Source organism: Chrysochloris asiatica, unplaced genomic scaffold (assembly GCF_000296735.1).
Source record: "Chrysochloris asiatica unplaced genomic scaffold, ChrAsi1.0 scaffold00061, whole genome shotgun sequence".
NCBI lineage: Eukaryota > Metazoa > Chordata > Mammalia > Afrosoricida > Chrysochloridae > Chrysochloris > Chrysochloris asiatica.
This window is the reverse complement of record NW_006408579.1, coordinates 1,775,115-1,836,076: the sequence shown is the minus strand read 5'-3', so window position 1 is coordinate 1,836,076 and position 60,962 is coordinate 1,775,115. Positions and strand designations below refer to the sequence as shown.

General features: G+C 41.9%; 1 protein-coding gene across 1 annotated transcript; it reads right to left on the bottom strand.

The window, feature by feature from the left end:
* Positions 1-20,541: 20,541 nt before the first annotated feature.
* Positions 20,542-38,321, bottom strand: FSTL1 (follistatin-like 1). Its single transcript, XM_006864143.1, has 10 exons — positions 38,251-38,321; positions 38,169-38,170; positions 35,963-36,016; positions 35,058-35,090; positions 33,358-33,488; positions 28,498-28,616; positions 26,780-26,892; positions 26,336-26,446; positions 23,378-23,454; positions 20,542-20,586 (listed from the first exon to the last, which is right to left on the bottom strand). Exons 1-10 carry the CDS (start codon positions 38,319-38,321, stop codon positions 20,542-20,544), a joined length of 756 nt encoding a protein of 251 aa, XP_006864205.1.
* Positions 38,322-60,962: the final 22,641 nt, after the last annotated feature.

The following is a 60,962-nucleotide window of genomic DNA, read 5'->3' as shown; positions in this document are numbered from 1 at the left end:
ATCCTCACCACTGGACCAATAAATAACATCAAACTACATGAAGAAAAGATTGAAGTTGTCCAAGACTTCATTTTGCTTTGATTTACTATCAACACTCATGGAAGTGGCAATCAAGAAATCAAACCCAAGGTCAGCCATTCGAATATACCAGGAGCTCCATGGAAGAAAGATCAGGCTTCCTGCTACTGTAAAGATTTGCAGCCTCAGAAACACTATAAGGGTCACTATGATGAGTCAGAACTTACTTGAGTCATAGAAGTCTGGTGGAAGAAGAGTTTTGGAACAAACAGATTTTGATTCAGTTTGTCTCAGTTTCCTGGAAAATGGCAAATTCTGTTACTTGTATAATTTAAAATGAATACAGGAATTAGAAGGATAAGGTCCCTTTGCTTTTGTCAACTTTCATTAACAAAAATTTCCTTTTAAGCCTGCTTCAATTTCTTGACAGTTTTATGCAAGTTTCCTGGTTAAGTATTTGATTCTTATTTCATTAACAATCCATCTTTCTCATTTTTCCTTGCAAAAAGGTTGGTGGTTCAAATTCTCCAGCTGTTCTGTTGGAGAAAGATGTGACAGTCTGTATCAAGAAAGATTTACAACCTTGGAAACCCTATGGGGTAGTTCTACTCTGTCCTAGGAGTCAGAATTGCTTAATAGCAAGGGGTTTACTTTTTTGGTTTTAACTTTGTCAAGCTTCCGTAAGCTTGTCGTCTGACCACACATCATGTCAGATAAGAACTTTGTATTCCAGTGATAATCATCATGGCACATTTCTTCTTCCTTTCTCCTAAATTCATTTAACCTGTTTCCCAACAAGTTGTTCCTTCATTCAAGAGGTGAACAATGTACTATTTCTCACTTGTGATCGCTCAATAGAAACCACAGTATCATTTCCTGTCTGGATTCCCTGCACTGTATGCTCTTATATATGAATCCAACTCATTCTATCTGTATACAATTTTTGTTAATGATGCCATGGAAAACTCACGAGAAACACCCAGAATTTTATGATGTATGTCTGTTATGATGGATCCTATAGTTCACCAACATGTTTCTTTTTTTTTTTTTTTTCTCACTGGATACATTCTGTATGGGCCATGTTTTCCCTACACAGAAATACCATCTCAACATTGTTTATTCATACATTTATATCTCCAGGTCAGATTTCTTCCAGAACCTTTCTATCTGCTCACAAGACATACCTATTTGGATATCTCATAGCAACTCAGATCCACCGGTGCAAACTTGCATTCAATGCCTTTCATTCTTTCCTCATTTCTCTAGCCAAGTGTTTTCTCCTGCTCTCTTCCCAATCTCAGCAAATAGCACCACCATCTATCAAGTTAAGGAGCTCTGGTAGCATAGTGGTTATGAGTCAGGCTGCTAACTTCAAGGTCAGCTGTTTGAAACTGCCAGCTGTTCCGCGGGAGAAAGATGAGACTTTCTGCTCCCATAAAGATTTACAGCCTCATCCTGTGAACCTGGGTGGAGACCTGGTTGGCCAGAAGTGTGGCAAGACCTGGAGACTCTTGGGCCCAGAGTCAGTGACATATCCCCAGAGGACTAGAGTGGAGAGTGAAGCATCCAGCTGATGCATAAGAACACCCACAGTTGCAGATAATACCCACTTGACCTGGTTTCAATGACTGGATGACCAGAGCTCAACTAGAAGAGGAAAAAAAGAGTAATCTGATACAATTTGATGAACTTGTCCTACACCTATGGATGCAGTAGCTCAAAAGAGGGAACAAATGAATCTCTACAACGAGGATCATTCCCACCCCCTCCATACACAGACTAGACAGGGATGGGCAACTTGGACATTGGCTACTCAAAATGGGGGTGCTACAAAGTCAAGAAATGAATGACTGTCTTCAAGCTTTCAAGAGGGAGCCTAGATCCAGAGGGCTTGGGGGAAGGTAGAATCTCTACTGAGTAGTATCCAATCTGTCTGAGTGGGGCTGATGAAAGGAGATGCAGATAGGTCTCTTTTGATACAATAGTGACTAATTGTTATCAGGAGTGATCTTGAGGGCTGGAAATGTAAAGGTAGATGTTTTGTAGCAAAAGGAGGGGAGTGATTGACTTTGCAGTCTAGGAGCAGAGGTCCCTGGGGCCATCAAGGGAGAAGAATGGAGAGCGGGACCCCTACCCAGAGAAGCAGTGATGCCAGAGATGGAGGCAGAGATGATGACATGGAGAGATGGAGCAGTTGGGGACTTTATATCCAGAGAGGAAGAGGGGCTGTGTGCTGACAATCAGGGAGGAGGCTTGCACAGTATACTCTTTGGTTGGTTGATGATGCATGGAGTGGATTATAACCATGGCAATGAAACAATATACGATAGGATGAATGTAAAGCTAATGTTCTCCCATGTCAAGTAACACATAATTCACAATAAAACATTAAAAAAAAAAAAAAAAGATATACAGCCTCGGAAACCCTATACAGAGTCACTATGAGTTGGAACTGACACCACGGCACTGCTATCAATCAAACTGTCCATACCCAAAATCTGAGTCATTCTTGATGACTACCTAACACCAATAGCTAGTCAGTTGTCAACTCCTGTCCCTGCTACTTCTTTAACTTTCTGTAAATTCTCGCTGTCATTATCTTAATTTAAATAATCATTATCTCTTTCTTGATTCCTATATAGCCTCTAAGGAGCTCTGGTAGCGTAGTGGTTATGAATCGGTCTGTGAACCGCAAGGTCAGCAATTCGGAACTACCAGCTGTTCTGCGGGAGAAATATGAGGCTTTCTGCTCCCGTAAAGATTTACAGCCTCGGAAACCCTGTACAGGGTCACTATGAGTCGGAACCGACTCCACAGCACACAACAACAACAACAATATAGCCTCTAAATGGTCTACTTCTGCTAAAGTTTGCCCTTTCTATCTATGCTGCCCTTCAAGTAAAGAATTCTTTATTAAGCTAAATCTGGTCATGCTTCTCTCCTGACTTTGAACTTCCATTGTCCTCATGTGTAAATACCATCAATATATGTGGAAATGCTAATAACAAATACTTTTTACTCAACAGTTACAATATGGAAGGGCCTTTACATGTTTATTCCATTCAATCTCAGGCTGCTATCCACAAGGTCAGCAGTTCAAAACTACGAGCTGTTCAGCAGGAGAAATATAAGGCTTTCTGCTCCCATAAAGACTTACAGCCTCAGAAACACTATATAAGGTTACTATGAGTTGAAATTGACTCCACGGGACACCACCACTATCACCACCAGCACTCAGTAATGTTAGGAACTATGATTGCCGTCATCTATGCTAATGGTGGCTAACACAAGGGCACTTTCTATTTTATTTCATTTAATCCTCGTAACAACACTGTGAAACACAAATTATTATCTCCGTTGTATGAAGAAATTTAAGTGCTTAAGTAATTTGCCCTAGGTTTCATTACAGCAAGTGGCAGCGGGATTAAGACCCAATATCTGGATAGAGTCTCTCACATCTCTGCATCTTTGCGTGTTCTAGTTCTTCTGTATGGACTTTGACAAAGCTAATTCTTGTTGTTGTTAGTTGCCGGGCAGTTGATTCTGACTCATGGTGACCCCATAAATGATGCAAAGAGTTAAGTGTTCAACTATTAACTAGAAGGTTAATAGTTCAAACCCACCCCCAAGTGCCTCGGAAGACAGGTCTGGTGATTTGCTTCTGAAAGGTCACCTTGCTGACCATATGGAGCAGTTCTTCTCTGCACACATGAAGTTACTATGAGGCTAAGTCTATATATTCAGATTTCAGTTTAGAAAATCCTTCCATGATCCCCATCCCCATAGTCCATAACAATGTGTGCGCCTCTCTCATCTTTGATCACAAGATCTCACACAGACTGCTGACCTGCCTATCTCCCTTAGAGAAGAAACTAAATTTTCTTCTAGTTGTAATCCTAGTCCCCTTCCCAGTGCCTCACATGTAAACGGTCTTCAATAAGTCTGTTCAATTCTAGATATTCACTTCATCCATTTAGACTTCCCAGGAATCATTTGTCAATAGAACGTGTATCCATATTTCTCTGTCACAGATTCAAATAACACTAATGTGCCTGACGTTCTTCCATAAAATACATTTTAGTAAAATAGGCAGGCAAACAAAAATGCTCAGCTTTTCTCACTGTGTATAAGAACATTATGGAACCTACCTGATGGGTAGATAAATATACAAACATAAAGGATGCAATGTTAGCTGGCTATAAAGGTATCAAAGGAGTTTTTAAGAATAATTGAGCACACATGCAGAAATGAGAATCACTAGTTATTCCTAGGAAATCCTATCCAGGATCGCTATGAGTCGGAACCAACTGTATACAGCACTTAACAGCAACATGGTTTACTCTGGAGTCCTGGCGTGGATAAGCACTGGACCTCAAAGTCAGTTTGAAATGAAAGGCCAACAGTTCAAACCCACCAGCCGCTCAGCATTTCACAACAACAATGGAGTCCTGATGTGGTGCTGTAGGATAAGCACTCAGTCAAAAGATCAGTTTGAACTGCAAGGTTGGTGGTTCAAACTCACCAACTGTTCTTCAGAAACCCTATACAGGGTTGCTATGAGTCGTAACCGACTTGACAGCACTTAACAACAACAACAACAACATATTTTCATACAACAACCGCATTGCAATCAGAGTAAAAGGCAAAGTCCTCACATGGCTTATTAGAACCTCAAGATATACCTACCTCACCCATCAACTCCAGGCCCTGCCCAATAGCTCCTTTGTACTCATATGTCACTAATATTTTCCCTTTTCACTTCAGTCCAGCCAAACTGGCTTTCTCTTCTTTGGAATGCTTTTCTTCAGACATCACATGTCTAATCTCCTCACTTCCTTCAAGTCTTTGTTCAAATGTCTCTTTCTTAATTAGGTCTATTTGACCATTCTGTGTGGGACTGTGCATTAATGCGCTGTACTGCAAAGTCACTTTGAACCGTAAAGTTGGCGATTCAAGCTCACAAGCTGCTCCTCAGAAATCCTATACAGGGTCACTATGGGTTGGAACTAACTTGAGGGCACTTAACAGCAATAACAAATCAAAAACTGTAAACCAATTATACCACAGACCCCCCTTTGTCCCATACTCTCTCAACTCCCATTATCTTGCTAAAAAACAAATAGTGCTTAACACCTTCTAACATAAGAAAAAACTTATACTTATCACGTCTAAGGCAGAGATAATTATCTCCCTAGTTCATTGTCCCAGACCTAGAACAATGCCTTGAATATAGTAGGAACACAAAACTTATTAGCTGAATTAACATAAATGGTTTCAGTTTCCAGTTTTCCCCTGACTTTACAACTGGATGTAACCAGTCATAGAATGGAATGGATCATAGAAGAATTGTAGTTCAGTTTGGATCCCTTTCCACACTGTTCTAATCTCAATTGAAATATTCTGTATGGAAGAGTCTTTTTGCAACAATCTTAAATTTAGTTTTGGGGAACACGATGGTTCTGTACGATAAGCACCGACTGGACTGTGAACCACAAGGTCTGTGATTCAAGCCCACCACCTGCTCCTCAGGAGAAAGGTGAGGCTTTCTGCTGGCACCAAGGTTTTACAGCCTTGGAAACCCTGAGTTAGAACAAACTAGACGGCCTTTAACAACAAGAAACTATTTTGCTTACACATTCAATAACTGCCAATGACTGTATATGCCACTCTCTGTCCTCACCTTACATGAACATTTTCTGAATTATTTTTGAGGACCTCAAGAATTCTGCTCTGTTTTCTGTCTTTATGTTTTGACAGTGGCATAGATTTAAATGTTATTTCATCCAGAAATCAAAAGCAAAACATGGCTAAAGAATACCATTAAAAAAAAAACAAAAACAAACAATTAGAAGATATTTGCTACACTCGTGACAAAGGACTTATCAATGGCTTATACTCGTATATAATGAACTGTTACAAGACAACTGCTATAAACCACAGAAAAAGAGAAAAGGAAATGAAAGAAAAGGATAAAAACAAATCATTCACAGAAAGAGGGTCAGTCTCACAAAAGGAATAATAAATTAATTGAAAACAAAGCAATGATGAGCTTTTAGTTGTTGTTAAGTGCTGTTGACTCATAACAACCTCCTGTACAACAGAGCAACAATTGTTAAGTTTGAGCCTGTGGATGCTGCCACTGTGTCAATCTGTCTCCTTGGGGGTCTTCTAGGGACTGGTGCTTTTTTCTTCAAGGAACCGGTCCTTCAGGTAACTGAAAAAAAGGTTCCTAATCACCTGCCTCTGACAAAAGAGCTCAAGAGCAAAGAGCAAAGAGCAAAGAAAGTGTTTATTGTGTATTAATACACAGGACAGAGGATCTGGAATCTCCTAGATCTGTCTACCCTAGAAAAAGGGAAAGGAGGATTTACATGGGGTAGGAGTTCTGGTACAGAACTTTGCGCTGGACTGCAAAGTCGGTCTGAACCGCAGGGTCGTTGGTTGAAGCTAACCAGCTGCTCCTTGAAAATCCTATACAGGGTCGCCATAGGTCGGAACTAACTCTATGGCACTTAACAACTTTGGAGTCCTGGTGTGGCGCAGCATATTAATGTGCTGAACTGCAAAGTTGGTTTGAATCACAAGGTCGGCAGTTCAAGTTCACCATCTGTTCCTAGGAAACTCTATATGGGTTGCTATGGGTTGCAACCAACTCAAAGGCACATAACAATAACAACAAGGGAGTCCTGGTGTGGCACTCTGATTTAATGCACTGGGTTGCAGTTCAAACTCTCCGGCCACTCCTAGAAAACCCTATCCATGGTTGCTATGGGTTGGAACCAGCTCAACGGCACTTATAAACCACAACAATTGGTGTGACACTGTAGGATAAGCATTAGACTGCTAACTGAAAGGTCAGTGGTTCAAACCCACCAGCTACTCCTTGGAAAACCCACACAGGGTCTCTGAGTCAGAACCAACTTGATGATGCTTAACAACAGTTTTCACAGTGGTGGTTATCAGTGTTTTTCACAAGAGATGTATAGCTGTTTTTCTTCATTCTGGTAGTCCTTGGATGGGAATCAGTTTAGAAAGCTCTTCAGGGGCATTCTGATCTGGTCTTTGGTTGTTGTGTCAACTATCCCTGTTTGTTGATTTTGCCTTTGTTCCTGGGAGAACTGTTGCCCCTTTGTTTTGGCACAAGTTCTGCTTTGAAGATTGAAAAGATGTGATTAATTATGGGATATAGTCAGCAGTTCAAAACTACCAGCTGTTCCGCCGGAGAAAGATGAGGCTTTCTACTCCCATAAAGATTTACAGCCTCAGAAACCCTATACAGGGTCGCAATGAGTCAGAACTGACTCCACGGCACATAACAACAACAACAATAGTTAGGGAGAGAGTTAAACTGTTCAAAGATAAGTTGTTATGAGTCGGAACTGACTTGACAGCACTTAACAACAACAAATGATAACAACAAACTAGTTCTTTTTTACTTTGTTGTTAGGTGCCATCAATACAGTTTCAAATCATAGCGATCCTGTATAGGGTTTCCAACAGAGTCTGGTGTATTTGAACCACAGACCTTGCGGTTCAAATCGACCTTGTGTTCCATTGTTTATCCTGTAGTGCCACACTAGGAATCTTCTCAGTGCCTCAATCTTTCAACACCCCCATTTCACGCCTGATAGCATGTACTTCTTGCAACACAGAATTGTTGGTTCTTCTGGCATTCCTTGGTACTTTCAATATTTTTACCACCATAACTCAAATGCATCAATTCTTTCCCAGTCTTCCTTACTCATTGTCCAGCTTTCACATGCATATGAGACAATTGAAAATGACTAAGGAACACCTTAGTCATCAAACTCTTTGACACTTTAAAGACCTCTTTTGCAGCATATTTGCCCAGTGTATCATTTGATTTCTAGATTGCTGCTTCCATGAGCATTAATGTATGGATCCAAGTAAAAGGAGATCTTAAGACAACTTCAATCTTTTATCCATTTATCAGGATGTTGTTTACAGGTTCAGTTATGAGAATTTTTTTACTTTATACTGAATTATAATCCATCCTGAAGGCTGTATGTATTTTTTGGTCTTCATCAGCAAGTACTTCAAGTCCTCGTCTGGCTCAACAACCAAGGTTGTGTCATCTGCACTTTACAGGTTGTTAATGGACTTTCCTCCAAACCTGATGCCACACTCTTCTTCATATCATGGAGCTTCTTGACTTTATCTGCTCAGCATATAGGCTGAATAAGTATGGTGAGAGGATGCAACCCTGATGCACATCTTTTCTGATTTTAAATCCTTTAGTATATCCCTTTGTGGTATTTGAAACTGCCTCTTGGTCTATGTATGGATTCCTCATAAGCACAATTAAGTGTTCTGGAATTCTCATTCTTTACAATATTATTCCTAGTTTGTTATGATCCCAACAGTTAAAGAAATATTTTTACATAGTCAGTAAAGCACAAGTAAACATCTTTCTGGTATTTTTTGCTTTCAGCCACGATCTTTCTGATGTCAGCAATCACATTCTTAGTTCCATGTCCTCTACTGAATCAGCTTGAATTTTGGCAACTCCCTGTTGATATATTGCGGAAACTATTTTTTTATTATTTTCAGCATAATTTTATTTCCATTTAGTATTGATGATATTGTTTGATAAATTCCTTATTCTGTTGTTCTGTTGGGTAGCTTTGCTTTGGATTCTGAAATTCTTTTGGTACAGTGGCTCTGTGTATTCCTTCCATCATCATTTTTTTTTTTTGGCATACACTGTTTTTTTTTTTAAGTTTTTATTGTGAATTATGTGATAGTTTACATGGGAGAACATTAGCTTGACATTCTTCTTACTGTATTTCATTTTATTGCATGATCCATGCATCATCAACTAAAGGCTAAACCCCACAAGCCTGTCCCCTGGGGTGTCAGCTCACAGTCTCTCTCCCTCCCTGTGTTCAGAGTCCCCAGCCATTCCATCTCTCCACATCATCGTCTTTGCCTCCATCTCTGGTGTCTTTGCTTCTCTGGGTAGGATCCCGCACTCTGCTCTTCTCCCTTGATGGTCCCAGGGACCTCTGCTCCTGGACTGCAAAATCAACCACTCCCCTCCTTTTGTTACAAAACGTCTACCTTTACATTTTCAACCTTCACAGTCAGTCCTGATAGCAATTATTCACTATTGTACCACAAGAGTCCTATCCCCATCTCCTTTCACCAGCCCCGCCCAGGCCTTCCATCTTCTTTTGATGCTTCCTGCATCATTTGATATTTTGCCCATAGAACCCTTCAATATTTCAATTTGAGGTATGATTTTTTTCTTCTGTTCTTTCAGCTTGAGAAATGCTGTGTGTGTTCTTCCCTTGTGGTTTTCTAAATATTTGCACATTTCATTATAATATCTTACATTGTCTTCTCAATCTATCCTTTGAAATTTTCTGTTTTGCTTTTTTACTTCATCATTTCTTCCATTCACTTTTGCTACTTCATATTCAAGAGCAAGTTTCAGAGTGCCTTCTGACATCTACTTTGGCCTTTTCTTTGTTTCCTGAATGAGTTTTTGCTTTCTTCATGCTTGATGTTCTTGATGTCATCCCACAACTCCTCTGGTCTTTAGTTATTAGTGTTTAATGCGTCAATTCTGTTTTTGAAATGGTCTCTAAATTCAGATGGAATATACTCAAGATCATATTTTAATTGGTCTTCCTTGTTGTGGTTAAGAGTCATTGAATCAGTTCTGACTCATAGCAATGCTATATAGGGTTTCCAAGGAGCAGCTGGTGAGTTTGAACTGTCAACCTTGCACTTCAAATGGCCTTGTGGTCAAGTGCTTATCCTACAGCTCCACAGCAGGACTCTGGTCTTCCTTGTAGGCATATGGATATCATCCTGTCACAGATAGCATTGCGCTTCAAGATAGATCTTGATATGCTCTTTCTGTTGATGAATGCACTGCCATTTATCTTCAATTTGTCGTTCCTAGCATAGTAAATCATATGATTGTCAGATTAAAAATGGCTAATACCTGTCCTTTTCAGCTCACTAATGTCTAATCTACTGACCTTTATGTGTTCCATTTCATATTGGACAACTTTCAATTTTCCTAGATTCATACTTTGTATGTTCCACTTCCTGGTTTTTAATAGATCTTTGCAGCTGTTTCTTCTCATTTTGAATCATGCCCCATCAGAAAATGAAGTTTCAGAAAGCTTCACTCCATCTACGTCATTAAGGTCAACTCTATTTTGAGGCAGCTCTTAATTGTATTCTGAGTTCCTTCCAACCTGAGGGGCTCAACTTTTGGCACTCTCTTAGGCAACGTTCTGCAGCTATTCATAAGGTTGGCAGGGGATAATTCGTGAGAAGCAACCACCTATTCTTTCTTCCTAATGTGTTCTTAGTCTGTGCATCATGAGTATTTAAAGTCTGTTTTTAGTTTGTGCACCATGAGTATTTATGCTGGTAATTAAAGCACCAATGGCAAAAGTTCCAGCATCACAGCAACATGCTAGCCTAGCCACCACAGTACAACAAACGTGAGCTACCTAACACTTTCCGTCTGTCTATTGGAGGCCAAGCAGTTTGAGAGTGCATGTTTATAAGAATGTTGGGAAATATGTATGCTCAGTGTATGTACTTTTGGTGGGAATGTAATTCATTAAATGCCTTTTAAGGACAATTGGCAATACCAAGCTTAAAAAGTAGAACTGCTCTGTATGGTTTCTGAGGTTATAAATCTTTACAGAAGTGGACTGACTGTCTTACCTTTCTCCCACAGAGCAGCTGGTGGGCTTAAACCACAGACCTTTTGAGTAGCAGCCAGTGCTTAACTCTCAGCTTTTTATATCACTGGGGCTTTTTATAAATCTATAATCCTATGATAAAATAGGTGATATTTTACTTAGTGTGAATTTTATAGTACAGTTTTGATTATTATTATTTTTACAATAGGTATACATTACTTTCTCAATAAAAAAGTAAATTTTATATAATTAGAAAACTTTCCTCTGTCTGGTGTGGTGCTATATGGTATAAACAGCCTAACACTGAAGAGCGTCTTCTTTCACACAGATGGCTGAAATTAAGAGAGCTTAAACTTGATCACCACACTCCTCTATCAGTTTGTCATACTGTGGTGGTTTGTAAGTTGATGAGATGCTGGAAGCGATGCCACTGGTATTTTCAAATATCAGCAGGATCACCCATGGTGGATAGATGTCAGCATAGATTCCAGACTAAAACAGATTAGGAAAAAGGAATAGGCAGTCCACTTCTGAGGGCTAGCTACTAAACCCTTATGAATAGCAATGGAATATTGCTTGATATAGTGCTGGAAGATGATTTCCTCAGGTTGGAAGGCACTCAAAATATAACTGGGGAAAAACTATCACCTTATGGTTAGAGCAAACCTTTTAGGACTTTCAATTGCTGATGGGCACAATTCAAAATGAGCTCAAACAGCTGCAAACACCCATTAATAATAAAAATGTGGAATGTACCATATTTAGGAAACTTGGAAGTTATCAAAAAGGAAAAGGAACATATAAAGATCAATATCCTAGTCATTAATGTGCTGAATGGTATTAGTTGTTTTGAATCTGAAAATTACACGATTTACTATGCCAGGAATAACAAATTGAAGAGGAATGGCATTGCATTAATTGTTAAAAAGAACATTTCAAGATCTATCTTAACTACAATGCTTCTGTGATAGGATAATATCTAAACACCTATGAGGAGGACCAGTTAATACAACTAGTATTGAAATTTACACATCAACCACTAAAGTCATTGATGAAGAAAACTGGGAGTTCAATCAACTTCTTGATTCTGAAATTGATTTTAAAAAAATGTAATCAGTATGGATTAGTAATTACTGGTGATTGAAATGTGCAAGTTAGAAACAAAAAGGATCAGCAGTTGAAAAATACTGCCTTGGAGATAGAAATGACACTGGTGACTCCATAATTTTGCAAGATCAAAGACTTATTCATATGAGTACATTTTTTCAACTACATAAATGGTGACTATGTGTGTGGATCTCACAGATGGTAAACACGAGAATCAAACTGATTACACCTGTGTGATGAGACAATGGAGAAACTTTTTGAGTGTCACCAACCAAATCAAGGCCAGGGCTGAATGTGGGACAGATCAATCGCTTATATGCACTATTCACCATAGCAAAAAGATGGGGACAGCCTAAGTGCCCATAATGTAAGAATGGAGAAACACATACACACAATGGAATACTATGCTACCTTGAAAAATAATGATGAAGCTGCAAAACACCACATAATATAGATCAACCTTGAGGACATAATGCTGAGTGAAATTTGTCAGGCACAAAAGGACACATATTGCATAAATCCATTATTGTAAAAGTGTAAGAAAAGCTTTTCATACTAAAAGAATAAGTCTTTGATGGTTACCAGGGGTTGGAGAGAGGGGACAGTAACTCACAGGTTAGGGGATAGTTAGTTGTACGATAGTTTGGGTGACAGGGAGGGCAATATGCAAGGAGGGGAAGGGCAATACACAAGAATCAGGAGAGAGGCAGAGGAACAAGGATGATAGGGGAAGACTTAGGGAGGTATGTATGGGCTAACTGGGATAGAGGTAAATAGTGATGTGTACACAACCTTGGAACAAGAGGATTCTGCGATATAGGGATGGAGACCTAGTCTGAATGGGTAAAGTGGGGGAAATAATGTTAAGGTGCTTGACTGTGTTGTGGTTATTGGTTTCCCTTACCTTGTTGTTGTTGTCAGGTGCCATCGAGTCAGAACCGACTCATAGCGATCCCATGCACAGCAGAACGAAACAATGTCCGATCCTGGGCTAACCTCACTACCGCTGCCACACTTGAGTCCATCAATGATGCCACCTGGCCGATCCATCTCGTTGGAGGTCTTCCTCTTTTTCTCTGACCCTCCACCCTTCCCAGCATGACATCCTTCTCCAATGATTGTTTCCTCCGGACTACATGTCCAAAGTAGGAGAGACGAAGCTTAGCCATCCTGGCCTCCAAGGAGCACTCTGGCTGCACTTCTTCCAAAACAGATCTATTGGTTCTTTTGGCAGTCCATGGCACCCTCAGTATTCTCCTCCAACACCACAACTCAAAGGCATCAATTCTTCTACGATCCTCCTTATTCACTGTCCAGCTTTCGCATCCATATGAGGCTATTGAAAACACAATGGCCTGGGTCAGGCGCACCCTAGTCCTCAAGCTGACATCTCTGCTCTTCAATACTTTAAAAAGTTCCTGTGCAGCAGATTTGCCCAGTGCAATACGTCGTCTGATCTCTTGACTGCTGCTTCCGCGAGTGTTGATAGTTGATCCAAGAAGAATGAAGTCCTTGACAACCTCAATCCTCTCTCCATTGATAAGAATGTTGTTTATTGGTCCAGTGGTGAGGATTTTTACCTACTACTGTAAAATAGACAGTTAAGTGGGATAGAAAGGAATATTGGGAAATATGATTACAGAAAGCTTGTAAGCCCATCTTTAGCCTATAACTAATGCAATTAACTAAAAGGGGTAGAATTTGACCAGGAAAATAAGGTTCTTGTTAAGCCTTTCTGGAGCATGGGGCCTTAGATGGAATCCTGAGCCCCACCCAGAACCTTCTGAGGTGGGACATTCCCTCTTGAAAAGGCATGCAGACCAACCCGGAATGACCAGAGGAACAGAAGATACTTCTGGAAAGAAAGAGCAGTAGAGAAAAAAAAGAAAAAAGCACACTGTTTGGTTGTGACAATATTCAAGTAAGCTGTTTTTCTTGCAGCCACCGAGACAAGAAAAGGCAGCCCGCAGGGTAAACCCTTCTAAGACTGAAACTCAAAGAGAACACACAAGCAATCCTGTATGCTCGTTGGCTACTGCACTGGTCTACTTGTAAGTGGAAGTGGAGAAACGCAGCAATGAAGACATGGTCTGAGTTTGCTCATGTTCCAGAGATACCTGTTGACCTTGAGATGAGAGAGAGAAGAGGAAGCTTTGAAGCTTAGGGGGACATGTGAACCCCAGAGCCCATGGACTCTAGCCACCGGGGACTAGAGTTGAGGGTGAAGTGACCAGCTTGTTTGAAGTGGAGGGAGGCATGTGAGAACTCCCAAACTTGCAGATAGTACCTATTTGACCTAGCTTGGATGGCTTACTGACCACAACTCATTCGGATGAAGATAAGGAAATTTGATAGAGGGAGCAAGCGTAAATTGCTATGATTTGAACTGGACCTTTGCTTATGGATGCAGTTGTTCAAAATTCCAACTGAAATGGAAGGATTCTTCAGATCAAGGATCAAGCTTGCCTCCTCAATACAATGGGTTGATAGGGACAGGCAACTTAGACACTGGCTATCAAAAATGGGGGGCTATAAAAGCACGGTGTGTCTGGCTTACAAACTTTCATTAAGTGTGCTTAGTTTCATAACCAGGCAGGTAAGTTAGAATTCACACTGAATAGTTTTTCTCTTGTCCAGATGGGTCTGGTGAAAGGAAACAGGGGAGAATGAGGATAGGAATTTATGATTCAATTGTAATTGTTATCAGGACAAATGGAGATTGTCACAAGTTTAAACATAGAAGAGTTGTAACTAAAAGGCAGGGGTGGGGTGTTAATCTGTCATTTCAGGAACAGAGGACCCTAGGACCATCAAGCGGGAAGAGCATGAGTGGAACATGAGATCCTAACCAGAAAAGCAGGTAACAGAGATAGAGCCACTAAGCCCATGGACTGAGAAAGGCAGTGTGTCTGTGGGCAGGACGCTGGCTTGTAAAATGTGCCCTTTGGACTTTTAAAGAAATATATATTTTCTGTGTGGCATATGTACATCCCCCCAACAACAACAACAAAAAAAAGGGAATAGAGGTAAGTAAAGTTAACTGATGGTACATGGAAGGGATTATAATCATTTCAATGAAACAAAATAAAGCATGTTGAATGCAAAACTGATGATCTGCCCTGTAAACTTTCACGCAATTCACAATAAAAGCTTAAAAAATAAAAAGAACACTACACATGAAGGAAACAAAACGTCATTAAAAAGAAAGAAATGACCAAAGTGGATGACAGAAGTGATTCTGAAACCTGCTCTTGAATGTAGAATAGTTAAAACGACTGGGAGAAATGACACAGCAGAAGAGCTGAACAGAAAATTTCAAAGGACAGCTCAACAAAACAAAGTAAAGTATTATAATGAAAAGTGCAAAAACCGGGAGTTAGATATCCAAAAGGAGAAATAAGCTCAGCATTTCTCAAGCTGAAAGGACTGAAGAAAAGTTCAAACCTTACGATGCAATGCTGAAAGATTCTATGGGCTCAAATATGACAATTGTGAGGCTGGTGTAGGACTGGGCAGTGTTTTGTTGTGCTCTACACAGGGTTGCTATGAGTTGGAACCAACTTGACCGCGATTAACAACATGGGAAAATTATTAAATGATTCAGGATGCATCAAATGATGGAATACATAAGCAGTGAATACCAGAAAGATGTTTGTTTTTGTTAAGTGCTGTAGAGTAGGTTCTGACTCAGAGCGACCCTGTATAGAGTTTCTGAGGAGCCACTGGTGAGTTTAAACCTCCAACCTTATGGATCAAATGACCAGTGCTTATCCTTCATTGGTATACCATGACTCCGGAAAGATGTTTACCTGTGTTTTACTGACTATGCAAAAGCAGTCAACTTTTTGGACCATTACAAACTATGGATAACATTGCGAAGAAAGGAAATCTGAGAACACTTAACTGTGCTCGGGTAGAATCTGTACATATATCAAGAGACAGTCATTCAAACCCAACAAGGGGATACTGAGAGGTTTAAAATCAGAAAAGGTATGTCAGGGTGGTATCCTTTCCCCACATTTATTTAATTTGTATGCTGAGCAAATTATCCAAGAAGCTGATTCTCAAGTTGGATTCAGAAGAGGACATGAACAATGGATATCATTGCTGATGTCAGATGGATCTTGTCTGAAAGCATGAGATACCAGAAGGATGTTTACCTGTGTTTTACTGACTATGCAAAAGCAGTCAACTTTTTGGATCATTACTTACGGATATCATTGTGAAGAAAAGGAATTACAAAACACTTACCACCTGTGTTCAGGTGGAACCTGTACATATATAAAGAGACAGTCGTTCAAACCCAACAAGGGAATACTGAGGAGTTTAAAATCAGGAAAGGTGTGTATCAGGGTGGTATCCTTTCACCATATTTATTTAACCTGTATGTTGAGTAAATAATCCAAGAAGCTGAACTATATGAAGAATGTGGCAACAAGTTTGTGTGAAGGCTCATTAACAACCAGCAGTATGCAAATGATACAACCTTACTTGCTGAGAGGGAAGATGACTGGAAGCACTTACTGAGGAAGATCAAAGACTACATCCTTCAGTATGCATTACAATTCAAAGTAAAGAAAACAAAAATCCTCACAAATAGACCATATTAAGTGGAGAAAAGATTGAAGTTGTCAAGATTATATTTTACTTAGATCCACAATCAACACTTGTGGAAGCAGCAAGTTAAGAAATCAAATGGCATAATATACTGGACAAGTCTGCTACAAAGGACCTCTTTTAAGTGTTAAAACACAAAGATGTAGATTTGGACGAAAGTGCACCCGACTCAAGCTGTGGTATTTTCAATTGCTTCATATCCATGTGAAAGCTGGACAATGAACAAGGAAGACCAGAGAATTGACACATTTGAGTTATGGTGTTGGAAAGGACTTCCAGAAAGACAAACAAATCGGTTGGAAGAAGTACAGCTAAAATGCTCATTAGAAGCAAGGATGGTAAGGCTTTGCCTTATACAATTTGTACATGTTATTAGTAGGGACCAGTCCAAAAATCAGAAGGGCGGCAAAAGAGAGGAAGACTGCCAATGACTTTCATAATTGGTTCAAACATAGTAATTTTGAGGAGGGTACAGAAAAAGCAGTGTTTTTCTGTTGTAATAGAATCGCTGTGAGTTGGAACAGACTCAAAGGCACCTAACAACAACAAGTGTAAAGTGTTTTTTAGAAGCAAGGTTAGGGGCAGAGACTACCTGATACCTTTGAAAACGGAAAATTGGAAAAGCAGCCTTGATCATATCTCCAAGATGAAGTAGAATTAAATTTCGACCAATCAACATTGATCCCATCTGGAAATGTTTATCCCAATGGTATATGTATGTATTCAGTAAGAGCCATTAAGATTACCCAATCTGTGTCTGAGAATGATCCACGTTTCCTGGGCCACCATCTCAGGTCTGCCAGCAGCTAACAACACTGGGTTTCATTCCAGTCCCATAAAACCCATGGGGTGTCATTTGGTTATTTAATCTTGTCCCAGAATAGGAAGACTCCATTGCTTTTCATCACCTCCTACCTCAAACCCACCATCTGTGACCATTTGTTTTCTTTTTAAAATTGCTTTATCAGCTCCTAAGTAAACTTTCCCTCACAACTACAATCCCAAGCTTTTAGGAAACACTTCAGGAACCTAAAAAGCAAAAACAACAAACCAAACTAGTTGCTGTCTAGTTAATTCCAACTCATGACAACGCCTGTGTTTCAGAGAACTGTGCTTTGAAGGGTATTTAATGGTTGTCACTTTTTGGATGTAGATGAGCAGCAGGCCTTTATGCTGAGGTGCTTCTGGTGGACTTTGCCATACAAACCTTTCAGTTATTAGTTGAGTGCTTAAACATTTGTGCTCCTCAGGCTGTCTCTCAATCCTCCTTCAAGGCTCCTGAAACCCAAAGGGTAAAGGGTCTCACACACAACCTTGTTTTTGGCTGATTGTTCTTGTTAAAACAAGGTTTCACTTATCCCAAGAAGGAGGAAATCACAGGAATGTCTCCCTCTGGACCAATAACCAGAACTAGAAAATTTATTTATCATATCTAAAGGTTAATCCACTGCTACCTGTCCTTACATACTACTCTATTCAGCTTTAATTAGGGAAAGGAAAACAATAAAGCTATTACTTTCATTTCTTTATTTACCAATAGTATCCAAAAAAACCAGGAATTATAAAAACAAGTTAAATGCAATATGGAAGCCTACTAAATACAAATACATTTCACAAACACAGAGGCAACAGTAACCTTTTCAAATTATTTCTTGAAATTTTGACTATTTAAAAAAAAAGGAAAGATGTTCAGAGCTTGGTCCACATGGATGTATTAGCAGGTGGAGGAGTCCTGCTTTCTCAAAACAGTAATGGTATCCAGAGTCATGACCTGTGGGACGGTTTCCATGGACACTGGGTTTTAACAGATGCTGTTACGTTTATCAAACCACATGCATACACAGAGAAAGCCCCAGGAAGCTTGCAGTCTAAGCCCTGTGCTTTTAGAGGGCAGAAGGAACTAAGCCTAATTTAATCCTGTTTGTTTGCTCCATGCAAAGCTCAAATGCAAGACTCCCCAAACCAGGCTATTCGGCAGCTTTCCATGAATAGCCCTCTGATTATGTGATTCTCCAGTGCAGACACCAGCTGCCCTATTTACATAGAAACAGCAGAGCTCCGGAGGAATGTAGATTTGCTTTTGAGAATTCAGTGTTGCTGAGTGGGATAGTCTTGGATGGCAACTACAGTCCTAAATGGGATTGGTGAAGAGGCAGTCTGGCTCCTGCTTTATACAAATTGGTATTCCTGACCTTCTCTCCCATAGTCTAAAGACTTTTTTATTATTAAGGTGTACGCCACTGTGAGCTCTCTGAGGCCCTTGGACAGGGAAGCACATTTTGGATTGCACAAGTGGGGTTGGAAGAGACCTTTTAAATGGGATGATACATAAAAGCTCAGGATTCTAAAGAGTGGGATGTCCTTTCAAAGGAGAACAAGAAGGAATTCCAGTTTAGGCAGAACAGTGTCTCACTGTTGTCTGTGCATTACAACTGAAATACTTTCCCTCTGGAATCTGCTGTAACAAATTTTCAATTCTTGTTATTTCAAATGCATCTTAATAGCAGCCAGAAGATGTAGGGTTGACATCTTGCCTTATCAGTTTGAAGATTTAATTTCCTTTTTTCCCCTCTTGAAGAAACCCGAAGCCATTACTGGTCCTCATCTCTAAAGGGAAAGCTACTGCTGTTTCCACAATGAGGTTCAACATGAAATGCAGAAGAGAAGACTCAAGGGGGGGTGGTTCTCTTTCCCATTCACTTCCTGTCCAGGCATTATCCATGAGGTTTCTACATCACGGCACAACCTATGGTTCTAATGGACCCAGATCAAATTTGGTCACCTTGTTTTGGACTGACTGTTCTTGTTAGAACAGGTTTCGTTTATCCCAAGGAGAAGTGGGGAATCATAGGAATCTGGTTCCCTCTGGACCAATGACCAGACCAGGGAATTTATTCATTTATCAAATCTAAAGGTTAATCTACTTCTGCTTACTCACTGAGGAAAATGAGGCTCAGAAATGGGAAAAGTTGGGGCCAAAGGTCACTCTCCTACTTAATTGGTGGACCAGTTAGCATATTGGTAGGCTGGAATACCCTATGGCCTACATAGCTGCACATATTTCTCATTTCCAGCCTTAGGAATTGAATTGCACTGAAATTCTCAGAATAAATGAAAACCCTTAATAAGCCTTTTGGACCTTGAAAGCTTTGTATGAAGATGTGTCTTCTTCACCTGGCTTCTGACTAGGCATTTCTCGGACAGACTGCTGAACCACTAGAAGCCAGAGAAGCAAGCCCTGGGCTGTTGCTAGTCTGTGACAAGATGGGAGGAGTTTGGGTGATGGGGAACTCTGCCCAAGGAGCACAAAACACGGAAGAACCCCCAAAGTCTCCCACCTCTGACAAGGTAGGACTATCGACAGAAAAAAAAAAAAGTTTCATTTCTATTCAAGAAAACATGAAAATAATAATAATATAATGATAATAACTGAAAAATGAAGTCAAGTGCCCCCAAAAAAAGTGTTTTACAGAAAAAAATAGCACCTTTGGTAAAAAGTACTTTTAGAAATTTGGTTAGGTCTCTAAAGAGACTGAAGTAGGTAAGTATCTGCAACGTTCAGGTGCACCCTCTCAGAAGTTCTAAATCTGAGACACAGCTGGATGGATATGGAGTTAGAGGAAGTAGCTGGGATTGTGAGGAGAAGCAGGTGCAGGCATTCTGTCATGCTGAGGACAATGGGAAATGGCCAGAAACAGAATGCGTTCTTCTCCATTGACCTTCCCAAACCCCTCTTCCAGGGACAGCCTGATAAGGTCTCTTTGGTATTGCCTGTCCTCCTGTGGTGGACTCAGAAGGGCTTCTGATCTGGGTCTGCTCCTTTCCTAATCCTGATGCAGTCTCCTTACTTGCCTCCAGCCCCCGAGCACCATTTACAGAGTTTCTTTCAAAGCACTGTGAGAGATGAAGGTTATATGGCTCTTTCCCTCTCTGTCAGCCACCCCCATTTCCTTTATTGCAAAACAAAATAAACAAAATAAAACTCATTGCTATACAAGCAAATACTGGTGATTTGGCAATCGTAGCAGACACTTGCGTATATTGGACTCAGCGCTGAAGTAGAAGGGAAGGTGGCTTGCTCCAGACACCGTTCCCAGATTCCTCCTCATTAGATCTCTTTGGTGCTCATTTTCTTGGTCTTTTCAGCTGTTTCCTTTAAGAAATAGAAGAAAATAATTATAAAAAATGGAAAACCTCTTTTGCCTGTATCTAACATTCAAGACTATCTATAGTATTGACAGATATCTGCTTATCATGCTGAATTTTAATTGCTTTCTTATCGTCTTTCCATGGAGAATGAACGACTTGAGGGCAAAGACTATGACTCCCCCATATTCAGCACAGTTCTTGGAATATAAGAAGGGCTTTCTGAATTAAGACATGGCTCCATTTGAATACCTATAAAATATGTAAATCAGACATTACATCCCTATTTTAAGGATAAAGAAAAAGATAGTCACTGGAAGTTGTTGAAAGATGTTTTGAACCCAACTTTTCTAGGTGACCTTGGACATATCTATACCTCAATGTTGTCAGCTATAAAATGAGGATAACAGCACCAACTATGTCTATCAAGTATATTTCTCCAAAGAAGATACATATAAATGTCCAATAAACACACAAAAGGCTGGTCAACATCATAAATCACTTGTTGTTAAGTGCTACTGAGTTGGTTCTGACTCATAGTGAGCCTGTATACGTTTTCTAAGGAGCAGTTGGTGGGTTGGAACCACCGACCTTGCGGTTAGCTTTCCACTGCTTGCCCTACTATGCCACACCCACGAGGATGGCTAAACTAGAAAATACGGAAAAAAACAAATGGTGGCAAAGATGTGGAGGAGTTGTAACCCTAATACATTGCTGGTGGGGATGTACAATAGTGTAACCCCTTTGGAAAATAATCTGGCAGCTCCTCAAGAAGCAAAATACAGTTACCACGACTCAGAAATTCCATTCTAGGTAAATGCCCAAGAGAACTGAAAATATATGTCCACAGAAAAACTTGAACAGGAATATTCATAGCAGCATTATTCATAACAGTCAAAAGGTAGGAACAACATAAATATCTATCAAATGGTGAATGCATAAGTAAGATATGGTATATAATAGTAATACAATGGATTGTTCAGTCATGAATAAATTCATGTTACTGATTCATGCTACACAATGAACTCTGAAAACATTGGTAAGTGGAAGGAGCCCGACAAGAGGCCACATTTTTTCCATTTATTTAACATGCCAAGAACAGGCAAATCTGTAGAGTCAGAAAGTAGATTAGTGGTTGCAAGAGGCTTGGGGAAAGGGAATGGAATTGCTAATGGACCTGGGGTTTCCTTCGGTGAAAATATTTTGGAATTAGATTGTGTATACAAATAGATGAATATTATGTGAATTACATACTAATAAAAGAAACTACATAGGGAAAAAAACAAACTCCATCAGTGCCTGGCAAGTAGCAGTTATTGCTGCTGCACTACCCAGAATCCCCTTGCCCTGGCATGGCTTCTTCCTGTCAGCACCTGCACCTCTTTGCCTGAGCGCTTTGTTTGGCTGCCAGCGAATGGCTCATGCTGGCAGGTCAGAAATGCCAGGGAATTAAGGCTTTCTGGTTGCAGCCCTCCTGGCTGATGCAAGTTCTTGTATATATTCTCTGGCTTCTTTCCCTGAGGCACAATAACCCTTTCCCCAGAGTTCCCCAAGAGGATCAGGTTCCACTTGTCCACAGAGTTCATATTCTTCATTGCATTTTTCCCTTGCTGGGTTCATTTCTCAGCTCCCCTTCTGGTGTTTCTTGGGATTGCCTCCCAAATAAATGATCTGTGCATGAGACCTCAGCTCAGGCATTCTTCTGAGGGAACTCACATACAAGAGAGACACTTTAAAATGTTAGCTATTAAAATCTACTCTCTGCTGTCTACGTTTATACTTTCTCTACCCTAACTGAAAGAGATTCCAACTAAGTGTTTTTTTCTTTTAGGGGGCTATACTTACTCATCAAGAGACTCAAGACTGTTGAAATATGAGAAGAAAAAAAAAAGATTAGCAGCTTCCTCTTCTGTTTACAAAACAGATATGAAGTCTCCACATTTTCAGTGACAAAATGTATATGAGCAATTGTTATTACTAGTTCTTTATACTCATTATCAGATTTCATTTCTAATAGTTTAGCAGTTCTTGTGACCACTATATTCCTGATAAATTTATATATGTCAGAGGGAATGCTTGTATTACTATCCGGTCTATATATAAGAGGTCAACAGACAGTATCTATTTTTAAAACTACAAGGTAAGTCTAGAACAATGGATGCAGGAGCCAAACATTTCCATATTCTTTCTAGGTGCTTAGCAAAATACCTCAGTGGATCACTAAGGACTTTATCACCTCTCAAAATGAATGATATAGAACTGAACAGAATTCTAATTTATTATTATCTTACAAACATCTCTAGGAAGGAACTTCTTAGCTCCCAGTGTTTGTCAATCCCTGGTTGTGTTTTGAAGTCAGTGTGGCATGAAACTTCAATCCTTTTTGCTGCAGTCTAAGCTCAATGAGTGCAGACTATGTCCCAGGCCCTGTAATAGATACAGGAATGAGCTAGTCACAGGACCTGCCCTCAAGGAGCTGCCAGTCTTTGTGCCTGGGCACTTGTCAAGACAAGAAACAGTAGCACTTCTTTAGATATTCTCATCTGCAAACCACCTTCTAGCTGATTTTTACTAAAGCAGGAACTCACCAAGTTGTAACCTACATTTGCTGGAACATAGGCCCTTTAAGAATTTCATCAGTGAATTACCATGTGCCATGGTTTAACACAGATGATGTGATAGTATTATGCATGCCCTAAGTGTGTCTCCTTGGTTTCCTGGGCACCAGGAGGTTCTTGAGTGGTAGAGAGCCTGGTAGCAGCAGGGACTTCCAAACCAGCATGAAGACTGCCCCTCACCTGGTGCTTTTGGAGCTCCTGGGCGTATTTGGTCATTCCCTCCTCTGTGTGGGTCTGGGATCCTTTCTGATTCTTTCCTGCAAAAGAAGCAAGGCTCAAAACAATGCTAGCTCGGGGAATCCAGTTATAGATTCCCACCAACATTTATCTTTTAAGTTCTCAGTGTGATCTCTCATTTAAGTTATAAGAGAGTCGAAGTAACCTCATTTCTCAGAATATGTAAGCATGAAGTACCCAGTGCTGCCGACACTTCCAAGGTAACACACAGTAGACAAAACTATCTCCTTCCACTCCCCACCCCACACCCACTCTTCTCTGGCCTCCATCCGGAGCAACTCCATGAAGTGTTCCCAGTACATCCATGCCAGAGGCTACAGCTAGCCAAGCAGAAAAAGCTACAGTGTAAACCTGGATCCTGACTCAGGAAATTCCTCTGGGGTAGTGATTCTCAAAAATGTACAGGGTCTCACAATTTCCTGTAGCATGTTTTAAAAACACAATTGCCTAGATTCTGAGTTAACTGATGTGAGGTGGTGTCTGGGCACCAGGGCTTTTAAAAGGCTTTCTAGGTGATTCTAAGGGAGTATGGTGATACTGTAGGATAAGTACTGGACTGCTATCCATAAAGTTGGCTGTTTGAGCCCACCAGCCACTCCATGGGAGAAAGATGAGGCTTTCTGCTCTAGTAAAGATTTACACCTTAGAAACCTGATACAGGGTTGCTTTGCTATGAGTCAGAATGGATTAGATGGCACAACAGGTGACTCTGAGTAGGGTTATTGACCACTGCATTTCCCTAACTTGTACAGTGATTAAAAACAACAACAACAACAAACCCACATAGTGGTGTTGTTTTGTTAAGTGCCTTCAACTAGGTTCCAACTCATAGTGACACTGTTTAGGGTTCCTAGGAGTGGGTGGTGAGTCTGAACTACCAACCTTGTGGTTCAAGCTGACCTTATGGTTGAACGCTTATCCTTCAGCGCCACACTATAGACATCTTAAAAATACAGGCCCCCAAGCTAATTTTTTGCAGCTTGTAATTCAGTTTACAGGTTTGGGATGGAGCCCAGAAACTTGTATGTTGATCAAGGATAATGTCTATTGTTAAGAGAGGACATGCCTTCCTGAAATGGGCATCAATCTGCCCCTCACAAGCACCTTCCAGTGGCTCTGGCACCATCTGGCTTCACATCTTGATTCCCTTCTATTTGCCTCATTTGGATTTGTGATCTAAGATCACACTACTAATTTTTCAGCACTGACCTGAATATCCCTTGGAGTCATACCTCTCAACTTCCTTTCTGATCCATGGCTTGTACATCAAGACCTGTCAGGTCCCTGAGGCAGGGGCCACCATCTGGATTCTTCTTTATACCCATTTAGTGCTCTGAACCTGGGCCACCTAAAGCAGTCTAGGCCCGTGTGACTGTGGAGAAGGTCATTGCCCCATGGAAGTGATTATTTGGCTTTGTCTGAAGCATGTGAAGGGGTTTATTATCCATGTGATCATGATTAAAGCTCTAAACCAGCAGCATGCTAACTACCTTTGTCTTGGAAATGGAAGGGAGCTTTACATAGTCAGAACAGGAGAAATTAGGTGTGGAGAGATACTGGAGGGTGTTTTGGGGAGGCACCAAGGACTCTGACAGCAAAGGGTATAGGAAGCTTCCAGGTTGAGGCAGGCTGGGCCAGTGTTTTGAGATGCTCTGTGATGGCTTCAGTAGCTGATGTGTGCTTGGTCTGGGTTTTCTGGAGTGGTTTTGACTTCTGACAGTTTCTAGTGTCTAAATGACCTCTTTCTGTTCCTTCACTTGTTTCTGGAGTTAGGTTGGCCTCCTTCCCCCCATGTTAACAACAGTCATGGTCCTGGGCTAGGATCAGGTTCCACTTATACGGCGGGTGTTTCCAGGGCTCTCTGCCTAGAAGACCCTCTTCCTGGGTTCCAGACTTCTGTCTCAACTTATCATCTTACCCAACCTTCTTGAACATGATCCTTCTCTTTCTTGCCTCAAATTAACTCTTTAAATATAATCTTAAGTTTACTCCATTGGTGTAAATTTTGGGCCTGGTTCCTTTCAACTGACATCTTCAATGTGACCCTCTATTTTGGACCTGACTTTAACACCTTTCTCTTTCTTGCTTCCAATCAGAATGGTTCCTGACTCTTTGATGGAGACTGCTTTGATTCAAGAGTTCCTCAACCTCTTTGGAATCATTATAGTCCTAAGAGCCTGCTGGAACACCAAAGGCTTCAATCTACCCTTCAGCCTCTGTATGGGATTCCCTCTGACATTTCTATCTCTCCAATCACCTCTACCCATGTCTTGACTTTCTCTAATTTTATTGTTATTGTTAAGTGCCATCGAGTCAGTTCCAACTCATAGTGACCCTGTATAAGGTTTCTGAGGAGCATCTGGTGGGTTTGAACCATGGACCTTGACATTAGCATTTCAGTGCCTAACCTACACTATGCCACACCAGGACTCTATTTTTAGGATTATCCAATTCTGTTAGTTGAAAGAGAATTTAAGAACATTTTCCCTTTCTCTGCTGGGTATGGCCAAGAGTTGTCATTTTGTCTGCCAACTACCCGAGTCTTCTTAAGTTGTCACAATAATTATGTGAGGTAACATGAAAAATGCTTAGAAGAGTGCCTGGCAGAGTTAACACTAAATAACGATTTAAGTCTCTAATCAAGCTTTACTCTTACCCTGAGTCTAGGTCTTCTTTCACGCCAAGCCTCTGGAGTTTTTAAACTTAAAGAAGCTTCTAGGTTAAGTGCTTTGCCCCTAGGGCTGCCTATTGGGAGTGTCATCATTACAAGTCTGTGCTGTCTCCCAGCCACTGCAGATTCTGCATTATCCCCACCCTGGCTTCCCTCATGGTGATTTCATGGAGGAAGCTCTCTCTCCCTGCTATTCTTTCCCTCTGTCCAAGGCCTAGGGCATAGCTCACCATCACAGGTCATGGCCGTGCACACCCAGTTCCCACAGGCACAAACACAGCGGTTACAGTCCACCTCAGTCTCAGCTCCATCTGCGTATGTCTCATCCTCCAGGGCACACTCTGTTGGAATAAGAAAGAAAGGAGAAATAGTTTTAGTTGTGAAAGTAAGACAAGGCAACTGGGTTGCAATCTGAGTACCTTATCCTATTCTCAGACAAGACCTGCCTATCCCTCAGAGATGCTGTATCTGAGCAAACATCACCATCAACACAAAGATTTATGGACTCTAGGATCACTGTGGAAACAAGGGGCTGGGGTCCAGTTTAGAATCTTAGAAGGGGATTTACCCAGTAAATTCTGAAAAACTCTACCAATCCTCTCTATTATGACTCTCAAATGTCCCCATCCCTTATAATTCCCTGTATTTCTTAGGTTAAGGTGAGGGAAACATACTCTTCTCTGGAGGGTTGAAAGATGGGTTGAGGCACTTAAGGAACTCTTGGAAGCTGAGTTTCCAGTCAGCATTTTCATCAGATAGTTCAATGAGAGCATCAACACAAAGTCCTCTGAAATGAAATAGAAATGTGTCAGTAAGATCTCAGCTTCATTCATGAGCCAAAGGAATTCAACATCAGGAAGTACTTGCTGTACACCTGGGACCTCTGCAGGAAGTCAAATCAAAAAGCTTCCTTCTACACGGACCTCCCACCACCATTATCATCTTGACAGCCAACCTTCAGCTCATTATACTATATGTTGGATCGATCACTCAAAACTGTTCAAACGTTCCTCCCAGGTCAACTACTGCTTCCTGGATGAATTTTGACACCTTGATTGACAAATATTTTCACTACCTGCAAACCTTTCGCAGATAATTGCCTTTCTTCATGGCAAAAGTGTCAAGTAGTAAAATCAAAACAGGAGATATATGAAAGGTTTGCAAGAAAAAGTACAGGATTTGAAGGAATAGTTCAAACAAGAGTCAACATTACTGCTCCAAAAGGCGGATGAAGAAATCTCGCAGAAAAGTTTTATAGAACACCAGCTACATCACTTTCTACTCAGCCTGGGTTTGAGCCCTGGGTCCATTACTTACTACCCATATGGCCTTGAGCTGGTTTTTCATCTTTCTGAACCTGTTTCCTCACCTCTTAAATGAGGACAAGGAGCCCTCCTTCACTGGGTTATATTGTGATTCAAACATAGCAATTGTAAAAAAAAAAAAAAAAAATCCTCACATTTCAGTTATTTTAAGCTCTAAATAAGGATTTGCAGATCTGAAACTTTATGATCATGGGCTTTATTAAGAGAGAATCCTTTGGTTGGATGATTTGAAATAAAAACGAAAATGCTTGTATGACTTGAAAAATGTAACCAATGTTACTGACGTGTACAAGTAGAAATTGACTAAATGTTTTGTATCTTCAGGTCTCCAATTTGCTATAATTAAAAAAAAGAAAAGAATCTTTGTAGAAGGTGGCCTTTGTGCTTTGTGTTACTTTTGAACAAAAGTGGTGCTTTTCCTATTATTCTTACTCATGTGCTTGAACCACACCACTTGGAATAACACCAGGAAAAGCGAGAGACATACTCATATTCATAACAATTAGGGATCTCTTTCTGAAATAGCATTGATTACCTTAAAATCAGAACTAAAGCTAAATTAGACCTATAGTTAAATAGCATATTAATATAATTTCTTCAGAAAAAAAAATTCTAAAAGTTTACCCATAATACTCAGGAACTTATTTACCTTTACTCTATTGTGACGTGGAATCCTGGTGTGACGTTGTAGGATAAGCACTCGATGCAAGTTTGGTTTGAACTGCAAGGTTGGTGGTTCAAACACAACAGCTGCTTCCTGGAAATCCTATACAGGACTGCTATGAGTTGGAACCCACTCAACGGCACTTAACAACAACTGTGACCTTGTTCATTTGTTTTAAAATTACATTATTTCTATTCCTGGCAAGACTTGGGCAAAACCAATCACTATTTCATTATATATTAATATTGAATATATTAGTCTAAATGAGAAAAAAAAGAATCAGACAGAATTCTTATTTTGTTTTTCACTTCACATTGGCACTGATGGCTTTTCCATGGATTTACCGGGTTCAGATCTGGCCTTCTCCTTGTTGGTCACTCCCTAACTCTCTGGCTCCACTCACCTAAGCAGTTTGTTGTTCTCCTGGTCTGCATACGTGGTAATGTTGATGGCGGTTTCATTCTGCTCCACAAATTTCAGGAATTCGTTGGAATCCAAGCGAGAATCACCATTATCAAAGTTCTGGAAAGGGAGTGAAGAGAGGTTTCTGGTTCAGAGTTTTATAGGACCCCAGCTCCACCACTCCCACCTCAGCCATTTCTAGTTCACCACGTTCTTGTCAGATTCCAATCTTGCCCTGTTCTGCCCTGACCTGAGAGAACTATAGCAACACAGGCTCGATTCTCTGAGGCATCGGACAAAGTGTTTGTGCCCAAGGTGGGAACAAAAGTGCTTTGTAAGGACCACTGAGGTCCTTTCAAATCCCGACCCTGTCTAGGAGGACAGTCTTCAAAGGAGTGTGAGCTGTCCACATAGCCTAAGGTACCCAATACAATCCTACTGACATTTTCTACTTTACCTCTGGAATCTGACCAGCCATCACACCATGTTTGCAAACTCTGATGCTGAAATAATGGTTATGGGGGTGGTGGTGTGCTGAAGAGTCAATTCTGATTCAGCAACCTTGTGTAGGGTTTTCAAGGCTGTAAATCTTTACAGGAGCAGAAAGCCTCATCTTTCTCTCTTGAACTCGAGCTGCTGACTTTGTGGTTTGTAGCCTAATGCATAACTCACTATAGTACGAGGGCTCCAAGGAGCTCTGGTAGCGTAGTGGTTATGAATTGGGCTGCGAACCGCAAGGTCAGCAGTTCAAAACTACCAGCTGCTCCGCGGGAGAAAGATGAGGGTTTTTGCTCCCATAAAGATTTACAGCCTCGGAAACCCTCTACAGAGTCACTATGAATCAGAACCAACTCCATGGCACATAACAACAACCAGGGCTCCTCCATAGCAGAGTCTAAAGCTGTGAACCAGAATCTCTATGTTGCAGCCCAAGGTGTACATTCCTAATAAGCTCTTCGGGAAAAGGATGCAGGTGATCTTCAGAGCTCACTTTGTGAATCCTGGCATCATTTCTTGCTGCTTGGCTTCTAACCTCTGTTTTGCTCTCAGTGCTTCAGTTTCACACTGTTACCCTAACTGACCACATCACTGAGATGTCATAAGCAAATCCATAACTAGCAGGCGGAGGTTGCAGAGCTCCCACACTATTTTGTTTTGTGCAGATGTGTACACAGGTCCCTGACGACCAGTGCAGGGTGTCCTCGATGCCAAGATGACATCCCATGAATATGAGACGAGGGTATAGCGAGCGCAGGTGTTGATCTCTTTTTGGCAAGATACAAAACTGATACTTTAGCTATGTGGGATGATTCTAGATGTCCATGCCCTATCTGCAGGATGGTGGTATTCATTTCAAGGCTCTGATCAAATTCCAAGTTGGGATACTGCTTGCTACTCTCCTAAACAGACCCAATGGCAGTTCCTTTCCCCTTAAATTCTTTTCCTATACGCTGTCTCATACTGCTGGCCTTGCTGGGAGGGGATCAGCATCCCCATGTCACTTTCACAGTGGCTTCCCAGACAATGCAGGGGCTTCTGGAAACTCAGTTGTCCAGATTTCTAAGTAGCAGCCAAAGATCTACCTATGGATTCTCCCTTTGTGACTATCATGCCTCACTTGTATTCCACTCCCAGGTGGTAAATCTTGCCCTGGCATGTATAATGATGTTGTTGTTAAGTGTTGAGTCGGTTCCGACTCACAGCAATCCTGTACAGGGTTTCCAAGGTTGTAAATCTTTCCCCACGGAGTGGCTGAAACTGCTGATCTTGTGGTTCACAGTCCAGTGATTATCCTACAGAGCCACTGTGCTCCCATATAATGTGAGTATTTATAAAGTACCCCTGTTGGCCTTTGCTTAGTACTGATTTATCATTCTTGTCTGAATTCCTAAGAACAAGTCTCAGATAGTCTTTAACCATCATACACCCACTACAGAAACTTCCCTAAGTGGTCACCTTGTGAGGTTTTGATTTCTTGATTAAATAATGGAGAGTAAATAAATAAATTTGGTCAGGTGCCATTCCTGGGCGCACAAAACTTTCTTAAGTCCAAATATTGCACATGCTGGACAGACCAGAGTGGCCCTTACAGACCCTGACACCAACAGAGCTTGAGGACAGAGTGAATGCAGGGCATGGACAGCCCAGCAATGGCTGGAGGCCCAGTGTCAGAGAGCATCATGGGCAACCTGCCCCTGACATCTATGGTTCAGACAGCTCTCAAAAGGCAATGCTGAGTGAGGCACATGCTGTATACTCAATGCAGCCTCAGGATCTAGGAAAGGCATGGGTTATGGGGAGGTCTCAGCTGCCTGCTTTCTCTTCTCATCAGGGCCCCAAGTCAGATCTACATGTGGGCACACAGGTCTGGTGTTGGCCTCAGACACAGCCTGAAAAACCCAGATGACCTAGCTGCCTATGAGCTCAAGATCTTGGACTATACACCAACCTTATTCATTTGGCCTCTGAACAGCCCACCAGTGACAAAGGCATAGTATATGCCTGTATCTCCCAGTTTTGTATTTGAATTAACACTTGTCATCTATATTATTATCAGGTTGTGGCAAGGTAGAAAGATTCATTTACAGAAATGTTACAAGATTCATTATCATTCTGTCGTTAAAGACTGTTCAGAGGGCATAGGCTGAGCCAGGCTAGGCTCCACTCACATACAACAGCTGGGGCAACAGGGGATGTGATACCAGGTAAAGGGGAAAAGACTGGCTCCAGTTTCAGCTCTGGACACCAGGACTCTGTCACCAGGGGTCACAGTGTGTGTGTGTGATCGACCTGAAAGGCTAGCGTCTTCTCTTACTCATCTTATCATCTGTTCATCTTAGAAACAGTGCCTGAACCACCAGTTGAGGTGAAAGTCAGATTGGCTGTCTCCAGATTCTGATTAGGTTTGTGTTTCAAGTAATTCTGGTATTAAAAACTGACAGCTGGGCCAGACAGTAATTTTCTGGTTTCGAAGCCGTGTTTGTTATTTATCAGCACCAGTAGGCAGCTGTAGTACATGGTGAGAGGGAGTCTTCCTTTGAAGACAGCATCACACAGGGCTCTGATAATCATCAGAGTAGAAAGTTAAACTCCTATTTTTGTCCTGGAAGACACTGCCAGAGTCTGAAGAGCAAGAGAACTGTTTGTCAGTCATGAACAAGCTTTCTTAGTTGGGAGTGAAATGCCCTAGAGAAAAGCTATTTTCTCATGGGGACTTGCAGTTTTCAGATGGGAGCCTATTTAGAGCAAGTTACTGCAGGAGGAGGTGGGGATGTGGGAAAAAGGGAGTGTGGGGAATCCAATCTAATGACACCTGTCAATTATAAAGCCAACAAAGGGCTGTTGCAAACAGTTGCAAGGTCCCCAGTACCCCTAGGAAAGAGTGGCCTGGGTCTCAGGTACACCTGTGCTGTAATCACCGGGGCAAAGTCACTGCTCACCATGGGTAAGGTGTAGGGGCTGCTCACTCAGCTTCTGAAAATCATTTTAAGTTATTTTTTGCTCCTGACTCTCCTGGCTCAGCAATATGGTGCATTTCCTTTGTGTAAGGGGAACTGCCCCCGCCCCTGTTCCCACCAAGGGCTCCGTGGTGTGGCAGCGGTGGAGACAGAAGACACAGCGAATGATTGAGCTCTTCCCTCCACCTAGGTGCATCCAAAACCTTGGATTCCTGAGATGCAATTTCTGCTACAAGGAGGGAAATCTCCATGTAAAAACAGCATAAGCGAAGTCTGAATGGACCCAATATCCTTTTCAGTTCAACCCAGTATTTCTCAGTTTGTGGGGGCCGAACCAGCGTCAGTTAGAAAGAAGAATCCATTAACGAGAGTGGTGCTGGCCATATATGGTGGCCTCAGAGTGACCCTGCCCTGTATCTTCATGTGTTGGGAGTTGCTTTGAGTCCTGGCTGGCTAGGATCAAGGACATCAGGCACTAGAAGACTGTGAGGGAGTATATGTCTACGGATAAGTATCAGAGGGCATCTACCTAGAGATGTGTGCCTTAAGTGAAGGGAGTTTTGAGTTTATGTGGGAATGTAGGTATCTGGGTGTAGCTGTATGTATCTCTGAGGGTGTGGTATGTGTATCTCTGTGTGGGTGGGTGTGTTTCTGTGTGTTCTAAGTATCTCTATGTGGGGGTGCATATCTTGTGTGAAGTATGTGTAACTGTGGAAGTGTGTGTGTGTCTCTGCTTGGCAAGTGAATAAAAGTGTGTAGTGTCTGGTGTTACTTATGCAGTATGTTTGTGTGTGATTTTTTATTTCTGTATATGATGTATATAAATGTGTGTGTGTTCTTATTAATAGGTTGGAGGAGCACCTTTAACTGCTTCTTCCACACAACTATCTTAAACACTGACAGATGTCCACACCATGATGGCTCTACCCACTGCTAAATACTATTTGCTCCTTCATTTTCTTTTTTGAAAGTAGCATATTTTCTACCCTCGATTGGATTAATCTGTCTCTTCAACAAAATATGATGGGGAGCAACAATAACAACGTTCAGGAAGAATCACTGAGTCAGTGAAATGCCAGTCCAATGTCTCTTCTCAGATCGTCATACAGAGAGCTTCCCACTGATTAGCTCTCCAAGCCCACTGTGGGGTTAACTGCCCAGATGGAGCAGTGCATGTGGCTTACAGATCAGAAAGGTCTGTCTCTCTATGATTGCCCTTGGTCAATCTGCTCAGAAGACAACTTTCACAGCTCCGTGAAATGATCTATGATAAGGAAACATTCAGGGACCTCTATGCACATTTGCTATTTCCTCCTGGTCTGGGAAGAGGTGATTAGGCAATGGGAGGAGGAGACCTCCCTTTCTCTACAGCTGCACAGTCTTGAAAACCAACTCAGGTTTACCTTAAAGTACTTGTCTAGGATTTCACTGTAGTTGTTGCCTTTCGAGAACCAGCCATCTGGAATGATCTCGGCTTCCAGCCACTGGATGATGCGACGCCGGAGCTCATCGCGGTTAGACTGGTAGCAAACAACTGCAGGAAAGAGAGGCAGGAGAGCTAAGTGGTGAGGGAAGGACCATGACGTCGTGGAGTAACTGCTACATGGGAAGTCCTGTGCCGGGTGGTAGTTCGGCACTGATCACCATATTCCAGAGAGACAGGATTATCACTCTCATCTGACAGGGGAGTAAACCCAGGGAACAGAATTGGAAGGTATCTACCCCAGGGTTCAAGCCCATGGGTCTATAAAATAACTGATAAAGCTCGAAAAGACTGTTTAACACGGAGAGTACGTAGCTTAGGTGAGGCAAGACTAGATCAGAAACACAAAGGTCATTTTCATGAACTTTAGGAAGCTGGGGTGGAGGGAATCAATAAACAAAGCAGCTGTTTTGGCTTAAACATGAGCTGATATAATACCTGGATAAATGAGATCTTTATAATTCTTTATGTCACTGGATTGATGATTCTCCAGTTATAACTTTTTCCTCTCACCAGTGGGATCTATGAAAAGTTTCTCCCACTTAAAATTTTACATCACCTACAACCAACTTTTATTATCAACAGAAAACAAGGCCAGTAAAGGACCATGTTCAAACCCTGCTCTGGACAGGTTGTAAACTATACTGTAAACAACAGGCTGTGCTGAGAGCTGGAGGCACAGAAAGCAAGGAAAGGAGAGACCTAAGCAGAAAAGAAGTCCTAAAAGACAGCAAAAGCTGGAGTGGGAAAAGGGAAAAGGGCCAGGAGAGTGAAAAGCTGGAGACTCTTCCCTACTCTGCTACTGCCTAGCTGTGTGATTTGGAGAAACTTACTTAACCACTCTGAGCCTCAATTTCTTCATCTCTAAGGTTAATTGTAATAAGATATACACATCATAAGGTTGTGGTGAAGACCTAGAAAAAAAGTATGATGCTAAAGGGGTAACTATAAACCATGAGGAAATGTCAACTTGTACTACGGGGCTTCACCAAATTCATCGAAAAATGGAATGAAATGATAATGAAAGTTTTTCATGAACTTTTTGAAGCCCTTTCATATTAATGGTTGTGGAAGCTGTCTTCCTGATATTTCCAAGAACGCCCTTTCAAGAAGACTTGGGTCCATGTCATCAGCATGTCTCAATGACTTTCCTGTCCTCACAGCACAAGTACCACTCAGCAAAAATGGAAACCACACCCAACATTCTGACTCAATCTGGTGCTTCAGCTGAAAGCACAAGAAAATGCTGGCTTGCAGCTTTTCTGAGCAGTAGGGAAGGAGTGTTCAGTTCAGGGTCACAGGTTCTGACCCACAGAAGATTTTGTAATCACTGGCTGGGATTGTGGAACACAACATTTCCACCATGAAAAGAATCTCCTCTCTATGATTGTTGTTGTTGTTGTTGTTAAGTGCCTTCGAGTCGATTCCGACCCATAGTGACCCTGTACAGGGTTTCCAAGGCTGTAAATCTTTACGGGAGCAGAATGCCTCATCTTTTTCCTGCGGAGTGGCTGGTAGTTTCGAACTGCTGGCCTTAAGGTTCACAGCCCGATTCGTAACCACTACGCTACCAGAGCTCCTTATGATACACATTATTAAAGAAAAAAAAAGGGTACTCACTTGGGCTGGCAGATGGACTTACATGCTTCTTCTCTGTAAGACAAAAGCAGAAGGTTTGTAATGTGAAATGAAGAAAAAGAACTTTTCTGCACATTACTAACATTAAAACTGTCTCTCGTTAAGTGGAGAGGTTGGTAACTTTTTCAGCATTTTATCTTTAGGTGGTCTTCTCTCCTTCTTTAAAAGCATAAGTATGGGGATCTTTTATTTTCTGCTTTGCTTGGCATTCTAAGGGCACCAGGTTTCTCTCCTGGCCCCATACCTCTTCCTGCTATGTTGTGGGGTGGCCAATGGGAGTTAATGAATTCATATGTAGAATCATTATGGACAAGGGAATGGAGGGAGTTCAACAATTGACAAAACCTGTTTCTCCAAGAAAATACAAGTCTGAGAAGGGCTGGGCAAGATGGGTCTTGGTAAGGGGTTGGAGCTAATTAGAAACATTAACATTGTCTGAGTAGGGCAGAGGCCAGAGAGAGACCTGCCTGTGGGCACAGCTGAGTAAAGATTGTCTTAACTAGAAGAACTGTGCCCTAAACATCTCTGACCCTGAACTGCAATCGTTAATATCTCTAATAAACCCCAAGACTGTGAGTATGGTGCCTGAGGTCTGTGTGGCCAGTGGAATGAATTCTTGAAACCAGTTGAGACATAGCAACCAACCCTGTGGGAGGGATGGTTGGGGGTCACTGTTTGCGGAATCTGACTGCTAGAAACCCTGAGCAGACAGCCAAATCATCCAGGACTAATGGAGCAGGTTCAAGAGCATCTCCAAGCAACTGGGTTGTCACCAAGACTCTGGGCCACTGTGGTCCAGAAAGAAAGGCCTCCGGAAAGCCAGGCCACACCCTTCTGCTCCCTGGCTACCCAAGGGTAGGTTGTTGATATGGTGGTGGAAGCCTTACCTTTGCAGGGTCCGTCGTAATCAACCTGGATTTTGGACCCAGTGAGGCAGGCGTCTCGATGCAGCTCACAGTGGTTGAGGTAGGTCTTGCCATTACTACCACACACAGGCCTCTTGTGTGGTTTGCATTGCTGAAATAGACCCACCAGAGGGTGGTCATGCCATGCAGCCATGGATGCCAACACACATGGACATGCACAGAGCCACTTGTGAGGGAACTTCCCCCCAACATAGATGGAGCCTATGTTCCCAGCAGGTCACAGGAAGTCTCATCTCTAGCCATGGGTGACCATACCTCTTTGTTGCTGGAGGCATCCCATAACCTCACATTCCACTACAATCCTCTGTACTGATACAATGCAAGGTCATTTCTTTTACTCTGTGAAGAAATATACCTATCTTACCCTATCACATTTGTAGAGTGGGTATCTAATTTGGAGTCGGGAATCTGAATTCTCTGACACTTTGTAACTTTGGATGTCTTTGGATGATCTAAGATCTCTTAGCATTTTACTGTGGCATAAAACAGCCAGAGCCAAGAGCTGGGAGTGACGAGAGCCTAAAAGACCAAGGAGAGTCTGAAAGGCTGGCCAACACATACATACAGCCCAATTTTTCTGGGGTCTGAGTACAAGGATCTTTGTTTCTCCTGTTCTGTTTAGCATTTGGGGGCCATTCTGCTTTCCTCTTCACCTCACACCTCCTGTTGTGAGGCTAGGGGTAGAGGTGAGGGCATACATGAATCTTTGTGAAACAGTACAAAGAATCACTATGATAAGGGAAATGGAATAAAGTTCATCTGGCATCTGGGTTCTGTCTTGGCAATGTAAAGTGCCAAGGTCCCAGGCAAACCCAGTTTGTTTGGACTTGCTGTTTTTCAAGGGGAGAAGGGATGGTAAACAGTTCAGACCTAACAATAAAGACACTAAAGCAAAGCTGCGCAGATGTAGTAGGGAGTGAAAAGAAATACAGAGCATTGAACTAAAAGGGTTTCCTAGCCCAGTCTCTCCAATTTACAGATAAGAATACCAAAGCCCAGAAAACAGGAAAATAAGGTATTTCCCACAAAGATTTACAGCCTCAAAAAAACCTTATATAGGATCACTATGAGTTGGCATCCATATGACAGTACTTAACAACAATGCAAATGTGTTTACCCAAGATCATTATTGTTTACGGTTTTTAAAAAACAAAGCATGAAACAACCTAAGTGTTCAGCTACAGTTCATTCATATTTCTAAATATGCTGTTGTTGTTAAGGTTGTTGTCGTTAAGTGCCGTCAAGTCGGTTCTGACCCATAGCGACCCTGTACAGGGTTTCCGAGGGTGTAAATCTTTACGGGAGTAGACAGTCTCACAAGGGTGTAAATCTTTACGGGAGTAGAAAGCTCTTCCGCAGAGCAGCTGGTAGTTTCGAACCACTGACCTTAAGGTTTGCAGCCCGATTCGTAACCACTACGCTACCACTAAGGTTAAGTGCCATCAAATTGGTTCTGACTCATAGCAACCCTGTATAGGGTTTCCAAGGTGGGTTTCTGGCGGGTTTGAACTGTCAACCTTGCAGTTAGCAGTCCAGTGCTAATTCTATAGCACAACACCAACACTCCTAAATAGAAGTCAAAGTACTGATCTGGATGCTTGACCATAATATATTGTTGTTGTTGTTAAATGCCATTGAGTCGGTTCCAACCCATAGCGACCCTGTATAGGGTTTCCGAGGAGAAGCTGGTGAGCTTGAACTGCTGACCTTGAAGTTCAAACGGCTTTGCAGTCTGCCGCATTAGCCCACAGTGCCACATGAGGACATTAATGAGTGAAAAATTCAAGTTGTCTGACCTATTGTGACTCCACTTTTATATACAATAGGAGGAACTCCTATATCTGCAGAACAAACAAACAAGTATATAGAGCAATATATATCAAACTTTTCATACTGGTTACCTCACATTACTGAGATTGGAGAATTATTGGGGAAGATCATTAACTTCACCCTTACAAATGGCTATAAACTATTTGACTTACTGAAAGCATGTGCTAATTTTATAATTTAAAAAATCTAAAAAGTTAAACATGTTTTTTAAATAGGAAAAAATAAAATCCAAAACATTTTTGCATTCACATCTGATTTTTGAACCCCCAGAGTAAAATTCGCCATCTTTCAGACAGACTAAGGTGTGTGTTTATAGAGCTGATGAGGTAGTTGGCACTGCTCTGCTGACGGCTGGCTCCAGTCAGGTAGCTACATGTGGTGTCTGCCCTTGCCTTCTCCCTCTGCACTTCAGGGCTCACCTCAATGCAGAGGCAGGTGGGTTCCCCCTTCTCAGTGACAGCACATTCCCGTCCAGCTCCACAAAACACATTGGCACAGATCTTGGATTTGCTCCTTTGTTCTTCCTGAAACATAAAATCATAAAGGAAACTATGTTACTGAGATGAACCCATCACAGGATGAGTCAATGGCGTCAACCATCTTTCAGGCTTGGGCTCTGAGTGTCAGAGCTCATGGTGTTGAAGCGTTTGAAATAGTCAATATCACACTTCCCAGTACTGCTCCAGCCCAAATCCACCTCATTCTGTATCACTAAAATGGTTTCCTGTAGCTTAGGACTTCCTTTCTTGCTCCCTTTCTTCTTAAAATGTTTATTGAGTAGTGCCAACACTACACAAAGGGCAGGGGACATAAAGGCATACATAGTTCCTGTCCTCAAGAAACAACATGACTCTCTAGAGGAACTGGGAGATTAAAGAGATATTTAGAAAGCAAAATGGAAGTGCAATAACAGAAGTAACAGGAGCAGGAGGAGAGGAGGAGGGTGAGAACTAAATGAGACTTTCTGAAAATATGACTTTTAATGGTTGAGCAAGAGTAAGCCAGGCAGACATTTAAACATTTGATAGAAATATGGCAATCTGAAGGACCAAAACCTGAGTGGGGTTCAAGGTTGTATCATCTAAATTGGCAACGAGAGGACAGCTAAAACACTGGAAACATAGACCTGCTATTTTTCATGATGGTCCTATTAAGCCACCTGTCCACATTTGCCTTGTGCTTCAAGACTACAAGCAAACCACGTGACAAAGAAAGACTAAACTATCTTCAAACCGCTCACTGGACAGGCATCCCGTTCAGATGTATGAAGCAGAACCGATAAGGCAGGAAAGCGCTTCAGTCTACACCACCTGAAAACAGGGTCAGTAGGAGACACATTCCTTCTCTTACATTAATTGGTAGCAGAAAGGCAGCCCACCTCATTTACCCATCAGCCTAGTAATCGTGGGGGTTAAGCAAAGGAGAATCTGTTTTCTCCAACCCTGCTGGTGTGGTGCTGGACAAGCACTGGACCGCAAGGTCATTTAGAACTGCAAGGTGGGTGGTTCAAACCCTCCAACCACTCCTCAGAAACCCTATACAAGGTCGATATGAGTCGGAACAGACTTGAAGGCACTTAACAACAATAACCATAGTTACTGGGCGGGCACTGGCTGTGACAAAAAACAAAAATAGCAGGAGCCAAAATGATGTAATGGAACTGGCTGTGATAAAGGCAGAGATAGAACTGAAGATTCTACTTCCAGGCCATGTCTACCATATCCTACAGAAAGCTTACCCTACAAAGTTTGTAACCGTAAGCTTCTTATAATTAGTAAATACTTTATATCCAGGAAGGACTCAAGAAAGTAAAAACAAAGCATATGCTTGAGCACAGACACGGTGTCCAATACAGCTGCTGCCATCTGGAGGTGGCTCAGTCATTATTATTTTCTCTAATAAGCAAGCCAGCTTGCCTTGCCTGTCGTGCAGCGCTCCTATTGGCCTGGAAACCTTTCCGAGGCTCACATTCCATTGGTTCACATGCTGTTGCTAAACCAATTCTTTTTGGGATGTTGCTAAGGGGAATTCAATAAAGCTGGTCAACAGGGAAGAAAAGAGGAAATCATTCCCAGAAGGCTGGGCAACTGGGGAAATGTTGTTTCCTAAACAGGGATTGGAGATAAAATCAGTAAGCATATTCACTAGGCTCCGTAGAAGCTGTGCCTGAGAATGCAAAGCAACACTAAAAAGATAAAAGGCAATGGCCAACCAGTTAAAACAGTACTGTGGAGTTGGTTCCAATTCATAGTGACCCTGCACAGGGTTTCTGAGGTTGTAAATCTTTACGGGAGCAGAAAGCCTCAGCTTTCTCCCACGGAACAGCTGGTAGCTTCGAACTGCTGAACCTGAGATTAGCAGCCCAATTCGTAACCACTACGCTACCAGAGCTCCTTTAAAACCGTATTTCTGATAAATAAGGAGTATCGGGCTGAAAAAATGTATTTGGGAGTGCATCATAAACAGTAAAGCAAGCTGTCAGTGAGAAATGGTCTTAGTGTCACTGCCTTTTACAGAATAGCTGGTAGCAATCAAGTCTCCTTATTTTCCTTATGCTGTTGTTTTTAGTCAGAAATAAAAATAAAACCTCCTTATTTACATGGTGAATACAGCCCAAGTTCTTTTTCAGAAAGGATTCTCAAAAATCCATTTGAGCCAACAGACTTTATAATAAAAGACAGCAACTAATATTTGGGTTAAGTGCCGTTGAGTCGGTTCCAACTCATAGCACCTCTATATAGGGTTTTTGTTTGTTTGTTTTTGTATAGGGTTTTCGAGGAACGGCTAGCGGGTTTGAACCAATGATACTGTAGTTAGTAGTCCAGTGTTTATCCTATAGCGCCATAATAGGATTTCAATGTTTGAGAAGTACAATTAAAATGTGCAAAAGTATTTTCACACACTGCATATGATTTCATCTTACTGTGTGGACAACCAGGCAAAACCATGTACATTGTTATTATTATTAGATGAAGAAATTGACAATCATAAGGGTTAAGTGATTTGCCCAAGGTCCCAAAACTAAAAATGAACAGACTGAGGATTCTAATCCAGATTTTCAGAAAACAGACAACTGAGATTCCATTAAAAAATGCTAAGTGACTTTTATTATACATGATCCCATTTAAACTCTACAACAACGTCATACATCAGCTTTTACTGCCTTCATTTTAAGGAGTGCTGGTGGAACAGTGGTTAAGAACTTGGCTGCTAATTCAAAGGTTAGAGGTTCGAACCCACCAGTCTTTCTGCAGGAGAAAAGACCTGGTGATCTGCCTCTCTAAAGATTACAGCTTTGGAAACACTATGGGGCAATTTTACTGTATCTTATAGGGTTACAGTAAATCAGAATTGATGGTGCACACAACAAGCCTCATTTTATAAATGAGGGAACTGAGCCTTAGAGGTTAAATCATTTATAACGTGGCAGCTATGATTCTACCCATTGTGAGAGAAACAGTTTTTAAGGGAAAACAGTTATCCGTATTTTATTTTCGTATCTGGATGATTTAATGCTAAGAAGTCTTCAAGAATTTTAGCATTTACAGCTATGCTGTATGGAGTCCTGGTGTGGCGCTGTGGGTTAATGCACCAGACTGCAAAGCCGTTTGAACTGCAAGGTTGGTGGTTCAAGCTCACCAGCCGCTCCGTGGAAACCCTATACAGGGTCGCTATGGATTGGAACCAACTCGATGGCACTTAACAACTACAATAATCTGTATAATTAGCAACGTCAGGAGTCAGTAGGTCAGAGGTTTAGATATGAATTCCCATATCTCACCTCTGCTACTTACCTGCCACGGCTATAGGTTAAGGTACTCTCTCTTTAAGCCTCAGTTTCTTCCTGAGTAAAATGGGAATCCTGACCCTTACAGAAGGCAATCGGTTAACCAGTTGTCCTGGAATCTATTTCCCTCAAGGGGACCCATGTGTGTCAGAATAGAGTTTTGCAGTACAGGGCTTTCTGATGGCTGATTTTTTCGGAAGTAGATTGCCAAGCGTCTCTTCTAAGGCATCAAGACTTGAACACCCAGTCTTTCAGATAGCATTAACTGTTGTCACCACCCAGAGACTCTAACTTTAAAGAACTGCTGTGGGGATTGAGTGAGATATGCTGTAAGCAGCACAGTGTGAGGTCACGCACCCAACAACCAAACTCACTGTTATCAAGTTGATTCCAACTCATGGTACAGAGTACAACTGCCCCATCAGGTTTCCAAGATTGTAATCTACGCAACCAGACTGCCGCAGAGCAGCTGGTGGGTTTGAACCACTGACCTTTCCTTTAGCGATTGAGTGCTCCTTCCACACATCCAGAGGTCTCTTCAGACCATTTTCCCACTGAGATGTTGTCATTACCTCATGGGCTGTCATGCTACTATTTTGTCCCTTACACTGGAATGATAATCCTGAGAACAGGAGGGCCAACTCAACAAGAGAAACTAAGGTTCTCCCAACCCCAGTGACACCCACCCCCCAGTGATCATAGCAAGAAAGGGGAGAAAGTCATTAGTTACACAGGCTTCTTTTTTGCAGGTGACATATCTGTCAATAGGTGGCAACCTCTCTCTGTCTCAACAGAGCCCAGAGCCGCAATGCAGAAGTACAGTCTTAGCTCCATCAGCTTCTCCCTCCCTGGGGGTGTGAGAATAGGGACCCCACACGCTGAGAACTGGGGATGTGCCCACTGAGACACGATTCTTAGGTTCAACCCTGAAAGTCCTCCGTACTTCTTCCCATTTACAGCCAATGCTTTAAGATAGCAATCATCAAAGAAGAAAGTTTCCCAACGAGCAGGCCTCTGTACCATTGAAAGCCCTTCTCCAAGCCCCATCTTGTCTGCATACACACACCCTCCCCCAGCTCCTAGTAAATGTCCTTGGGGTGTAAAGAGGTCTTAAGGGGTTTGCTGAGCGATTAGCTGATTCTGAGTGGGGGAGAAAAACATTTCATCAGGGGATGAACTTGCTCATGGGTTAAGTGCTGGCTGCCTGGTGGGGAGGCTTGTTGGCCAGGAAAACAGACAGGCAAGGGTGATTCTTGGCAGGTGGAGAGGGTCTCGCCAGTTGATCTGAGGGAGTGATACAAGGATGTGATAGGCAGTGGGGGCCAAGGAAGGTTTGAATCAAGCAGATGACAAAATGAATGAATGTGGTGCTTTGGAATGTTAATGTGTGTCTGGCCCTTCAAATGTGAAATTCCAATTCAAAGTGCGGAACAGCCTGATGGAGAAAGGCTGGAAGCAGGAAACCTGCCAGAAGAAAGCAGCAATCTGGCTGGGGGTGACAAGGGGCTACGGCCCAATGCTACTGATACTAAGCATAGTACCCACAACTCAGTGTGACTCTTCACTGTCCTCACAAGCTCCACATAGGGCTCTGACTAGATGAGGCAGCTCCTGGGTGCTGCAAACAGTTAACACACTTGGCTGCTAACTGAAAGGTTACTTGTCAGTCCCCGCAAAGTTATCTTAGAGGAATGTCCTGGTGATCTACTTCCAAAACATTAGCCATTGAAAACCCTATGTAGCACAGTTCTACTCGGACACACATGGGGTGCTCATGAGATGCAACGAATATGGTGGCAGCTGGTGTAAAAGACAAGGGAGAATTGGAGATTGAGAAAAGCTCTGTGAGGTACAAAGCCAGAGCTGAGTCAATGGAATGGATCATGGGTTGTCGTTTTGACACCAGAGCCTCAATGTTCTCCTACAGGGTATAACCAAGGGAGAGCGCTACAGGGGGAAGATACAGAGCAGTTTTTACAAATTAACTTGAATTGTTTGTTTTACCACCATAAGACTTTTGGGCATTACATTCCAAGGCTATAAGAGAGTTTCTTCTATGCATAGATGGCATGTTGCATTACTATAAAGTCCGTTATATAAATCTGAATGTAACTCTGAAAGCGACTGGTTGAGTGGTGAAAGAAGTTATGTTCTGGAAATGTGGACACCTTAATAGACTAATAAAAATTGACAAAATACCTGTCCCCAAATGGAGCAACATCATGTTTCTGGATTTATCCTCTGCATCATCTCCTTGTCTCCACCTTGTTTTCATTAAGTATAGTAGCAAACCAAGCTCTAGGGCTTTGGTCTTGTGCTTAATTTTCATAATAAAAATTCCCTTTAGTAAAAGACTTGATGAAATTCCTGTAACTAGGTATAAACTTTCTGGGCAATATTGCATGATAATAATGGTAATATATATAAGTGTGTGTGTTGTTGTTGGCATTAAGTATTGTAGAGTTGGTTGCAACTCGGAGCGACCCTGTATAAGGTTTCTGAGGAGTAGCTAGTGGGTTTGAACCACCAGCCTTGTGGTTCACCGTCCACTGCTTATCCTACAGCGCCACACCAGAAGTCACTATATATGTGTACAGCTATTTTATCACTGTGCTTTTTACTACTGTTTTTTATCCTCAAAACTTTTAAGATGATTGTTGTTGTTAAGTGCCATCGAGTCGATTCCGACCCATAGGGACCCTGTAAAGGGTTTCCAAGGAGCAGCTGGTGAGCTTGAACCGCCAGCACCTTGCAGTTCAAATGGCTTTGCACTCTGGCACATTAACGCACAGTGCCACACCAGTAGGCAGAGGTTATTTCTGAGGCCCTTCCAGATTTCACATCTAAAGCTCACAGCCACATATGACTGGTCTAAGAGCTCTCAGTTGCAGAGTGGAGTCTGGCCTCTAGCTCTCTGGATTTTAATTCCAGGCCTCTTTCCACTAAGCCACTCTGCACCATTACAAACAGCCGGGAAAGGTGTTATTTGGGATCCAAGGTACTGAGAAAATGGAAACTCTTTGTGCAACAGAAATGGAGCCTTTGCAAACACAAGAAAAAGCAAGCTATTCACAAAGCCACCAGGAGAGCTACTATTGCATCCGAGTTTCTGGGATCACCAGCATTAAATTTGAATATAAAATCCCTTTGAATCTTAATTAAAAAATATATATTTTTAAGGTCTTCTGAAGTAAAACAATTTCTTGAAGAACAATACGCTTTGGCAGGATTAGATTATGAGCAAAGCCATAAAACTATCAGCTTAATAGATAGCATTTGAACTGGGTAGGCTCTGTCCTCTCCACTCTTTCCTTTCTTCTCAATTTATGCTAAGGTGAAATTCTGGCTCCATTTGCCACAATTCTGTGACAGAGCAGCTTTGTTGTGTGTGAAAGGCTCTTCTTGCTTTGCCAGAGTTAGTCATGGAAACTTCACAGGTACACCAAAGCCCCTCATGATACGCAGAACACCATGGGGCTTGGGACAAAGGAATTGACAGACCTGGACGTTTAGGGGGAGTTGGGGGGTGGCGCATATTACAGGACGCTGCTGGCTGCTCCCAGGCTGCTATGAAGGGAACCCAGTAGTACAAGCCTGGGAGAGCCAAAGAGAAAGGATGAAACCATTTCAGTATTTCATTCATTCTCTGAATGAATGTGTTGGTGAGTCCCACAAATGAGAGGAGGAAGCAAAAACAAACATACAAAACAACCTAAACCCACTGCCATTGAGTAGATTCCAATTCATGTATAGGACAGAATAGAACTCTTCTCTGACGGTTTCCAAGGTGGTAAATATGAGAGCAAACAGTCTTATATCTCTTCTGACAAGTGACTGGTAGGTTTGAACCACCAACCTTGTGGCTAGCACTCCAACGCTTAATCTTCTCATTGTTGTTGTTGTCAGGTACCATCAAGTTGGTACCGACCCATAGTGACCTTATGCACAGCAGAACGAAACACTGCCCGATCCTGGGCCAACCTCACTACTGTTGTCATGCTTGAGTCCATCGATGCTGCCACTTGGCCAGTCCATCTTGTTGGAGGTCTTCCTCTTTTTCTCTGACCCTCCACCCTACCAAACATGATATCCCTTTCCAGTGACTGGTCCCTCCTGACAATATGTCTGGACATCTTGGGCTCTAAGGAGCACTCTGGCTGCACGTCTTTCAAAATGGATCTATTGGTTCTTTTGGCAGCCCATGGCACTTTCAATATTCTCCTCCAACATCATAACTCAATAGCAGCAATTCTTCTAGTCTTCATTATTCACTGTCCAGCTTTCGCATGCATATGAAAACACCATGACTTGGTTCAGGTGCACCTTAGTCCTCAAGCTGACATCTTTGCTCTTCAACACTTTAAAAAGGTCTTGTGCAGCAGAGTTGCCTAATGCAATACGTTGTCTGATTCCTTGAGTGTTGATAGTTGATCCAAGAAGAATGAAGTCCTTGACAACTTCAATCTTTTCTCCGTTGATAAGAATGTTGTTTATTGGTCCAGTGGTGAGTGAGGATTTTTGTTTTCTTGACACTGAGATGTAATCCATACCGAAGGCTGTGCTCTTTGATCTTCAACAGTAAATGTTTTAAGTCCTCTTCACTTTCAGCAAGCAAGGTTGTATCATCTGCATATTGCAGGTTATTAATGAGTCTTCTTCCAATCCTGATGCCACGTTTTTCTTCATATAACCAGCTTCTCGGATTATTTGTTCAGCATACGGGTTGAATAAGTATGGTGAAAGAATACAACCTTGTCGCACACCTTTCTTAATTTTAAACCATTCAGTGTTCCCATGTTCTGTTGAAAGAATACAATCTTGTGCCCACTTTTAAAATTTTTAAACCATTCAGTGTTCCCATGTTCTGTTTGAACAACTGCCTCTTGGTCCAGGTAGATTCCTCATGAGCACAATTAAATGTTCCGGAATACTCACACTTCGCAATGTTGTCCATAGCTTGTCGTGATCCACACAATTGAAACCCTTTGTGTGTAGTCAATAAAGCACAGGTAAACATCTTTCTGATACTCTCTGCTTTCAGCCAAGATCCATCAGACATCAGCAATGATATCCCTCATTTCACGGCCTTTTCTGAATCCGGCCTGAACCTTTGAAAGTTCTCTGTCAATGTATGATTGTAGCCGTTTCTGTATTACCTTTAGCAAATCTTTACTCACATGGGATATTAAAGAGATTGTCCGATGATTTCCGCATTCTGTTGGGTCACCTCTCTTTGGAATGGCCACAAATATGGATCTCTTCCAATCAGTAAGCCAGATAGTTGTCTTCCAAATTTCTTGGCAAAGATGAATGAGTGCCTCCTGTGACGCCTCACTTTCTTGAAAATTTTCCATTCCATCAATTCCTGTTGCAGGGTTAATTTCCAATATTTGCTCTGAGGTTGCTCTGTAGTAGGCATGTCCCTCCCCTCTTGTGTGCTCACGACCAGCAACGTTGTAAGCAGGACCAGAGGCAGGCTTTAAGCCTGAAATTTAAACAATTTGAGGGGCTTGAATATACAATTATGAATGTGAAATTGGATACATATGGCTTGGGAAGGAGCCTTCCAAGTGAAGAATCTAAAGCTTTAAATTGAATTAGCTTCATGGTAAACCCAATTCTCCATCTATCCATTATTTTCTTCATAAATAAGATCATTCCAGAATGGCTTTTAAGCCTTTAGTCTATTAGTCAGACCCATAGTTAATATTTTATGCACATATGGTTTATCTGAAATAGATTCTAAGCATCTTGCACACTGCGGCTACCCACAGACCCACTGCAGTTTACTGCCTGAGAAGATGCTTAATAAATGTTTTTTATACAAAATGTCACTTGGAATCCATTCAGGTTTGTGGTCAGTGACAAGGGCACTCAGTATGCTTCAAGGAAGGTATTATGGCTGAGTTCCATGTCATCAAAATACGGATGCATCTCGCAAAAGGATTAACTTTTAGATTAAAAAAAAGGGTCTGTTAGGGGTTTGTCATCCAAGAATTACTTAATGTACTCTTGTATTAAGTCCTAGGAGTTCTGCTGGTGTAGTGAGGTATGCATTGGGCTGCTAATTGCAAGTTTGGCAGTTCAAACCTACCTCAAGAAAAAGATGAGGTTGTTTACTTCTGTAAAGATTTAGGCTCAGAAACCCAGAGAGCAGTTGTATTCTGTCTCTAGTGTTGCTGTGAGTTGGATTCAACTGGATGGCAATGGGTGTGGGTTGTTTTATTTTTTTAATATTAATTTCTATATTCAACCTCTAGTACAGTTTCTGGGATAACAAGTTTCAGATATTTTCTAATCGTTATGTAATGATGCACAGATGTGCCTGGAAATTAAACTAGTAAGCCAGCTGCTGTGAGTCAGTTCTGATTCCTAGTGACCCTGTGTGTCTCTGAGTAGAGCTGTTTTCCAGAGGGCTTTCAATGATTGATTTTTTCAGAAGCAGATCACCAGGCCTTTCTTGTAAAGTGCCTCTGGTGGACCTGAACCTCTAACCCATTAGTTAGTAATGGAGCGTGAACTGTTTGCAGAAACTCTTACTTGGAAATTCCTACTATAGATTTCCAATGAGACAGTATTGTCTACCTTAATCACGTTTTTTATTATTTTACAGATTCTGTCAGTTCTCCAAGTGTTCACCTTTCAGACTGAAGACACTAAATTGACTTAGACCATTTCATATGGTAGGCCTGTCACCTTCCCAACTTCTTATATCTGCCCTCGTTGGAATGCCTCCATACACAGGTCTCCTTGAGGTGGAACAGATACAGCATACATAATGGTAAGCTCAGGTTCTGCAGTGGTCTTTTCTAGTCATTTCAGATGTATGTTGTTGTTATGGGCCGTGGAGTTGGTTCCGACTCATAGCGACCCTGTACAGGGTTTCCGAGGTTGTAAATCTTTACGGGAGCAGAAAGCCTCATCTTTCTCCCGCAGAATAGCTGGTAGTTTCAAACTGCTGACCCTGCTGACCTTGCGGTTCGCAGCCCGATTTGTAACCACTACGCTACCAGAGCACTTACTAAGCACTTAAAGAGTTAAAAACCTGTCAGGCCTTTTCACACTGGACTACAAATAATCTCATGAGTTTCTGTGAGGCTGCGGTATCATACCTGTTTGCAATGAGAAGACTTTGACTCCAAGATTTCTTTCAGGGCTGAGGTAAGATTCAAACCCAGGTGGATCTGAGCAGGGCTGTAGGCTGCCTTGTTCTACAGTATGAGTTGGGGTGTCTCCCAGTCCTGCCAGCTATGCTACTGAAGGGGCAAGGGGGGAGGGGGGAATCACACCAACATCCCTAACTTCACGATAAGGATCATCATGAGTTCAAGTTCTACCTGGATGTGGACCTTGGCTTCACCTTCCCACATCTCTATCATCCTCATCTCCAACCACTTCACATGGCACTCCCTCTCTGACCCAAACTACCTACAGTTAAGTCAGAACATAGCCCTGGCCACCCTGGGTCAGGTCAAACAAACCCTTTTCTTAATTAGTGACCCCAAGCTAAGTCAGAGCCCCTTTGTGGGTTCACTAATTCCCTTGAGTGGTTCACAGGATTCATAGAGACAGTACTTAAAGTTATCCATTTATCTATAACCACAAAGATAAACGTGAAGAGACGCATCAGGAAAGATCTGGGGGCATTCCCAGCAAGAGACTTCTGCTGTCCCCAGGGACATGCCACCCTCCCCCTGTGCATGGATGTTCTAATTCAGGAAGCTCCCCAAAAAGAATGCTCCAAGCTCCAGGATTTCTTGTAATAGTTACAGGAAGATTAATGGGCCTTAATGAATATATATAAGAAGCTCTGGTAGCGTAGTGGTTACGAATCGGGCTGCTAACCTCAAGGTCAGCAGTTTGAAACTACCAGTCATTCCGTGGGAGAAAGATGAGGCTTTCTGCTCCCGTAAAGATTTACAGCCTTGGAAACCCTGTACAGGGTCACTGAGTCGGAACCGACTCCACGGCACATAACAACAACAACAATAACTATAGATTCATCATGGTTGTATGGTTTATGCCTTCTTCTCTTCCTGATGTTAGTTCTCAGGGTGGGGCCTGTGTATCCCCAACTCATTTGAACATATTTGAGTGTTACCTGGCTATTTTACAAAAACAAAGACATTTTGGTTGATGGAGAAATTCAAAGGCTATATTCCAGAAAAGGAACTCTAGTGGCACAATGTTTCAGCACTTAGTCATGCACCAAAAGGTTAGCCAGCAGTTCAAGCCCATCAGTTGCTCCACACGAGAAAGACCTGATAATGTGCTTTAGTAAGGTTATAGCCTCAGAAACCCTATGGTACAGTTTACTGTGTCCTATGAGGTTGCTATGAGTTGGAATGGGCACATTTTCCAGAAACCAAAGATAAAGGTGAAACTAAGTTCTTTGTCCCTTTTATTTCCCAACACAAGGCATCCACTGATTCCACCCTTACTGACAGAGACTACCAGAGGTTATCTATTGAGCAGGGCTGATCTGACTTAAGTCCTCACTGTGATCTCTGGAAATTCCCAAGACCTAATGTCCATCTTGAAGACTGCTTTTTATAAACAAACATACACACAAACAAAAACTACTCACAATTTTATCATTCCACTTCTTCATATTGCTTCAGTGGAAACCTAATCCAGACAACTCACCACCGTGAATTTCAGTTAAGTTTGAGCACAGTATTCATTTCCCATTCTCTGGCTGTCTAAGACTTGTCTATTTAAAAAGCCAATGTGTGTGTCGAGAGTCTTCTACTCAATTTCAGTAAAAGCATATTTGATGTCTATAATATCAACCAAGCAACATTAACACTTTGTGATCAGCACTCTGGCATAAATCTAAAAGTACAGGGTAAGGCTTCTGTTTTCACCGGTGTTGCTACCCTATTTGGTAACATAAAACTAACAGAGACATATACTGAGCGATGCTGTCCTGAAGTAAATAGGAGCAGTCTCTATGGGTAAGGGCTTCATGGGAGAAGTAGAACTTGAGCAGAGCCCGAAACAATGGTAGGGTCTAACTTAAGTCTCTTGAATTGTTAGAATTTTAAGAACTAGAAACTCTGGAATTTACCTTTTCAGATGTATCTGAAATATCTCTCAAGTAACTAACCTCCTTACCCAAACTAAAGTGACTGGCTGTATATAGAGCCTGGAGGGTCTTAAAAGTTATTGAACAGGAGGCTGGGAAGGACAGAGGGTGAGGAGGAATTGAGGGCACAGAGAAATCAAAAAGGGCCTAGGGTAATGAGGCTCTCATGTAAGGTGGTGGTGGTATGGATATAGACAAAGAAAGAAATCCAAGAGAAATCTGTAAAGAACAAGATCAGGCAACATACTGGATAAAAGAAAAGAAGGCAAGCATCTTGGATGCTGCCAAGATCTTGGCTCCATGGGCCTATCTGAGAGGGAGTCCTGGGAAGGGCGCCCAGTGGATGTGGGGCAGACAATGATGAGTCAGTTATTGACATGAAGCTGTGGGAACATTGAAACACCCCACTGACAGAAATAAGGACTAGACATGCACATCTGGAGTCCTCCATGAGAGAATGAGAAATGGGCCAGGGAAGCAAATGAGCTTGGAAGGAAAAGATGAGAGAGGAGGGCTGAGGGCAGCTGAGGAGATGAAGCTCTAGAACGCGCAGAGGAAAGAGCAGGGATAGAGGAGGCTGCCATGAGCCCACAAGGGGTCACTTGTAGTTCTGAAAAGGCACATCCCCAGACCAGGATGCAGGGCTTGGTAACCAGGGTGCAAACTGGATTTCAGTCCCCTCAATCCTTTTAAGTCTTGATGAGGTTCTATAGGATAAGCACTGGACTGTAACCGTAAGGTCAGCAGTTCAGACTCACTAACTGTTCTTGGAAACCCTAAACAGGGTCGCTGGATCATCAGGGTGCAACCCTGTGACCTAACTTTACTCCTAGTTAACTAGTTGGAACCCTCTACTGCCCTGGAATGCTATTAATAAAATTTTTATTCTGCTTGTGTTTGCCTTGCGACAAAAAAAATAGAGAGAATGGCTATAGGAAATTCACATGAGATTCACAATTCTTCATTCTTGCCAAAAACCTGTCACTGAAGTATGTCTGGGGCTGCCAGGGTTCAATTCACATTTACTCAGCATTCATGCTCTAATTATTTCCACATGTAGTCCAGAGAAAATAGCTGATTAAAAGCTAAAGAATCAAAAGACATCTAAACCCCAATATCCACAATTCAAAGAGGGGAGACAGCAAGCTCTAGGGCAGCAGTGGGTGAATTCCAGGAGAGCCAGTTCTAGACCTATCCCCTGCAGTGCCTGCTCCATCTGGACCAACATCCCTGCACATTCCTGTCACTCTATCCCCACCAGCCAGCCCTCTACCTCTCCAACTTTCCCAAGCCCTGAACCAATTAGTACTCACATTATTTGGAATTCTGAATGGAATGTGGGATTTATTCCCAATTTGGTAGAGGGCAGATAAGGCATGGATATAGCCTAAGAATTATGAACTTCTCCTCTCCATCCCTTTTGCCCTGGACTCCATTCAATTTAAGTGAACACAACACTGGATAGTTCCTAAGGAGCCCTTGTGGTGCTGTGGGGCTCACCATTGGGCTGCCAAATGCTGGCCATTCGAGCCCACTAGCTGTTCTATGGGAGAAAGATGAGGCTGTCTAGTCCAGTAAAGATTGGCAGTCTGGGGAACTCTATAAAGAGCAGTTCTACTCTGTCCTATCTCAGAATTGACTAAATGGCAGCGGTTTTCGGTTTGGGGGTAGCTCCTGATACCATATACTAGGGAAGGAATCCACTATGTAGAAAACTTAGTACCCCCAGCAAATCTGTGGCTTTTCCCCATTACCTCAATTTATATGTGGCTCCCCCAAACAGAAAGCTAAACTGTTGTTCTCCAAGGTAGATGGTCACATGATGTGGTTCTGAGTTGTCTGCTTGACACTGTTATTTACAGACTTGACATGGCCACAGTTAACACGGTCTTTGGCACATGGCTTAGTCTCCTTCCTGTCTTCTGGGTGACTTCATTATTCACATGGCCTCAAGATCCTTTGGTTTCCTCACCTCTAATGATCTCCATCTTTCCTCTAATTCTCAGGAACTCTGGCTACAGGGAGCCTTAGCCACAGTAGATTAAACAGACAAAATAAAGTAAGATAGGGCTTCTGGGGTTCTACATTTTAAAAAGAGAACTCATTACTCTTTGAAAATGTCAGCACCGTGAGGTATTGTTAGACGTTTCTTTAACCTTCAGATGAGCAGAGACTGTCCTGTAAGATCAGCTAAAAAAATAATGCTACCACCTGGGAAGTCTGATTTCCTGTCTGGCTTGCCCAAATTCTCTCCGTCCTTCAAGGTTTGCTAAAGTTACACCACTCCATTCTCTGAGACAGTTTCCTTTTATAGGATGAAGCCCTCCTTCCTTCTCTGAATTTTTATTCCTCTTTATTGAGCTCATTTTGAGCATTTATTTTTATTGTGGTAAATATATAGATAACAAATCACTTGTCATTTTGACAATTTTCACACATACAGGCCAGTGACATTAATTATGTTTATCATGTTATTTAACCATTACCATTAACTATTTCCAAATTCTTTCATTTCCCTAACAGAAGCTCCGTGCCCCTTATGCACTGTGTCTAATCAACTTTGGACTATATCATATAATTGCCTACTCTAAATATTTCATGTAAGTCAGAGTATACATTATTTATCCTCTCATGGCTACCGTACTTCACTCAGTCCTGGTGTGGCGCTACAGGATAAGCACTCTACCATAAGATTGGCTTGAATCACAAGGTCGATGATTCAAACTCTCCAGTTGCTCCTTGGAAAGGCTAAAGAGGATCATTATGAATTGGAACCTATTCAATGGCACTTAACAACACTTTCAATTTCATCCATGCAGTATCATGCATCATAACTTCATTTATTTTTGACTGAGTAATATTCTATTGTATGTAACAACATTTTGTTTACCCATTCATCTGTTAATAGACATTTAGGCTATTATGAATAGTGCTGTAATGAACAGTGTTGTCGAGTTGGTTCCGATTCATAGCATAGGGTTTCCAAGGTATGCTAGTATTTATTTGCACTCCTGCTTTTAATTCTTTTGGCTATGAGCTTAGGAGTAAGATTGCTGGACCATATGGTAATTTTATGTTTAACTATTCAAGGACCACTTATCTTTTTACATTTGTTTGTGTGAAGTTTATCTTCCCAGGACAAGAACTATCTTAGAGGTTTTTTTATTTTGCTGTTGAGTGATGTTGGTTCCGACTCACAGCAACCCTGTATAGGGTTTCCAAGGTGTAAATCTTTACGGCAGCAGAAAGACTCATCTTTCTCCCATGGAATGTTTAGGCTGGTGGTCTCGAAGCACCAACTTCATGGTTGGCAGTTCAGTGCTTATCCTTCAGAGCCACTATGTTCCCAGAGTTCTTCTGTAGGTTCTACCAACTTTGGTGGAAAGCTTTAAAGGGCAGATTGAACTGCCTTGGGGACTTAGGGTAGGGATCCTGTGCCAATTCCTTTCTTAAGGCTGCTCCCTCCCAGGGCATGTCCTTTTGTTAAAATAACCTAAAGAAGAGAAAAGGGGGAAGTTAGAATGGCTTCCACATATATCCTATGGAGTCCTAGTGTGGTGCTGTAGGACATACATGGGACTGCTAACAGCAAGGCTGGTGGTTCAAACCCACCAGTTGCTCCTCAGAAACTACACAGAGTCACTGTTAAGTCAGAACCGATTTGAAGGCACTTACCAACAACAGCAAGTGTTGAGATATGCTGAGGGGATGAGAATTTGATGGAGATGAAAGAGGACAGAAGAGGCAATGTGAAATGTGAATTAACTCAAGGAGAGCCAAACTGGAGGACTACAGAATGTTGGGTAAGGCAGTCAAAGAGCAGCTGGACACCTTGGTGGACTATACACAGAAGAAACAGATATGATGAGCAGCAAGTGAGAAGAAGCCAAGAGGAATTGTGAAAAGGGCTTACTAGCTAAGACAGCTGTGTTTTGTGTTCATTCTTCTCAGGAACTAAGGGACTCAGCTTTGAGGTATAAGGAAAGCAGGTTGGTGAGATTAGAAGAAAAAGCATCTTGCCTTGCTCTACCCCCTTCCACTTCCAAAATGTTCCAGGTGTCTCCCCCAAGCACTTTCCTCTGGCTCATCCACTAGGCTAATCTTAAAGTAGGCTGGGGTGCAGTGAAAGAAGGAAGGACAAGGTTGATCTCTGCCCAGTGGTTTATAGGCCCTGGAACTGAGCGTCTAAAAGGAACTGTGATGCTCAACTGAGAGATGAGCCCATTTGACAGAATGGTCAGATGGGAGAATGGAACACAATGGAACTGGGAGAGCCTGAATAATACAGCAGCATGCTTCTCTACTTTAAAAACAAGGGCAAAGCCTAGGAATCTTCAGGTAGTGCTGCTACAACACCCCTCAATTTCCAGGCCAAGAAATGCAGAAGGGGTTAAAACCCAGCTAGAAACTCTGGGCTAAATGAAATCTCCATATGTGTGGCTCTGTAGGGTTCTAGGAGAAGCAGACAGATGTAATTAGAAGTTCTCAGACACTGTGTTGCCATGGTAACTGCTGGCCCAGAGAAAAGTAAGGAAAAACCTGAAGTCCAAGGAATACAGTCTTCCAAGGAAATGCCAGTGGCAGTTGGTGTTCATCATTCTCAGGATTCAGTTGCTCCTCTAGCATTCCCACCCCCCAGACTCTTTGAGGACCTTCCCAGTCCAAGTCTTTCTCATTCCGCTCATCTCCCATCTCCAAATACTCACGAGGCAATTCCATATGCAAATAAAAGGCTCCATTCATGAAGGCATCCAAAGGAAGGAATTACAGAGAAGGAGATTCTTTAAGGGGGGCAGTGATGGTTCAGTGGTTGAACTCTACCCTTCAATGAGGATGACCTGGGTTTGATTCCCAGTTAATTTACTTTATTCGCAGTTACCAAGCATCTGTCAGTGGAGACTTCCATGTTGAATCAGGTTTCAGCAGAGCTTCCAGACTAAGCTGGAAGCTAACTGAAGAAGAAGAAAGGCCTGGTGAATCTACTGTTGAAAAATCAGCAGCTGTAAACCCTATGGAGCACAGTTCTACTCTAATACACACGGACACACCATGAGTCAACTCAAAGGCAAAGACAGTTTGTTGGACTCTTGGAGATGATACTCTTTTTCTGGGCAGTCTCTGATTCCAGAGGCATTATGATCTAAGCCTGAGGAATGCTTGCATGCTGAGATGGTTGCAGGCTTAACTGGTCAATCACTATGGTGGTACAGTGGGTTAAATACTAGGATCCAAGGCCAGCATGTTTAAATCAACTGGACAGCAATGGATTTGCATTTAGATGAAGCCCATCTCCCCTGTGAGGAGGGGGTGGGGCTGGGTGGATGTTATAGGATAAGCAGGGATATGTGAGTTTGAGGGGGAGAATATCCCCTCTTCTTGTTGTTATGTGCCTTCAGTTGGTTCCGACTCATAGTGACCCTGTACAGGGTTTCCAAGGAGTGGCTGGTGAATTTGAACCACCAACCTTGAGGTTCAAACTTTGTGGCCCAGTGCATTATTCCACAGTGCCACACCAGGACACCATCCCAACCAAACTCACTGATGTGGAGTCAATTCTGACCCTATAGGACAGAGAATTGCTCCACAGAATTTCCGAGGCTGTGTATTTTGATGGAAGCAGACTGCTTCATATTTCTCCAGTGGAACGGCTGGTAGATTTTAGCTGCCGAATTTTTGGTCAATAGCCCAATGCTCAATGTACTACCAGGGCTCCTTTCTACTCTTGGTAGGGCAGTTGTATATTTTATCATCCAAACTAGGGCTGCTTTGAGAATAGCAGAGACCTCTTAAACAGATACATCTGGACAGCAGGCAGAAACTGGGACTCAAGCTGCCTAAGAAAATAATTTATTTCACAGACTGGGAATTCTAACCCGATATCCATGGCTCTTAGAAACCTCGCTGTAGATTGTGGGACTGAAGTTCAAGGGAGTATATGTGTTTGTTGTTGTTGTTAAGTGCTGTCGAGTTGGCTCCGACTCATAGTGACCCTGTATAGAGTTTCCGAGGAACAGCTGGTGAGCTTGAAGTACCGATCTTGCAGTTCAAACAGCTTTGCAGTCTGGCACAATAATCCACAGTGCCACACCCACAAACCCAAACCCAATCTCAGAGAGAAAAATCAAAGAAATTACTCAGTGCATGGACCGTCTCTTGTCACCTTAATCTCCCTTGATTCAACAATCTCATGAAGAATTGGTTCATGGGGTTCTGCTGCTGACTACCTGGGGATTCTGAGCAGATGGGACCACTCGTGCTTCTAAATTTTTGTCATTACAAATCCTTCTAACTACTTCTCTAATGAATCACTCATTTCAAGCATGCTGCCAAAGGATATAGTCCTCTATGGATTGGTTATAGCAACAATGCAGGCACCTGAGTAGCAATATTCTACCACAGAGATACTAATAAATCTCCCTCTCAATTCTTATAAATGTCTTAACAAATGAACTGAAAACAATGGCTCAGGGATCCTTTGGTCACGAAACCCAGGGAAAATCAACCCAAGGGTCAGATTCTCCTGTTGTTAAGTGCTGTTGAGTTGGTTAGGACCCATAGCAACCATGTATAGGGTTTCCAAGAAGTGGCTGGTAGGTTTGAACCACAATCTTTGCAGTAAGCAGTCCAGTGCTTATCCTACAGTGCCACACCAGGACTCCAAGAGAACTAGAAAAATGACTGTTTTAGATATAATATAGCCTGTCTAGAGAAATCATGTGCATGATGTTCAGCTACAAGCTAGTTACAAAATTGTAGGAATTTTAAAGGGTCAAGCCCACAGTACTTTTCTCAGGTGCTTTGGGAATCAGGGTAATCTGGTAGGAATTCTTAGCAATTACTTGGCAACATGGTTGGCTCTGGCACTCTTCTTTCAAGCTTGGCTTAAAGTTGGGAACCACTGGAACCAACTTGTCTTATTTACCTGCGGCGCTGTGGGGTAATGTGTCAGACTGCAAAGCCATTTTATCTTCAAGGTTGGTGGTTCAAGCTCACTAGCTACTCCTTGGAAACCCTATACAAGGTCACAATGGGTCAGAATCGACTTGACAGCACTTAACAACAACAACATGCCCACGTGAAGCAGGCTCTGGTGGTAAATAGTTAAGCACTGGACTGCTAGCTGGAAGGTTGGTGGTTCAAATATACCCAACGGCTCTGTGGAAGAAAAGACCCGAATAATCTGCTGCTGTAAAAATTACAGCCCAGGAAATGGTATTGGCCAATTCCACCCTGTCATGTAAGGTAATTGAGTCAGAATTGACCCAATGAAACACAACAATAACAATATAACCAGAAGGATACAAATCTCTAGGTTCTTCTTCAATATTTTTAGGGTGGCAACTTGGGGCTCTTTGCAACTTGTAGACATCAATTAACACCATTGTTCTTGGCTAGTTATTTGTAGCAGGGAGTTCTGGCACATCTGCAAGGACCCCTGGATTAAAATCTAGTTCAGAAGATGTAAAGAAATGTAAAAAAATGAAGACCCTTACAACTGTACCAATAAATAACATCATGATAAACAGAGAAAAGATTAAGGTTGTCAAAGACTTCAATTTGCTTGGATCCATAATCAACACTCATGGAAGCAGCAGTCAAGAAATTAAGTGACTATTATATTAGGCAAATCTGCTGCAAAAGACCTCTGTAAAGTGTTAAAGAACAAAGATGTCAGCGTGAAGACTAAGGGTAAGCCTGACCCAAGCCATAGTATTTTCAATAGCCTCATATGCATGTGAAAGTTAGACATTGAATAACGAAGACTTTAAAAAAATTGATGCATTTTTATTATTATTATTATTGATGAGGAATATTTTAAATACACTGGACTGCCAGAAGAACAAACAAAGTTGTCTTGGAAGAAGTGCAGCTAGAATGTTCCTTAGAAGTAGGGATGGCGAGATTTTCTCTCATACTTTGGACACGTTGTCAGAAGGGACCTTCTCTGAGAAGGACATCATGCTTGGTAAAGTGGTGATGGTGGTAATATGCATGGAGTCGGTTCTGACTCAAAGCAAACCTGAATAGGGTTTCCAAGGCTGTAAATCTTTATGGGTGCCGAATGCCTCATCTTTCTTCTGCAGAACCACTGGGTAGTTTCAAACTTCTGACCTTGAAGCTAGCAGCTGGATTGGTAACCAGTAAGCTAACAGAGCTCCTTTTGGCAAAGTGGAGGGTAAGTGAAACACAGGAAGACTCCCAATGAGATGCACTGACGTGATGGCAGCAACAATGGGCTCAAATATAACAACAATTGTGAGGATTGTGCAGAACCGTGCAAGATTTCGTTCTGATGTGCAAAGGGTAGCTATGAGTTGGAACCACCTCAACAGCACCTAACAACACATTCAGAGAAATAGTAATCTTTTTGGAGTAAATAAAAAACTACATAAAAACCCTTTGAAAAAGCAACCCTCCGCACACAGTGTAATTTGCATTTTCTTAACCTTAAGGTCAGTAGTTTGAAACTACCAGCTGTTCCAAGGGAGAAAGATGACACATTCTGTTCTCGTAAAGATTTACAGCCTCGGAAACCCTGTACAGGGTCACTATGAGTTGGAACCGACTCCGCGGTACTTAACAACAACTACAAGGCAGAATTACACTAAGCCCATTTCCAAGCTAGTATGGTGCTTGGGTTAATGCGCTGGAGTGCAAAGACGGTTTGAACCACAAGGTTGGTGGTTCAACCTCACCAGCTGCTCCTCGGGAAATCCTATACAGGGTCGCCATGGGATGGAACCAACTTAACGGCAATTAAAAACAACACCAAGCAAATACCAAAATATCAAATATCATGCTAGAGAGGCTGGGGACTCAAGAAAGAATGAAATACAGGCCATGTTCCTAAGGCATTAACGGTTTAGGTGAGGTGATAGGGTATAAACACATAGAAGTTTAGCAAAGCGATACAACCTCTTAAAGAGGTAACTCAAGGCAGTGTTTGTGTCTACAGCAATGCTACCCCCCAAAAGTATGTTAACCTCACATGAAACTTGAAAATTTCCAGCAGCCTCATTAAAAAAATAATAATAAAGAAACGAGTAAAATTAATTTTAATACTCTGATATAGCACTGTAGGATAAGCACTGGACTGTTAACCATAAGGTCAGAAGTTCAAAACTACCTGCCGTGCCTTGGAAACTCTGTATAGGGTCACTGAGTCAGAACCGACTTGACAGCACTTAATAACAACAATTTTATTTAAGCCAATCTATCTAAAATACTATTATGTCAGCATGTAATCACAATTACTAATGAGATTATCTCAAATACTTTTTTTCATTCTAAGTCTCTGAGATATGGTGCACATTTTACACTTACAGAGTCAGAACCAAACCCACGGCCATTGAGTAGATTCTAACTCACAGCCACCCTATCAAGGGTATAAATCTTTATAGGAGCAGAAAGTCTCATCCAACCCACCCCCACCCCCACCGCAGCTGGTGGATCTGAATTGCTGACCTAGTAGTTAGCAATCCAATACTTATCCTACATTGCCACTATTAGACTAGTCATAGTCATATTTTGAATGTTCAATACCCACTTTGGCTAGTGGTTACCTGTATTGGACAACATAACTGTCAACGATGAGTTCTGAGTTTAGATGCATTTACTGGGAGAAGTGAATTGAAGAGAAGAGTTTAGGTAGAAAGAGTAAGACAGTCTTTAACTTGGAATGTCTTTGAAGTGGTATATATGATTCAACCCCCAAAATTATTATCTAAACAAAGGGGCAAGGTAGCATGCTAAGCAGAATCGGGGAAGAGACTGCAGCAAAGCATACATATCCTTTGGAGATGGGCAGGAATCGTAGGCATTGCAGACACAACACAGCATAATTTTGACTCTGCTTTCCATTCCATCGATCAAGTCAATTCACTTTTCCAGTCTCCTCTGAGAAAGATCAAATGTTTTCCACCTCCTGCTTTAGGCCTTTGTTTGGCTTAACTCAAGAAATAATATAGGGCTAAATTAATTGTAATTTAAGCTACTAATTAAACTTTTGAGCTTTCTTCACTTTTTAATATATCCTTGGCATAAAAATCTATCTAGGACTAATGGAGGGTTAGAGCTGAGAGTGAAGCGTCCAGCTGTTATAAATAAAGTGAAGGGAGATGCACAAGAATGCCCAAACTTGCAGATAGTGCCCATTTGACCTAACTTCAATGGCTTATGATCAGAATTCGACTAGCGTAAGATTAAAACATTTTGATAAAGGATACAAATGTGAATTGCTACAATTTGATGAATTT

Coding starts and splice junctions, on each gene's coding strand:
- FSTL1 (XM_006864143.1), bottom strand. CDS start 38,321: ATGTGTTTTGTGGAGCTGGACGGGAATGTGCTGTCACTGAGAAGGGGG. Junction 26,447..26,779: donor TTTCAACCCTCCAGAGAAGA/GTATGTTTCCCT, acceptor TTATTCCAACAG/AGTGTGCCCTGGAGGATGAG. Junction 23,455..26,335: donor CACGGCCATGACCTGTGATG/GTGAGCTATGCC, acceptor CTTCTTTTGCAG/GAAAGAATCAGAAAGGATCC.